The following is a 72,089-nucleotide window of genomic DNA, read 5'->3' on the forward strand; positions in this document are numbered from 1 at the left end:
ACAATTTACAAAGTTCTATTTTTGTCCACAGAACCTGACAGTATTCTTATAGGGTGGCTATGATTCAAGAGAGTATGCATCTCACCATCAGCAAGTGAAGGCAAAGTGGGTGGGAGAGAGGAGGGAAGGGAAGAGCTGTCATTCATTCCTTTATTCACTGAGTATAACACAGGGCAAGCAAGAAGCAAGAAGGAGCTGTGTGTGGTTCTGTGATATGAGTGCAAATCTAGTAATTTGGGCTGTTCGTGGTATGCTGCACAATGTACTAAGGTTTGCCAAATTTACCAGTCTGACCCTATCTGACAACTTATAATATCTATACCAGGGATATGTACACCACTGAGTGCCCTGGCTACAGTTTCTGGCTACTTATATGGTCCAGAAGTGCCAGGGAAGCTTGGTGTTACCTGAAGTTTCACATATAGTAGAAAAAAATATTCATGAAATGTGCAGCATCTGTTGTGATTCATGTTCAACTGGTTTGGTTTGCATTGTAAACCCTCATGAAAAGCACCCTGCAACCTTGACAGTCTGGATCAAGCCTAGATACCAGACAAGTCTAAATGCAGTTCATTTTTCTGTAGTTTTAATTCTTTTTTTTTTAACATTTATTGCTGTCTTAAAAGACTGATTGTTTTTAAATTCACACTTGATTTTTTTATCTCTTTGAATGATTTAAGTTGTTGTTTAATTCTAGATGATTTTTCTGTGTCATATTCTCCAGCTTTTTTATCTTCGCTTAGGTATCATTAACCTTCAAGTGATACCATCTCTGTGTTTTATACTGGTCAAATTTTATGTCTTCTGCTTTCTGTCTCTGCTCTGTATGTACATTGATGTTTGTCTCATATATCTCCTTATGTTTAAGTAGCTCTGGTAGTGTTTCTTTAACTTTCTATAACTCTGGTATTGTTAATTTCGACTTGCATTTCAAATCAGAAGCCTCATTCAAACCTGAGGGTTGCAACTTTATTTGTAACCAAAAGTAACTGTACTTAATGTTGGTATATAAGAGATGCCAAGGGCATGAATACACTCTCCATAGTTTATTAGCATGGGTTAATGAATGGAGTTCTTCGGGGAAAGATTAGATGCAACAGTTTACACAGTTAAAGGGAGCCTTATTTTCTCTCCTGCTAAAAACTCCACAAGATGCTTACCACTGTACTCTGAATCAGGTGATTTTCTTACCACTTAGGTCTCTTGTGCTCCTTCCAGCTTCCTTATCCCTCAGATGTGGTCACTCAGACGCCTTTAGTAGGCATGCCTATTTGTATCTTCCAGCTTCTTAACTCTTATCTGACCTCATGCTGCGTTTAGTATTTTTATCAGATAATGGACACCTAGTTCAATAGTGGAAGGCAATTTTACCATAATAGCTTTAACCAGATACTTTGTTTTTCCTCATATCCAGTCTATTCTCACCACTAAGTCTGTTATCTCAAAATTAATTTTACTTTCCTACTTAGAAGTAGCAAGTTAAATTGAAGTGCCTCAGAAAACATTGGACGATAGTAAATACCCTACATTCCTTTGACTGATTTATTTCAATTGCTAATGTTTAGTTCTCTAAGATCATTATTATAGAATTGGTCTCCAGGGAGCTCAGCAGCTGTCTGTCCCCTATCCCACAACATTGTGATGAAAATATTGTTTCCATCACAGCCCAGTAAAATGTCCAGTTTCACTGATATATGTAGTGATATATTCCCTCCCTTCTGCTCATCTACCTTTCTGGTTTTACCATTCTTATGGATTTTTTAAGTATCTACAGCACAACCAACTGCAATTAGATCTTTACCCTCCAAGTGACTCAAACCTTCTGTCATACAGCTTGCCTATTGATATAACATCTGCGGTACAGAACAGTTACATCCTATAATTAGTAGGTTTAAATGACTATGACATAGAAATCTCTTAATTTCAACTGCAGCAAGCTAGAAAGTCAAATTCCATTTCTATGCATGAGCAAGAGGCAACTTCCTTATACTCTTCCTGTCTAAGAATTTCTGGTCATGTGGGATAAACCTCAAGTTCCTGAAAACTTTGAGCAAAACCGAGACTAGGGTTTGGTTTAGGACCATTTAAATCGAGTCTCAGTTAATGCTAATGATAATTTCATGTTTGTGACAATATGATTCCAAGCTAACAAATGTTGATGAAAAAACTAAAACACTTAACTGCCATCTCATTGTCTATGCCAAGAGACTCTGCGTGAAAAGGAAAAATATCCCACTCGAACTGTAAATGACTGACTCCAAAATCTAGAACAATTTATTCTATTCAACTCTTCAAACCATGGTCTACCATCCTGTTTTTTCTCTCAGCTATGAGGAAAAGCTCCTGGTAAGTCTGGACTTACTGAATGTCTAGCTGAGACTCTTACTCAATTTGAACCTCATCTAGTATTCTTCAAGAAAGAATCAAACAGCAGGGCCCCAATGGCTCAGCCAAATACAAAAGTCAAGTAGCATTTTTAATATATTTATTAATATTTTTAAAATGTTTTACTCATTTTGAAAGTATACTTTACCTTTCTTCTTTATCAGAGATTGCTCCTTGTTTTTAACTTAATTTTATTTTAATTTATAAATAGCAAAGACTAAAACTAGTAGATGCCTTGTGTAAGAATTAGTTTTAAAATCAGATTGAAGACAAACCAAAAGTAAGAAGTGTAGTGACAGAGAACTTTCAGTTCAAAATCTTCCACGTTTTGTGTTTCACAAGCTTTCTTAATTTGTTTTATTGACTTGTGGGCACACAATACCTAAAATCACTTGTGCCCATGATTAGAATTCAGATTACAGAAAAGAGAACAAACATCCACCCTCATTAGTTCATCACTGCTATTACTCAGAGAGAGGGTCAGATGAGGGACCAAAGTTAAAAAAACCTTTGTTGCGATCTGAAGCAAACCCAGGGTAATGAAGCCACAATGACATTGTTGCTGGTTCTTAGATATCTCCTTTCCTCTCTTTAAATAAAAAAATAGCATCTTTTCATTACAGTTAAAAAATACAGCTGTCTAGTAGGTTGGTGTTACCGACTCCCATGCCACAGCTTTTAGGATCAGTTGAGTCCCAATCTTTTTGTTTAACTCTGTGATATTCCATTTTTCCTGTGATGATATTTCTCTTATCTGTATCAGTTTTATGCCAACATTATTTAAAGCCGTACTACTTACGATTTACAACACCATTATGAAGAGGAGAATTAGGTTTCAGAGAGATTTATCATCTCTTCTCAGAACAAAACTGTCATACACACAGTAGCACATAATGTTGATTAATTTAATAAAATAGGCAAGATCCTCATTAGCTGGTGAAGCTCCTTTGGAGTAAATAAAAGTAGATTGTAATTTGATACCAACTGGTCTAGCTCTATTTCCAGCAATAGACCTATTCTTGCTTATAGCAGTTGAGAATTTAGCCCACTGTTCTGGCACACGCAAATGCTATTATTTTGTACTTAGTATTTTTTTTAGGTTGTTGTTGAATCTCTTATAGGTTGCTCAGAAGTTTCTACCTATTTAATCTATCTGCTTTGCTTGCCGTGAGTCTGTTCCTCAAAAAAATGTCTAAGGCAGGGCAGCAGCCCACACATAAGCACAAGCGAGACAGAAGGAGAAGGAGTGAAAACAAGAAGTCAGTGGAGCACTGCCAAGTTTCACTAGTTGAGGATCTGCTCAGAAACATTTTCAGTGCTTCTTTCAGTCTTGCTAGTGCTGGTGTGTAGCTTGAGTCTTTGGTTTGAGTCCTTTGAGAAATATACTAGCAGTAAGAATAAAAAAGCAATTTAGGTGGCATCTTTGGTTATCATTGCTGTCAATCAAGCCAGGGTTTGTCATTAACATATGCTTTTCAGAGAAAAAACTAATCTACGTTTGGTAACAATTAGAAACATTAATATTGCAGAAATGAGACTGAAAACCTGATTTTTTTTTTTTGTTGGAAGCCTGTAGAAGAGAGGATGAAAAATGTACAAGACACTACTGATATGAAAATATTTTTAAAATATATTTTTTATTTTTCAACCACCAGGAATTACCCTAATATAAGTGAATTACTTTATTTTTTTTTTAATTAAAATCTCATTTCCAGTTTCAAGAACTGTTTTAAGTTTTAAGCTAATATAGTAAGACGAGAAAAGAAACTGTAGAACAAATAAAACAATCAGACATTACAAAAGACATATTGAGTTTGTTTTCGGTTCACTGAATTTTAGACATTTTCAGGCTTTGTCTCTCTTCATCCAGAGTCAGGCTGAGACAATTTCTCTAAATGTCAATTTTCTTCAAGATATGGCAGAAATATTTGTTATCTAGTTCTAATCAATCCCTTTATATTTTTTAAGGCTGAAAAGGAATCTCAGTAGTTAAATTGCCTGGATAACAGAGACAGACACCAGAACGAAAAGTCTTTTATTTTACAAAACTTTTTCTCTGATTTTATGTATATACACACATATATATATATCTTCAATTCTGACAGTGATCTATCTGCATTAAGCTCTAAGCATTTTTAAAAACATGACTTCTTTCAGATCACACGTGCACTGAACAACGCTGTATGTTATGACATATATGACTCAGTCCAACCATATACAACAAGTGTATTTCATTGCTTCACTAATAAAAAAACTGCAAGGAAGCCAGTTCTGGGTTTAACTGAGATTCTCTTCTAGTGCCTTGAAAAAAAGAAAAAAAAAAAGCTAATCAGAATCTTTATTAAAAAAAAAAAAAAAAAAAGCTAATCAGAATCTTTATTCAGTACATATTTTGAAATATAGGTGTTTATTTTCTTCACAGAATATAATATTTTCAAAATTAAGTGTAGAAGACAGTTATTGAAAAAGTGACTGTTTCATTATCACTTTCAATAATTTCACAGTTTGATGAAAATTATTGAAATAGATTATAACTTAAAAGTACTTTTTTCTCCAGAAAACTTAGAAGAAAAAGTTTCCTATGACTATAGAACCGGTTAGAATAATTTGAAATTCTGTAATTTGAAATTCTGTACTGAAAACCAAACATTTCGCACAAACCCAAAAGTTACCACCACTTTGCCCATCTCAAACGTTTAGGTAATTGTGAGCAGATCCTTAGAGGAACAAACAAAGTCATAAATAATCCAATCTCTAGAAGTTTAGCTGATTGTGGCCGGGAAAACTGATTTTAGTTGGAGTCAGTAATCATCAGAACAAATTAGTGAGAGAGTGCACCACAATGTGCAATCTTGCTAGGAAGACAATGTACTTCTTTGGAAGGAATGCTGTATGTAGAGAGAAATACGGGAAGCATGCTGAGCTCTGCTCTGCAGGAAATACAACAGGACAGGCAAAGCAGTCTTTTCTGAGTTTAATTCTGAGAAACTGCGAGTCACACTTTATTCCCCCCAATTGACAATTCTTGTATCTCACATTTAGAGACTTTTGTGTTATACTATTTCCATGGCAGAATAAAATCGAAAGTGTTGCATGACACATACTAAACAGAATGTGTTAAGATGTCTGTCTTAGTTACCCAGAAAAAAATCTGGAGTAACTCAAGAATTTGGCTCATTGATTTTAGACTTTACACTTAGCAAAATGTAAAGGCAAGTGTAACAGAAGAAGTATCAAAGTCACTTGGAGTTAATCTGTTTTAGGTAAACTGATACAATGTTGTTAAATCATGTTTATAAAAAATCCACAAAGGGCTCAGGAGAATTGGTAGGGAGAGCTTAAAAACATGTAGCTTTTTTTTTTTTTTTTTTTTAATGAGTCAGAAGAAGAGCTGTCCTTTCTAAATATTCTTTTACTTCCAACTGCCTAGCCTAGAGCCTACTGACGTGATGCAGAGATTTGGCAGAGCATAAGTATTTTTTGAAACTTACTCATTAACACCTTGGGCCCATCCATCAGCGTGATTGACATCAAAAGACAATGCAATTTTTTTTTTTTTTAATAGGACACAACAAGTACAAAAGCCTTTCTGTGGGCTAATGATGCACACCTGACAGATGTGTGAGTCATTTGACACAATGGGTGGTATTCAAGAACACTATCACCTTGCAATCGACTCAGTATAGTATTTCTCCTTATTTTCTGAAATCCCTTTTTCTTCAAAATAAAAGGAATTTAGGGATAACTGTGCAGGATTCAAAGTAAAGTCATTTATATGCTCCATCCTAGAGATGCTACTAATAATGATGTTCATGACATTATCTGAAATATTATTAGGAAAATAATAAGAACTTCCTGAACTGTGTCTAAGAGGTAAGCTTCATGTGTTCCATGCCATGCACTTTATATTATTGCACCAAATGAATCCAGCAAAGACTAATTGGCACAAGGGAGTAACATAGCAGTGCAATAAAGATAACTTGTCACCTTTTGCTTGTCTGCTCAATGTTGTCTCTAAAGGGTAACAGGTTTTATTATATCTTGCTGTATTTCAGAGATTCAGCAGGCAGATTATGCAAAAGTGAGAGAATCACAGTGGGCTTTAAAGTAATATTACCTTCACAAAGGAGGAAAAATGACAAAATGCCTGGAAGAAGATATCACCTGGTTGAAAAACAAGTCTGGGAAAATAGGCACTATGAATGCGAAAACTTTCAAAAATTTAATTTGTCTTTTAAGTGGTCTGTGAGTCTTTTGCCTAATCTTTCAGATGGTTCCTCTGCCTATCTATAGTAACAAGAGTGGCTGTATTATGTGGCTTGCCGTGTGAACTCAGGCCATTCAAGCCAGCCTGATCCACACTCATATTCTTCACGTGTCAAGCCCTGCTTCTCACCCTCCATCATGTTTTTTCTGGACTTTTCCCATGGTGCTTGCATCTCATCTTCATGAATCTTACATTGATCCAAACAATGGCATGTTTTCTCTCATGCTGTAGCTCTGAGACGAAGCAGTTACCATCTGCATATGTTACAAATCCACTTCCTTCTAATAACCTAAGTATTAGGCATGGGTAGCCACAGTTTATTTTGAAGGACTGAGCTCTATTCTGCTGTGGCTGATGAAGTCCTGTCTGGACAGGATATATGGCTACCCAGAACACTTATTTATATTTGAGGCAATTGAGGAATGAGAATTGAGAGCTTATATGAAAGACTGAAGATCAGTTGATACTGCAAATTATTTAGCTACCAGTCTTGCAAAACACTGTCCTGGGGCCTGATGCCTGCCCAGAAGGTTCCTGAAGTAGAACTGAGATATTGATGAGCTATTCTAGTAGTAGAAAACATCCCTGTAGGTGATACGACTTTTAAAGTCCTAGGAAGCAATGGAAATTAGGAATGACATTTGTTGTGTCATAAAAATAGTTAGAAAAAAAGAGTGTAAGTAGAATTCCATAAAAATGGTGTTTTATTTGGCACAGTTTTCCAGCAGTCAAAGGTGCAGAGGAACATTAACATAGACAGAAATATAAAATTACTAAAGCAGCAGAGAAAATGACAGACCACATCAATGCTTACAATATCTAAGTCCTCATCTGCCCTTGCTCTCTTTTCCCTTCCTCTTGTTCTCTTTTCCCTTTTTAAGTCTCCATGTAAGTGCAAAGCAATCCAGGCACAGAATGAAGGGTGACTGCCTTACAGATCTGCCTAGATCTGTAAGATTTCTGAGCTGTTGAATTTCCAGTTCCAATCTATAATGTCTGTAGGCTCTAATAGAATTCTAGGAAAATTTGAAGAAAAATTGATATGCAGAAGTCTTAATACTTCATTTGGTATCCAGGGAAACTTCAACAAGATAAGAGGAACCTGAACTTTGTCCCCAGAGGAACGGCACAGTGATTCCTGCTAGGTTCTCCATTGAAATCAGCACATGCCATTGTTTCTGCAGAAATAAGGTCTGTGGACTTCAGATCTCTTGTTGATATTACAAAAAAAATTCAGTACCCAGTTCCATGGCATCTCTTCCCACTGAAGCACTCTAGGTTTGTTGTCCCCCTCTCTCTTCCATTCCAGAAGGTTTCTCTGCAGCAGTTCCTCCCACAGTCACGGTGGCACTGGGTGTTCCATGCTTCTTTTCAGCATTTCAGGCTGAAGTTATAGTACTCTTTTTTCAGCCCTTATTTGCTGGACAGCTGGTCTCATTTAGGTGACTGTGATGGGAAGCAAACACAGTATTTCTATTTCTTGGTGTTTCATAAATGCTTGTGCGGGAGGTTTTTAGAAGCCTGGGAATTATACAAAAAAATTAGAGGACCTTCTAAGTTATAGAAATGGTATGCCAAAATCTCACCTAGAGCTAATCTGAACAATTAGGTTCCATACTACATGGAAAGACTATCTGAAGGAGGTAAATGGGATCTGTCACAACTCATACTGGTGTTCTAGATCTTGGTAGTGTATGAGAGCAGATTCTGTCACATATGCCATGTCCTTCTTGTGTTTGTTTCCAGGGTCAAGTTCTTGTCTGATTGCATAAACAGTGCATATCCCTTTCAAAAAATAAACAAAAGCAGAATTTTCAGAGCATTTCAAGACAGAACAATGCCTAAAAGCTGAACATTTAAATTATTCATGGTAACATTTTTGGTTCATCCATAGTTCCTTCTAGCAAGTCACTACTAACCATGGGGTTAGTCCTGTGTGCTGGAAATGACAGTGGCAGTGCTATTGGGAAGATGGTGTTTCTCAGCTTACTTCAAATCACATTCATTACTCTTTTGTTAAAAGCTTCAGAAAGATATGAGATAACCCCTTTTAGAGATTGATGTGTGAAAAAGAACAGAGTGAGAGAGACCAGCTGTGACCAAATTTGGTACAGTTAGAGGTGGAGAAGCTAGGGCTTGGACTTTTTAGCAGTGAAAGCAGACCTTTAAAGCCTCATGTTGTTTTTGGCAGATATTCTACTCCTCCCCATCTTATTTACACTCTCTGTTCACGTCGGTTTCTTTTTCAGCCTGTTATTTGCAGAGCAGAGCTTCTTTGCACTTCCTTCTGCCAGCCTCCAGCTGATCATGAGCCACAGAACAGTCACCCAGAAACCTGTCACCACTGGAATGGTGCACCAGAATGGGAAATATGGAGTTGGACTGCATACCCTTGACAACAGGCTGTGGAAGAGGCTGAGTCAGCCCCTTGCTCAAAAGGCCATTATAGCATTCAGTTGCTGCTCTGCTTGCCATGTGTGATAGCACATTGCTGCTAAAATGGCATATTGGCCCTAATCCTGAAAAGCTTTCAGACATGTATGCATTCAGTGAGATGAGAACTATAGAGAGATGCCTATGCTTCCTATAAGGACATCATATTGGTAAAAAAGGATAGGTGCAGTGATCTCAAAGTATTTTCTGATACAGAAGTGTGAGTAGGAACATAAATGCACATATGTATGATTTGCGCACGCATACACACACACGTGTATATATATATATATGTATAACATTTCTGTGACTGAATGGCATTACCATGGGGATAATAAGACCCACAAATAGCATAGTTAACAAATTTAGCTTGCTATTTTTGTGTCTTTCATTCCTGAACTGCCAGGGAGTAGATTGCTATATCCTCAAATTTATCTTTGAAAATCATCTACAAATAGCTTGTCTGTGAAACTCATTTGACAGGGTTACTTACACGATCACCTCTCTATCGATCCACTGAGAATGCGAGTTTGTTCTAGTTTTTAAACTAACAAGGCTAGTTCTTTAGCTCAGCCTGTAGCAGTTTGTGCTCTCAACTCTCAAATTATTTAGCATTGGGAGCACTCTGAAAAACTCTTAGAAACAAAAGAATTTTTATTCTGCATCTGACTGAGAGTGTGACATCAAATTTCATACAATACCATCTATATATTTTACCCTGTTTAGTATAAAGCAACACATATGGAGAAAGGTTGGGAAGCTGAGACTCCTTGCAGCTGAGTGAGCGCACTAACCATACTCTGCTGCTCTTACAGTCTTTGTTGTCAATGTGAATCAAGCATGCCAGTGATTAGACTTACACTACTACAATGTCTGAGTCACATAAATATAAATAAATTACATATATGCATGTCTGCTTAATGAGCATGTATGTATACAGTTTTATATATACATATGTAGATTTAGTGGTGAAAATGTTTTTATTTTACCAGTTTAATAGTTTTTTCCTTCAGCTAATCCAGCGCATAAATACTAATGGTATTTCGCATGGTCTCTCTCTGTGTTCAGAATTTTTCAGTGAAAGAGAGGGAATTTTCAAAGTAGAAATTTGCTTGAGAAATACTCTTTTTTTAGCTGATGAATCTGATAACTCTTAATTTGGGTTGGGGCGAGCAGTGGTTCCTGGTGAAGAGGGACCAAATGGAGTTTACCTCATTAATGCCTTAATACCAGCTGATATGTTTTCTTTTTTGCAGTCCTGTGATTATACACTTGGTACACTCCAGACTGTCTGCCTTCCCATGCTGAGTCCAGTTTTTCCATCTTATTGGCAGTTATGTACACCACAATGCTTGTTGTCTGGGGAATTTTACAAATCTGTCTCTAAGACAGTAGGTGCTGCTGGTGCTCAGGGGTTAGTAATTTCAAATATGCCAGGGTTTTTTGCTTATAAAATATGAAGGAAAATTCCAAGTTAGTTTTGTTTCCAGGTGGACCCTTCAATGCTTTATCAAAATCTTCAGATCCTTGTATTTTATAACTTCCTCAAAGACAGACTTTTTTCCCTACTGATTGATCTTGAATGCACATAGCTATTGGTAGCAAAAGAACTGCTCTGGCAGTCACTGAGTGGGTTTTTGTGAAGGTCAGTAGTAGGCTGGTACCTCCTGAGGAGCTGGAAAACCTATCAGCTTGCCAATGGCACTGTCAGTTCAGAGAAACAAGTACATGACTTTTCCCAGTTTTCTATCAGGTGGAGACTTAATGTTTCTTGAAGAAAATACTGCTTTGAGAACACTAAAAGCAAAATCACATGACGTTTTGGTGAATTTAATTATTTTCCACCTGCCAGCACTGTGTCTTATGATGCTGAGGATGAACTCAGAATCACGTGCCCTCCCCTGACTCACCTTGTCTGCATCTTTGGTGCTTTAACAAAATTGAACTTGTGCCCACTGTTCTATCAAGAACTATATTCCATACACTAGGCAGGGCTTGGGGCACTCTCTGTAGCAGAAGGGTTATAATGGGAAGAAGTGCTTTCTTGTGACTTTGTTATGTCCACTCTTTGCATAAGACCATTTAGTACTCAAAACCAGGTCCACTGGCAGGAACTAACATCTTCTGAACTCACAAACTACAAAGAAACCTAAGGTTACTGCATCAGCAATGACCACAGCTCGAAGTTATATCATGTAATGCAACAAAATATGCTTCAATCCAGAATGAAAGTGGCCATACTGTGTTACCTCTATCCTAAAGCAACTGTGTAACATTCAAACTGTGACCGTTCTCCTTATTCCGGGCCAGTATGTCCTTGCTGATCCATTAACAAAATCATAGCCACAAAGCAATTAGTTGTTGATGGTATTTAATCCTAATCTTACATACTTAATTTTGTGCTTTAAAAGAAAAGAAAATCCTGTGTTTTTTTCCTAAATATAGAAAAGATATACACAAAGCTGTGTTCCTGAGGAAAATATTGGCTGCACACAGGCAATGTTGAATAGGAACGCTTTACCATCAGAAACAAAGGAAACTTTTTGACGACATAAACTGATGTTTTTCATCTATCTGTGTTTTACAGCTTGGCATATATTGGCTTCATATACATAAAACTAAAAATCTTGCATTTTGTTAGACCAGAACAGCAAAATATATTCATAAAATTACAACATAGCTAAAAATAAGTAAATACCCAAAGGGAATAGGTTTCATCAGCAACAGAGGAATGGAGAGTTTTGCAAGTATAGTTTTAGCATTTAAAGTTTCACAAAGAGATTTCGAGGGAAAAATTGCGTTAGACCTCCCCGAACTCCCCAGTCCAGCCCCGAAGCAGGGTTTGCGGGGGGAGCGGTACCTGCACCGCTCTCGCTGCACAGGCTGCAGTCTCACAAGCGGCCACGAGATGGCACTGTGACCCCTCGTACGGGCCTCGGCCGCAGTCCAGCCGCCCCGGGATGCCCCGGGATACCTTGGAAAGGGCTCTCTGCACCCCTCCCTCCGGCACTCCAAAATCAGGCACCGAGGAGCAGAAACAAGATTTTTTAAAAAAATGTATAGTTTCCTTCTGCAGGATGAGTAACATTTCGCCGCCGCCGAACCGAGGCGCCGTAAGGGCCGTGCCCGCCGGTGCCCGGTGCCGGCGGCGGGAGGGAAGTGCGGGGGCACAGACCCGCAGTTTGGCTCCGTGACCGCTCGGCGCGGCGAGGTAGGAGCAGCAGTGCAGCTCTCCTCCCGGAGCTCCAGCGGGAAAGCGCTCCTCCAGGGTGCAGCCAGCCTCGTTTCCCACGCCTCGTGGCGCCTGTCGGGAAAAGGACGAACCCTGAAACCTTAATGTCTCACAAGTACCACTGTAACGTGCCGACATTTCAGTGCCGGAGCTGGCATCAGGGGGTGACTGCAGGAGTGCGTGAGCCCGGCTACGCGGGGGCCGAGTCCTCGCCAGCCTTCTCCCCGTGCCTGGGGGTTCACCCTGTACAAAGCAGACTTGTCATTTGCCTTTGAGTGAGCGCTCCGCTATACCGCGGTCTGCGAACCCATGGAGATAACCCCCCAGTGAAAACGATTTGGTAATCATTAATAGAGATGAGGATACCGAGTTCAGTTCCTAACGCAGCATTGCTGTATCTGGAAATTTAACCTTCAAGCACCACTTCCTCACCTCGTGCTCTTGCATTGATTCTGCGTTTTGTCTGCCGTGTCTGTTGCTGCGCACAGATACCGTTCGAGTAGAGCCTGGATGCTAATTGGGATGTCTGCACAATATTTACACAACACCTGGCACACTTGCTGCTTTTACATTATAAGATATTCAGTAATAGCGCTAAGACCAGTGGGCAAAACTAAATTAAAATAATTAGTTTTATGCATTTGCCTTAGTGGTGGCTGTTCACTAATTGTGTTCCTTGAATGTGAATCTTATGGAACACGAATTTAGTAATTTTACCTGGCAATTCTAGGTCTATTTTAAATGGACTGTGTCTACAAGCAAGATGTTTACCTGTGCTCTGGAAACAGGGTGAGTGCTTATATAATGTTTCAGAATCTGCAGAGAGAAATGTCTCAACGAGAGTCAATGTACTGGTGTAAATGAAAGTCATGTCAAGCATGAATGCAGGGAAGAGTAATCGTTATTATGAAACCCCCTTCTGCTCCCTTATATTTCCTGATCCTGGATTTTTTAGAAGATGTGACTTTCCAAAAAGAAATCTGTGGAGCTGCTTGGAAAAGAAAAACATTGCTTTTTATTATATAAGCCTTTTCAATGGATTAAGTGAAATACGGATGAGACATTTTGTTCTTTTCTAATTAAGCAGTCTGTATGAGTTTTGAGAAATAATGTTTGAAAAAGACATTTCACTCACATGTATTATCTCTGATGTTGTTTTTCTCAGGGGTTCTAGAGGTATTTGAATTATGAATTATCCATCCTAATTCATTTCTGTTAGGGCCAAATAATTTATTCTGAATAAACATTCTTGTTCTGAACGTATATGTGTATGTCTACTCCTACATATCCACACATATAGTTCTTACAATCTACCTAGTAGAAGAGGCTAAAGAACTTATGCAAACATGTGTGAGTAGGAGGCATCAATTATTAGATGAAGTGGTTGAGTCCAGAGTACAAGTAATTGTGTAGGAACATCCATTTTTATGAGTTTGCTGACACACTGAGCCTGACTGGTGAAAAATATCTAAAAGTAATTTATTTGCTCTCTTTACGTGATTATTTATTTCAAGACTCTGCTTATAGTGGGAGGTCTGTACCTCCCTGGGTCCACCAGTGATGAGGAGATGGACAGTTAGCTGTTGTTGAGTTGGCAACAGAGTAGAGGAGACTTGGTAGAGCTGAATTTGTTTAAAACATTTATAAAATTCTGATTTTTGAATGTCCTTTTTTTTTTAATGAGTGCATGGGCATCATAGAAAGTGTATGGAAGGTGGGAAAGATTTTGGAAGGAAAACCAGAACCAAGCCACTGAAGGAAAAAGTATTTTTGTTATAGATATTATAATAATATCTGTACTTGCTGGAACAACATTTCCTGAATTCATCAGTCACAAGTTCCAAATACTTGATCTGTGCCCTGACTTTGTTGGGTGGAGACAAAATGATTCCCCCAGGAGTACAGTCAACAGGAGGTAATTTGCAAGGGTGTCAAGAAGCCTGCTCTGATGTCCCAGAGACGGGATTATCAACAATAATCAGATTCCCATCAGGTTTGTGAAGAAGTGGTACGTGCCTGTTGAGTTGATGTTAAGATGTTTAAATGAAAAGCTTTTTGTTCAGATCCCATATCTGTTCAGTCTCAGTCATTGCTGTTCAGATTCTCATTCTCTCTTCATTCTCCTTAAGATTCTTTTGGGTGCCCTGGAGCAATGCAGTGAACAGGTCTTCTGATCTGGGGTGTGTGCACCAGTGTAGTCACCCCTCTTGTCTCTGGCCCTGCAGCAAGAGCAGTAGCTGCAGCTGCATGGCCTCTCCCTGCATCTCTTTTGATGTTGAGGTAAGATCAGAGTCAGTTCCCAGCTGCCTTCACCACAAGCAGCCTTCTACCTTTGTAACAGCAGATAATGAACTACCCTGCACCCTGCACCACATCACTGTCCTGTGTGCCACCTGACTCACTCTTAACACCCTTGCCATGAGGAGCCAGGCTATATCTGCAAGGGGAGGAGTGGAGTGGGTCCAGGCCACCCACCCCCTGGTGCCCTCAACTGAAATGCGTGGTGGGGCTGCTGCCCCATAAGAAAACAATTGCACTTACTGCTGGGAAAGGGTCTTCCCTCTCTGGAGCAAAGGAGCAGATGAAATGGAAATGTTTCATTTCATGCATCTCTACCGCTGTTAGACCATGCTTGTTACATGCCAGCAGTGGAAGTCTTAACCAAAATGAAAAGAAGTTTAACCATAAGTGTAGTCACCTAAGGAGAGACTTAATCTGCTGTTAATATTGCTTCAGTCTTCAATAGTGAAGATCAAGCCTTTGTGTTACAAATGAAATTTTATTTACTCATAAACATTAGTTTTCTCAGATTTAATGTAAAAATCACTGTCATGGTAAAGAAGGCTTTTCTGGGTTTCTGACTACTAATTTTAAGCAGCACTTCAATATCTGACAAGGAGAGTGCTTGATGTTAATTATTTTTTGATGTAAGCATAATCATGTACAAAATTTGCTTTCATGCATAAACAGTCTAGTATATGAATGTATGTTTTTGCAATGTGAACCTGAATAGGGAAGAAAATAAAACTTTACAATCTTCAGAGTTATTATAATCCAATTGTCATACAACAAAGTACCTTGTCATTTCCCACTACGTGGCTCTTCCATATAAATGTTGCTTTGCATAATTTACTCTGTTATACTTAATTGAGTACATTGCTTCAAAATTGTTATTTATCACGCCTAACATTTTTTCTGAGAAGAAAAGATAAGTATTTTGGGCTAAACTCTATTTTAGATTCTTATAAACATAGCCCTCAGAACTATAAGCCTGAATTCAAATATTTGTGACATTGGTGACCTCTGAAGGAAAGCAGAACTGGATTCTGGATCAAGCAAGAGGAATAAAGTTGGACTTAGTAAGTTGTCCTTACTAAGCTGTCACTTAAAATATCCAGATCTGGAGGAAATTTAATGAACTGAATTTGCTCCCTCAGCTGGAAGAGTTTTGGCACATATATCTGAAGAGCTATTTAGCTATGAGAAGCTAACCAGTGGTTTGGGATTATGCGCATCTGTCAGCTAAATCAAAGATCCCAAGGCTAAACCCAGCATTCGGAGGCAACATGTAGATCCATGAATTTTATGGAAGACAGTGTCTAGACACTGATAAGCAGTTTTCTTGCATACACATGCTATAAAACGGTGTATAATTGTTCTCATTTTAGTAACAGCTTTCAGAAAATTACTGTTAGGAAAATGGAAGAAATGTTTTATACCAGTGACCTTAAAATTGTAGTGCAGGGATCTAATTGTGTTTTCCAGTCATTTCTGCCATGTTAGTAATAAGTATCTATTTTGAGATAAAAGGATGCATTACAGAGGAAAAAGATGCTTTTCCTTAAAAGAAAAATATTTGATTTGCAAAAACTGTGGACATGTTATTCTTTTGTAAATACGATGCAGGTCAAATGCTTAGTTTTATAGTGTTGTTACTCTTTATGTATTTTCTGACTTCAAATGTATTAACAGAATAAATAAGACAGGAGAAACAAGAACTATCTACATGTGTGTGTGTGTCTGCCATTTAGCCAGTATATGCATATTTTTTTAAATAAATGGTTTTAATTTCAAAATTATGAAATATTATGAAATTATGAAATATGAAAATTAAAATTACAAGCCTGCAAGTAATTTAAAACCATTGTGTTTCTGGTTTATACATTCCTTAACAATTTTTTCTGTCACAGATGGTAACATCATAACTTCAGATCTCATTGCCATCCATTGCTGGCTGTTCCTGGGTGTGGGAAGAGGTGATGATTAGCTAAGACAAAACTAGCTGTTCACAACATCTTGAAATTTTGTTGTTATTGATGATAAAAATGACTTTGGAATAAACTGAAAATTTTCATGGAAAATTGCCTGTTTCTGTCAAGGTTTCATTTTTTTCCTTTAAGTCAGCTGCATATGCAATTATATAATTGATGTTTCCAGTGCTATATATTTCTTTTGTTTTCACGCTTCTACACATTAAGGATATGAGAAAGTCACAAATGCAAGAAAGCAGACATTACTGGAAGAATTTGTTAACAGCAACATTCTTTGAGACCACAGAACATCTATATTCTTAGATACTACTGTTTCCATTTCAGCCTTTCAATGCAATTATTTATTTTTCTGTGGCAGTTTCAACGAATTTTGAGTCCACAGGAAGCACATTGGCATAATTCTTCATTGTGCTACTAAAAGGATCATTGTGTTTCAGCCCATTTACAATGTATTCTTTGCCTTAATGAAAATTGGATATTTCTCATGCTCCAAAAATTAATTGGAGTTAAGCAGAGTTTTGCTACTTCTGCTTTTTAGTTTTATTTTTTAATTGGACAAGGATCATTTATGTTGTAGAAGCAGCAAACACATAGGAAGACCAAAAGGGCTTACAGTGGAATAAATCACATATCCAAACTTTGGAACTGGTGTCAGATCTCACATGTTGTGATTATTTCTAATTCAACTGACCTCTCTTGCTCAAGATATTTGCTTTTCATTTTTCAGATTGTATTGGCCCTTTGGTGACTTTGCAGCATCTTTCCCTGCCACCTTGACTAATAAATTAATTTTGTGTCCGTTAACATTAGTGTGTGTTGTAAAGTAAATCTGTCCTCTATGTTCCCATTTATCTCATGTTGAAAGTAGAAGAATTCTGAAGGAACTTGGATCTAGGAACATCAGGAATATCAACTAATACTTTTCCAAGTGCTTTTTTAATAGTGTAAAAATGTTCAGATTATAGGATTGGAAAGTTAGAAGCAACATTCATATGTTCACTTTCAATTCTTGTGTAAATTAAGCAGTCTAAAGCTCTGGCCATTCAACTCAGCATTTGACTATGGCCTTAAGTGTCTGACAGAGCTAAAGGAATTTGCATTCAGCACATCTAATTCAGCATGCTTAAGCCACCATTTTCCAAGGTTTTTGTCAACTCTTTCTGCATAAAAATATCAAACTCCAAAAGTCTTGCTGTGATCCATATTTTCATAAAGTCTGATGAATCATAGGAGTATATCAGTGATTTTGCACATTGGCTAATCATTTAAATGTTTTTCCATAGATATTTTCCCCTTTGTCACTTTACATGTGTTCTGGTTAGTGACCTAAGTTTACTGTGCTTGCCAGCCTCCTCATCTGATATGTCTTTGAGTTCTTAATAGAATCATAAAATGGTTTGCATTGAAAGGGACCTTAAAGATCATCTAGTTCCCACTCCCTTGTCATGTTTAGGTGAGTTTCTGTGCAATTCCTTTCCCAGTCTGTTCTGGTAGTGAGACCATGACTAGCTGCCAATTACTCTTATGGGGTAGTTGCTTCTTTAATTGTCAGATATTCTGTGCACTCAAGTGAGAGCCATCGTAGATGGGATTTGGTGGGACAACAAGCAAGTGGTGTGGAATCCTGGAGGTGAAGATCATGTTATCCAGGTAGCAGTTTCTGCTTTCAGAGTACGTATCAATAGGATTTCTCCCATCTTAGCAATGGGAATTCTGATGACTCATTTCAGGCTTTAGAACTATATTAAATCTAGACATAAGACATAGCAGTCTTGTGTAACTCAAAGTTACACTAGTATGCAATTCACTTTTGTTGGTTCTGTGCCAGATTTGTCAGCAACCTGGCTTTGACTTAGGCAAGTTTCAGTGTGTTGCCATGCATGTGTCTTAAAGTGCATCAGAGCTCTTTTACAGGCAAGAGACTCAAACTCTGTCTATCAAAGTAGCTCTTGGGCTTTTCTGGAACACAGCTATGAGATCTGTAAGATACCTCTCACTGCAGATATGAAACAAATGTGGCTGCCCCTGCAGCATGCTGAGGGTGGGAGTATTGCTGTGCATGTGTGGGTCCTGAAGCTCTGCAAGATAGAATGCTACCGACAAACTATGTGGTTATATTCTGAAAAAAATTGTGATATCAATGTAATGGAGTCATTAATCTTTAGAATGCCAAGTTCTGAAAACTAAACTTAGGGATCACGTAGGATGTGGGACTCTTAAATCTGCATCACTGGGAACAAAACCTATGAAGCTTCTCCATTCTGTTATTTATTAAATACAGTAATTTGCAGTAGCTTGCAATCATACTTCAAGTGTAATTTGGAAGAGTAACAAAATTTGCTTGTGTGGCTAATATCTGTATTGAGTTGGTAGTATTCTGACAAACAGTTGATTTTTTTCCCCTTAAATTACTATTTGCTGAAATCAGGTCTTGATGTCAGATTCAGTTTTGATAAACTTCCCAATATAAGGAACTGTTAGAAAAGAAATTTTTAATAGTCAAAATGCCTACCATATTATAATTAAGGAAATTAGAGGAGGTTTAATTCAAAACATTTTTTCTTTTTTAGTTAATTTAGACTAAACAAAAATTTAGAAAAGGAAAATATATCAAAGTGCAACAATTTTATCTAAAGAGTACTTTTTATACATATAGATAATCCACTCATGCAGACACTGAGATTTTTATTGTCATGCTATTTGTGACAGTGACATTGTTTTAGAATACCCCAAACGTTCACAGAGTATCTCTGCTACTTATCTCTACAAACACCTTTTCACTGTAATGTACACAGACAGTTATGTCAGCCCTCCTGCTCACAACAGACAAGGCTCACTGACACATATGTTTGAAAGGGTCCTCTGCTACAGTAGAGTGGTAGTGGGAAAGTTTTGATGAAAAATTTCATATGGACAGTATATGGGAGTAAGTTATTCAAATAACATGTATCTTCAGCTCTTAGTCTCTTCAGTGAAACTGCTAGTGGAGTGTTACTTAATGAAGTTTGCTCTGGCAACTTGCGAGAAATGCTTCTGTATTGATAGACTGTGAGCAAATCTGGAACACCTTGGATTTGGCAGAAGTAGCTCTACTCAGTCACTACAAACAACATTAACAAATTTTCAACTGATTATCTTGAATGAAAATAATTCTGAGCTCCTTACTAAACTCATGGGCCATTTCACTTGCTTTCTGAAGATTTCAGACTGAAGTACAGTCTGATTTATCATCTGTCTTTGAAACTATCAACCGAAGTGATGGTCTGGAACACCTTGAAGGACTCTTGGGCTTTCTCAGGGCTTGAGTCCTTCCTGTTTGTCTTTTCTGAGTGTTACTGGCTGTTCTCAACAGTTATCTGACCTTGTTTAGCATGAATTTTCTCTTAGTTCCCTATAAAGTCTCTAAATTTTCAAATGTGGTTGTTGCTGCATTTTCAGTGAACAATTTCAGTGAATAAAGTATATACAATATTACATCTCTCTGCTTGCTTGAGANCTTGTCCTCTTCATTTCATAATTTTCCTAAACAGGTTCTATTTTAATTTGCTCTCCCAGTTTTTGTTGTGAAGAGCTTTTGAGGAAAACCTCAGTGTTTTTAGTTTACGTGATTAAAATTCTCAAGTGGCTTTTCAGTCAGCTGTTAGTTCTGCAACAAGCTTTAATAAGAAAATAAAAAGCCATTTTCTAGAAACTGAGAATGTCATGTAGGAAAAGTAGATATGAACCTGTGATCGGCATCCGGCTCAAGCTTCCAGTGTGCAGTGTGGGAGCTACTGCTCTTACACATATTGTGCTGCTGCTGCAGAAGTGGGAGGAGATGAAACTCCTGCCATTTCTATGGCATCACTCAGTAAGGCGTAAATGAAGTATGAAATAAAAACTCTCAGCCCACTCAGTACACAGACAGACAAAAAGATAGTGCTTTATACATGCTGCTGTGATATGCTGTTTGCTGTAATATTAACCTTACACAGTGCCAGAATGCTCCCTAAATTTTACAATCTCAGGTCAAAAGGGAAATGATTTATTGTTAGGTCTCCTTTTTCTCTCTTTCCACCAATATGCTGTGGCATGACAAAGCTGGTTTTGCAGAGCAGAGCAGAGCAGGAGTGAGGTACAAAGACTGTTCTGAGAGAAAGAAATTGTGTGAGTCAGTAGGCACAGTTTGCAATGTACTTCAGGGTAAAAACGATAAAAATCTGAACATTGAATGCAGCTCCAGATTCAGAAACATTTGCTGTCTTCATTCTATTGAGTTGCAGCTCACCTGGATGATTTGGAGGGAAGTAGCAATAGGTGGTAATGTATCATGCTACGTTTAAATTCATTAGCACTAAGGAGTCTGTTTGTGTTGCTAGGTAGCTCATTTGGTGTGACAGCAGTCTTTGGATGGAAATACTTTTCAGCCAGATTTGCCTCTAGGCCTTGCCCTCATAGTTTAACAAATCATTACCTAGATCCTTGTGGTATCCTGTGCACTATTTTTAAGCCATAAACCAGTCTTCTGGCAGCCTTTTTATTTGGCTGGAAATGTTCTGTTGCTGAAGTTTCTGAGCTAGATCCAATGCTGATGTAAATAATGTAGCTTCACTGATGTCGATAACAAGCTGGCTTATACTACCTGAAACTCTGTCCTTCAGATGCAAGTCAGTAGCCTAAACTCCATGGCATTCACATAGAGGCATATATTTCCCTCTGTTTTTCGCACATATTTCCCTCTGTTTTTCTAATCCTTGTGTGTCCTTTGTAGAACTCTGTGATTTGTGCTGAAAACGGTGCTGAGAAATAGGATGAAGTGACATGAATATTGGTTTAAAATGCTGGACACATGAAACTCTGCCTTGTTCTGACTGAGACCTCTGTGTGACTGCACAATTATTTCTCTCTTTGCGCCTACACTCTTCCCCTTTCGTTTTCCAGTCTTACAGAAGTGCGGGGGTAAAGTCAGTAAATGCTGAGATACTGCAGTAACAGAGGCTGCAGTACAGATCAGAGGGTAACATCTCAAAAAAGCCTGATGGTAGTCAGAGAGAGGCATCCAGTAATGCCACTGTGAACTAACACAAACTCAAAAATACAGGTGCAGCCTGTAAACTGCTCAGCTACTGGACTTCTGTATGAAGGAAAGGTCATGTGTGGTTGGACGTCTGTGCACAGTGAGGTCCCCTCTGGTTACAGTGAGCACAGAGATGGTATGGATTCACACCAAGATCTTTCTACAAAGCTTTGCATGAGGAAAGGGAATGTGCAGTACACGCATATTCAGGCTGATTCAGCCTATAGATCTGAGAGCTCTGGAAAGGCAGGATAAAGTCTAGCAGTAGGGTTTTATATAAATGCCATTCTGACTAAAGCAGGGAGCATGAATATAAGAAATTACAGCTTGCTCCATTCTGCAACACTTGCCAGTGTTAACATGTCCATAGGGAAGGCCTTGTGACAAGAAATCAAACCAGTAAGATTGAAAGAGAACCAGACCCCTTTGTAAAGGCACGAAGGCAATTGGGTCATTAAAACATGCTACAGGCTTTTTAGGGGGAAGGCCACTGTAGTGCACATGTAATATTTGTATTAAGTCTTAAGAAAGCAAATAACCCACTTGGGGCAAGAAGTGAATGTCACCCACATTGGAAAAGGCTGCAACACAATTGAGTGAATACAAATTTGGAGGACCATTTGAAAGTAGGGCTGTAGAGTTCTTGGTCTGGTTAATAGAGCTATACATTTTCCATAAAGCAATTTACTATTTAATTTGTTGTGTGACTGTCATAGACAGAATTTTCTGTTTCTGCCCTTTAATGAATCCTAAGTAAAAGAAAGCTTCCTTATTATTACAAATTGAGAGGGTAGTGGAAACAAGACTTGCACTGCTGCAACTGAAAGTCAGATAGAGGAGCAGTGCATTACATGGGTTAATAAAATCCCAGCCTAATCAGATAATAGGCACCACAATATAAAGTGCTTTCCTCTAAAATAATGTATTTGAAAGCATGTTTTAAAATCATTCGGGATCAACAGAGGGCAGGACTTGGATTTATTGTGTCTGTATCTATTTGATCATAAAGGTATCGCACTATAATATGTAAGTACTGGTCAGATGTACATTTTGAAAACAATACCACATTGCTCTTCTAAAAATATTCTAAAAGTATAAATCATTTTCATAAAGATGGATCCTTGTTGATCCTAATTTTTTTTTTTAGATTGTAAATGTATGCTTACAAACCCAAGAGATATACATCGGTTCTCCTAATTTATGTCTGATTACATTATTTCAGAATTGTCTTTGATATTATTACAGACACATTTAATTCAGACTATTCATTTCAGTTTCTAATGAAAACCAGCATTCTGACCTTACCCTAGTGAAAAGAATGGATAACAAACAGAAGTTGTTGGAAACCTTTAAAAAAGCTGAATTTTGTAATGTATATTGTTGCTGTTATTACATTTTTTTGTTTTGTTTTGTTTACTAAAAGAAATAAAACAGGTGGTAAAAACGAAAACAAAATTCAGAAGATTTTGGATCGTTTGAGTGAACTATCAGGTAGAAAATGCAACTTAATGTAGAAAAATGTTAAACAATTCATCTGGGAGGAAGGAATCAGTGTAAGAACCTGTACTAAATATGCAGTCATCCAGCATACTGATTAGGAAAGAGATGAAATAGTTATAGAGAAATGACTGCAAACATGAATTCCAATGCATTGTAGCATGGAATATATTAGGGAAGAGAAGGCAGCATAGCTATCATAGGAGCTGGATTGAAATTTCATTTTAAACAGGATTTTAGTTTCTTAGATTTTTTTCTTCAGTGGTTGAAAAATAAGAAAAATAATTGCTTAAAGCAATTTTTCGTATCAGTGAAATATTTCCTGTAATGACTGCATGGAAATCCCTGTTTCTTGAGAGTACACTCTCTCAAAAGGTACTGCTCTAGACAAAAAAAAAACCCCACCAAGCCAGAAATTCCAAGCTATACAGATGCACACATCATGTACAAATCAAAAGGTATTGATGTTATCTTAGGCTTATGCTCCTATTAAACTGAAATGTAATGCCAAGAGTATTACATTTAGTGTTTAACTGCCTTACATCTTAAAGAATTACCAGGGTGGTTAAGAAATCATTTCTGATTTTCAGTTCTTTCAGCCTGCTTTTCTGCCCAGCAGCTTCTTCACCAAGATCACAGGTAACCAGGAAAAGCTGGATTGCAGGGGGTCCTGAATTAAACTCTTGGGCACCTTGGAGTAATGTGTTAGTCCTGAGTATTAGGCATTTCAAGACTCAAGCATTTATTGGTAATGCTGCAGAATATGGCCAAGTGCTGCTGTCGAGGTGCCCTAGTTCCTTAGATTCTTATAATGAAAATATTTTTTCATGTTTCTGTATTATCTATACTCATATTTCTCCCAAATTCCGGTTTTAAAGGCTTTTGTGCTGTCTCAAGCCTTTTTTCTATTGGACTAGAAAAGTGATGGAAAAACGTGATGCATTAGCACCAGGCAGCGTGTATGTTTGCCTGGGATCGTGCAATCCACATGCAGCTCTGCCAGGAGCAAAGCAGGACCACAATACTGCTGGGCACTTGTCTCCCAGGACTCTGAAAACTATCCAGTGGCCAACTGTCATGCCACAGTTTAAGTGCACCTGTACTGTCTGTCTGTGCCGTGAGAGGTCAGTGGCTGGTGAGATGGAGTATGTGCTTCTGTCAGCTACTTCTGTTCGCAGTGCGGTATTTTAGCATTAGCCTAATTTACATGGGCAATTTAACTAGACAGTGAATGGGCATCCATGCCTTCCTGTCAGTACTGCAAGAAAGTCACGATGCCCAAAAGAGAGATGAGTGTGAGCAGAAATGTCTTGCGCAGAAGCATGGTGTCATGAGTGTTTTTATGCATCACTGCACGAGAATGGGAGTTTACCTGGCAGCCACAGTGGAAAGGCTGAATGTATTCTGCCAAAACAACTGGCACAGCAGCTCCCTCTTGCCATTGAGAACCACATTTCAGCAAAGACGTCTGATGTGGTCCATACATGTTTCAGAATCTCTGTATCTGTAATGTCTATACCATTATAGCGCTGCCATTTAGCTTTATCTTTGAAATGGCAGAAATTTACATGATATGGATGCTACGTGCCATCTATTGCACAGGCTCCCAGCACAGCTAGATTGGAGCAAGTGACCACATAGCCTGGCTTTATTTTCAAATAAGTGCTTATTTATGCAAATATATGCTTATAAATAACGGGAAGGAGAAAAATATTATCTGTTTTAAAGAAAGCCACTGCAGCGATCCTCACTCAATACCCTTTGCCTGACTTCGTGTAGGGGCCAGAGACCAGTAGATGGCAATCTCCTCCTATCACAGGAAAAGCAGTGTTTTAATGCGGGACCCTTGTGAGCATCTTCCCGTTGCTTATTGCAGTTTACTTGAAGGGCAAAAAGACCTGGAAAACGTAGGCAGCCTTTGTTAGGCACAGAATGCAAAGCAAAAGTGAATTTCTACCTTATGAAAAACCTAGCTGCTGGTATCTGTGAAAAGAAAAGCAAGCTAATCTAATGGAATGAATTTGTATTAATCTTTCTCATTTTTAAATACAGGACACTGTGCTATTTTACAGCATCGTGCTATTCCTCCTGTGTTCTGCTAATCTTTCAATGTACTCTTTAGAAAAAAATGGAAATGGTTGATTACCTGTACCCTAGATTTTCCTTTTTTCCCCAGTGTTTAAAATGAGGAGAAATAACATGATCTTCAGCTGACTTAAAAAGGAGTCAAGGAACAAAAGAAAAGCATTTTTCTTTCTATAGTGACGAATTTGCCATGCTAGAGTAATGTGCCCAAGAAGCAGTGTGAGAGTCTTGTTTAGCATTTGAATTGGAAAATAGATGGTATTACAGGTATTGCTGCATAATTTTTATACATGTTTTTCATTGCAGAGGAGAAGATTAATGTTGCTAATTTGAATTATATGAAACTCTGAGCTGATAAAGGATCAGGATTTTTTTTTAAAGCAAATATTAATAGTACAGAAAGGAATATTCTTATTCTGTGTTGGAAATAATTGTCAGTTATCTCCTCATATTGCTTTAAATGAGTCTATATCATTTCATGCAGTATCATACTGCAGGCATTTGATCATAACATAATGATGAAAGAGAAAACTAAATAATTATCCTGGATATTCTGACACTGGTAACAATATAAGAAAGTTTCTCTGGGAATGTAGGATTTTCTGTACTAGCCCTAAATACAGTTCTTGATATGCTGTCCGTCTTTACCCGCTACAGTAGATTGCAGTCCTGATGTACCCTTTATGCTACATATTAGGACTTAGCTGAGTAGCATGTGCATACCTTTTTGAATAGCATTCACTGAGGATCAAAATTAAATGTAACCTGGATCAGTGCCTTTTTCTGTAGAACAAGATGAAGGGGGAACTACTAAAACTGGAAGAAAACCAGTGCTCCCAGTGTGGAGCAGGAGAACTGGATGTTCATATGATCATGCATGTCAAAGTAGCTGAGGTTAAAGTGAGTATTAGGGCCAAGGCTGATTCTTGCACTTGGTTTTACTCTATTGAAAGGATTTTCATCTGATTATATAGATACCATGTGATCTGTAAGAGGTAGCACAGAAAGGCTTTATGAGAAACAATGACTATAACCAGATACTACACCATGTATAGTTTACTCCAGCTTACAGGTACTCTTGCATTTTACAGGCAGTCAACTTTTCTTTATATGAGAAAAACAAAGGGGGAGGAATCCAAGCAATGTTCGTAGCAATACTGTGTTTTGAGTAAATGATAGAGTGATAGACATATCATTACAGAAGAAAAAACTTTCTTATATTAAGATGGGTGAAAAGAAAAGAAACAGGCTTGTTCAGTGGGTAGAAGGAACAGATTTATGAAGAAAAATTATAATAACTTAAATTTTCTAAATCATAAGTGCTACAAGTGGTTGAGTATATGCAAACATAGTTCTGAAAAAGTAGGCTCAGTAGCACAACAAAAATTGCTGGAATTACTTTTCATGATAGAAAGGAACATCTTTTACAATGATATTAAATAGGAAACAGAAATTAAAATCTCCTTTCCTGCAAAAACCTTTGTATGGCAAAACATATTCCAAAGGAAATAATATATTTTCACTGCTTGAAACAGCTAAATTTTCTTTAAATTATATAAGATTAGAATATATAAACATTTTCCATCTCTGGCTTGCGTACTTAAAGGACAAAAAAAGTGCAAGTGCTACTTATGATTTCTTCTCATCCAGAGAAGGCTGAATGTTTGTTTACATTGTGGTGGCAGAATGAGAGAACAATTTTTGGTGCCTACAGTCAAAGCCAGTCAGGGTACCTACATTTGGAACCTCAGTAACACATGTTCTCAGTGGAGGACAGGGATACATCTTTTTAAAGGTGATTAAAGGTATACAAATAAAGCAGCAGCTAGGCTTAATTTCAATGTTCTCAATAACTGTTTAGAAGCATTAGAGTTGTTTTTTTTTTCTCACCCACTGATTATATGGGGAACCTGCACTCTTTTGAAGCTTACTCTAGAGTCTTAAAGTTATAAGTAGTACCTCATTAAACGTATGTGCGTACTTTTGACCACTTCTCCAGAAACAGTCATGTACTATCATTTTATTCAAAATCAATAAATAAGACTACAATTCAATATTCTCTTTTCCTTCTGCCTTTGGGATGATTTTACGCCATTTATGTTCATGTAAATGACTACAGAAGATACAAAGATGAAAAAAAAAGAATTTTTTTAGAGCTGTGGTTTGTGTTCTTTTTTCTCCTCTGATAAGCAGGGACTGAGAAATCTGGGGCTACCATACTGGCTTCAGGGCTGACATTGGACTTAACTGCTATAAGGGTTTTCGTCAGTCTTATTCCAAGATTTCTGAAATGCTGCTAAAAATGAAGCTTCTCTTTTCTGACAAAGAACTGGGGATAACATCACATGTCTTTCTGGTATGCTAATCACTTTTGGATTTCAGCACCCAGCAACAAAAATTAACCCAGCAGGAAAAAACTAGTCTAAGGGTTGTTTCATTCCATCAGTCCTGCCATACATGTTGTGACATAAATGTTGCCAGAGTACTTTTGGGGGGATTTCCTTTCTAGAACACTAGGCCCAGAATCAAGTACTTCCAACTATATCATTGTTAACACTTGCAGAAGAATTCTCATAACTTCAGTTCCTCTTGGTTTTGTATCAAACCAACAATTTTATGGGACTGACGTTCATTTAGGGATTGTCTGGTGCAGCAAAATAAACTAAGCTGGTTAGGTGGCATTGTTTTACTGCAGAACTTTTTAAAGCTGAAAAGGGAATGAAAGGATTTTAATAAAGAGTAGGAAATAAAATATTTATTGTGCAAATGCAGCAGTGTTGGACTGTTGTGCCTGAATTTTAATACTTATTCATACTTCCTGTTTCTGCAGTAGGAAATAATTTTGATTTTTTTGTTGCTGTTTTGTTTTGTTTTCTCGGTTTTACTTGAATTCCTTTCCAGACCCTTAACAGCAGAGATCTAGTGTAACCCATGGAAGTGAATCCAGTGAGAACCAAACTCTCAGAAACCATCATGTTATGTTCAAAGTCTTGTTTCATGGGCAAAGAGGAAGAGCACCTGAAGTATGCATAAGCATACATATATAAAAAGAAAAAAGGGCATTGTTAGAGAACTGAAATTTAAGAATATAATTGTTAGTCCAGATGTAGCTATTACAGCAAAGGAGGAATAATAAGACAGTTAAAATTGTTATACCTGCACTTAGTTTCTACCCTGTTCCTGATATCATACTCACCTTTCCTCTACTCCTCTGGTCCTAATGTCAGTGTTTTTATTCTGATGAGGGGGAGTGTTACGATGAGTTGTCAGCACCCAGAGTTCATCACTGAGAGGGATGTGATGCTCATGTTGATGGTTTCTTCTTCTTCTTCACTGTAGGATCCACTTGTACCTCTTTATATTTTAGCTAGCATGCTTGTACATCTTGGTTCTTGGTTGGTCTGCAATACATGTTAATCACAATTTACTATATTTTGTACTTTTTATGTACTTTAAATAGTATTTCTTTGTACCACTAAACTGGGTTTTTGCCATCTCTAGGTTTGTATCTCTTTAATGGACTACTGAGGAGTTGTTTACAGCTGTGGGGCCTCCAGCTGTAGAACCAGTCTACGCCCCTTCTTCTTCCCATGCCTGTACTACTCCTTAGCACATTCTCTATCTTCACCTCTTTAGACCCCTACATGTCGGGCTTGTATTTTCTATATTACATTATTATGCTAGGTTCCTGAAAATGTTATGATATCATGCAAAGATAAAAAAAAGTGAAAGAAATTAGCCTAGAGACTGGACAATTAAAAATATTGCTGTTACAGCTAAAGCCAGTGTCTTGGTGTAACCCCAAATGACCACTAAATACCTTGCAGCTGCTCACTCACTCCTCCATCTCCCTCACCTAACATAAAACCCATGGGTTGAGATAAAATAGTTTAACAATTGAAATAAATTGAAATAATTGAATTCAATAATTGAAATATGGTAAAACATGATAATAATAATAATAATGAAAAGGAGAGGGAGAGAGAAGAGTGAAACTCAATAAGAACAAGTGATGTACAATACAATTGCTCACCATCCGCTGACCAGCGTCAAGCCTGTCCTCGAGCAGCAATCAGCACTTCCTGGCCAGCTCTTCCAGTTTGTATACTGGGCATGATGTTCTAGGGTATCGAATATTCCTTTGACCAGTTTGGGTCAGCTGTCCTGGACATTCTCTCTCCCAGCTTCTTGTACAGCTCCTCACTGGCAGAGTATGGGAAACTGAAAAGTCCTTGACTTAGGGTAAGCGCTACTTTGCAACAACTAAAGCATCAGTGTGTTCCCGACACTATACTCATACTAAATCCAAAATACAGCACTGTACAAGCTACTAAGAAGAAAATTAACTCTCTTCCAGCCGAAACCAGGACACCAGGACAAAAACAAAACCTGAAGGAAGGCTAGGAAAGCTCAGACAGAGCAGGCCTGGCAAACTTCAGTCCTGAGACAATGCAAATTCAGTACAAACCTTATGGCTTGCTACTAGCTGTGATAATAGTGTATTATAGATCTATGTGGCTGTAGGAGAACAGGTGGTACTGAGCAGATTCCCTGCACTGATATTCCCTAATGTTGAGGCTGTAATCTTTTGTATTTGATTAGTTTAAACCAATTTTCTGACAAATGACTGCACAGCTGATGACCTGATACACTCAGAACTGAAATAATACAAGAAATAATGTTGTGGCAGGAAGACAATGATAAAAGATGTCTCCACACAGCATGTTCTCACTTGGTGGGAAAACCGGGTAGTGTTTTCATGTTCAGTGATGGGGAAGAGACCTCTGCAGCAGGTGTAGAAGTCATCTATGGTCAGACAATCACAAAAGAAAATATTAAAATCAAAACTGAAATCTTCCACTTAGGGGAAATAAAGATCAGGTGCAGTGAGCAGTAATTCTTTGCAATTAAACTTACACTGGATAGTTACAGGTGTTGGGACAAAGGAGATATATTTTTTGATTCATGAATATGTTGATTTTTAATATGTATTTCATTGAGTCTGATCCTCATGATCAGCTTACTTGCTTTCAGCTCAAGACTGTGGAGAAGGATAACAAGGTGATATGTTACCTTTGCACTTTGGGAAAAAAAAGTCGAAGTGGAAAATAAAGAAGAGAGAGTCAGGGCTTTATAAGCTACGATCTTGTTTATGCTGGTGCAGGGATGCCTTTATGCTGATACTTGCTCCTAGCATAGATGTTTTATGTTATGCAGGAAATGTTCCTTGAGACCCTAGCTTTTATTCTTTCACCACTGACCACTAGGCTAAACATTACATTAAAGAAACACACATTTTGTCTTCCTCTTGTTTCTACTCATCACCATGATACAAGCAATTTTTATCTGTTTTTTGGCACAGTTTCAGCCACGAGGGGTAGGGGATGGTCAGTATTTTCACAAAAGTGAACTCTATAACCTAGGGACATCCTTCCCATGGAAATTGAGAAATATATTTTCCTCAGGGCTCAAGGAGGCAGTGGAGCCATTTTCCCCATTTCCAAATGAGCTTTCTACAACATTATCATTTTGTAAAATTTGATATAATTTCAAGCTGTGTTTTAAACAAAATCCCAAATAAGCTTATAATTTTATTGTGTATGGAGTTATTGTTTGCTAAGAAAGCTGTTAGAACATGTACAAGATGAGACCTTCTAGAGAATTTATCTGAAAGAAACCTAGTTACTGGTCTGTAAGTGGACTTATTTGTTCTGGTTAAATTATTGCAATTTTGTTCCCAGCTAGAAAATCACAATAACATGGTGTTTTGCAGTATTTGAACAGTTTTTAAAAGCCTGAAATCTCAAAGAGGACTGAGTTTACATGGTAAAGTATTATACCCCACTATGTAAACCAGCTCGTAACCTTAAAGAATGTTTTTTGTACCACATGTTGATAACTCATGAGATAGAGTTTTACAAGCAGCCAGGCAAAAGCAAAATATCAAACTAGATGTCTCCTAGCCACTTTTATACCCTGGTAGGGGTAGAGTTACATGAAGAAAGAGAAAATAATTAGAGTAAAACAATCTGTTCTAGCAGAAAAACTACAGGCTGCAGTGTGTCCCACTGCATTGCAGGTTACCCAAACAGAAGCATATACAATTTGCTCGGGCAAAAAAATCATCCAGTGAGCTCTTTCATTGAGAGAAAAGGATAGTGGCTGTTGTTGCAGGCAGCACAGGAAAGGGACTGAACATCAAGCTAAGAAGAAGCTGTTTTAATTGTTGAGAATGGTTTTTAGGAACCCAGGAAACAAGCCTGTAAAAAGCATCTTGATAAACATGAGATCATCCTACTGAAAATGAGAGAATATGGAGGCATCTCTGTTTCTTCTGCTTTGCATATGAAGTGCTCAATCAAAGCCAAAAAGAGGACTGTCTTGTACTTCAGATGAGACTGTAAGACAGACAACACACAAAGGTGTGCAATGATTGAAGCCCGGGCAGTTGTATTTTACACATCAGTACTTCTCAGTACGAAGGAAGTATATTTGTGAGTTACATTGCACAACTACATTGAAGGTTGGAGTTCTTTTCTATACCTCTTAAATTCACTGCTCTCTTTCAGCTAGCTGCTAGGTGTTAAGAGCAGTTAGACTGTGTTTCTGTGGTTATTATGAAGAATGATATGTACATAAGAGTAACATTTTATTTTCTTGCTTAACTGTCACTGTTACATCCGTGAACTGAAAATAATACTTCAAGCACAGCTATTATTTACTCAAGTCGAAAATATTGCATATACATACATGCACTTATCCGTTTGAATTTCACCCTGTTTTACCTGAAAACCATCCAGAGAGGCTCAGTTCTTTACACAGGGAAAAAACCAAATTCTGAGTGGGGGATTTAAAGAAGTATTTATAGACAGTAAGATGTAGATTTTCAATAGTAACCAGTTATCTATTTTTGTAAATCTCAGCAAGCACATATTGCATTTTTGGCAGGTAACTAATTTGGTAAATCTGTCCCTTGATTTATAACTTAAATATGTATTATCACTTTCTACATGTACAATATTTCTGAATTTTTTTTCTTTCTATTCTTTGGACTCTCACATCACTGTCTTCCCTTTGGGTTGCATGTACAGAAGTAAAGAACTAAGAATTGTTGAAGTGTCTTTGGAAGAATGCCAGGTCAGTGAATCAGATATTAGAAGAAGAGAAAAAAGTCCTTTGGGTCACCTAGTCTAACCTTTGCCTTCTGCAGCATTACTCATACAACATACTCACTAACCTCTTAATCTAACCTTCTTTTGATGATTTCTAATTCTAACTTGCTAAAGGTCGGACATGCAATTACTTTCGACTTGAATATTAGTAAAGAAAGGGAATAGTTAAAAACGTGGATATCCAGACTTTTACTATTAGGATCATATATATTTTTTTAACCTCAGCGTTTTCTCTTTAGGTCTAACTCTCTCTTTGAATTGTCATCCTTAGGTAGCCTGATTTACAGGCTTAAGGCCAAAAGGCATTCTGATAAACTTTTAGTCTGACCTCATAAGTGAAACAGGGTATAGAGTTTCATCCAGTGATTCCTTCAGTGGGGAGAATTATTCTTTACATCTTTATCAGTTAACTCCTTTCCTTCATAATTTTGAAGAAAATATTTACAGATTGTCATCTTACCCTTCCCTGCTTAAAGGCCTTTGCATTTCAACACTACATAAAATTATGCTCTCTTGTTGAGTCTTTCATACTGGATTATTTTCCTATCTTTATGTTGTCTGTAGGAGGTCTTCAGAAAGTGCTAGATTCGTTAAACTAGTGAGACTTGTTTTCTTACTTCAGTAAATGTACTTATCTTCCTCCAGTTGAAATATAAAAATAGATAAATAATAATGCAGTATAAAAGCTGATTTTGTAGTTTAAAAAAACAGGAGAGATTTCAAAATGAGTGAAGAACTGATATCATTCTTCAGAAACAATGTGCCAATGATGTGAAATTTTAAATAATAATTTATTCTTACTCAGAAAATCTCAAAGGGACAATGAAAAACCATGTGCAATAATTGCACTACCTCCTGTTCAGAAAAAAAACCCCAATAAACCAACAACAGCCAAGAAAAAGAGGATTATAATTTTAATAAGTCTCTCATCTAATCAAAACCTTACATAATATTTCAGTTTTAATCCAACATGCAGGCTAGCATATGAGGAATTATTTTTGTGTTGAGTTGTGTGTTTCCTTTCCAAACACATCTTCCAAATTTATAATAAATATTATTCTTTATTTGTATTGTTAACTGTATAGTTGCTATCCTATAAGATTCTGTTTTCTTTATTTTGTGTTCTATCTGCTCACTCAATTTATCAAGTTTTCAAGTGAGAGCAGAAATCTCTGGGACATGAACCAAGTCTTTATAGCCATAGATAGGTTATATATGAGACCGTTATGGTTATTATAGTTGTTGAAAAGCCTAGTTATTTCCAGAGAGTTAAAGCTGTTTAAAAGGCAGATATACAGACACAGATAAAGCCCCAGATCTCTAAGGTTTGCTCCTGACGACTGGTCTTAATTCACAAATTCAGGCAACAGATTCTTTGTCAGTTCAGAACTTTGAATTATCTTTATAATTGTTGTAATATTTATAATGAAGCATGATAGTTAAAATCTAAATTAGAAATTACAATTGTTACAGTAAATCATTATAGTAGTTTATAATTGTCTCTGCAGGAGATGGTGCAAGCCTGGTATTTCTGCAAGAAAATGTGTTTGTGTTTATTTCGAGTGCAGACAAGAGCCTATAGTGAGTCCTTGGAGATAGTACTAATATGTGACTTAATGAAGAAATGAATAAAATCAGCTGTTTGAGGGTTTTTTCAAAAAAAAGTTGAATGCATAATTTTGTGAAGAAAGAGTTTCTCAGATTTAAATTTCAACTATCCAGATGACTGCTGTACTTGTTATTTTATAGCTGATGCAAACACAAAGGTATTGTGTCAAAATGCCACTATGGAAGTGAACTGAAATTATCAACATGCCTTGATCCCCATGCTGGAAAGCCTCCTGAAATGTGATTGCAATCAAAGGCACACAATGCTGAAACACAGATTATTTTGTTGAAATATATGATTTGAATAGCTACTCATGCACACATCGTGTCTGGTACAAACCCATAAAAACAGGGTGGTTAAACTATCCTTACTTAATCTTACAACTTATCTATTCATATATCTCTTTTCAAGAATATTCATTTTATTTCTATCACAAGTGTTTCTCCTTGGTTGGAGGAAGAGACCATAGTGCAGCCAAGTAACATTCAACAGGGGATCAAACGTGCACTGGAAATCTGGAAAACTTGGGAGTGCACAGAGAAAACTGTAGTGTTTAGTATATGATTGTATTCATTTGTGCTGATTTTGGCTGGGGTAGAGTTAATTTTCCCCACAGTGGCTAGTACAGGGTTATGTTTTCAATTTGTGCTGAGCATATATTGAGATGTTTTTGTTATTGTTGAGCAGAGCTTACACAGAGCCAAGGCCTTTTCTGCTTTTTATACTGTCATGATGTTGAGAGGACTGGGGTTGCACAGAAAGCTGGGAGGAGACACAGCTGGGATGGGTGACCCAAACTGACCAAAGGGATATTCCATACCATATGACATCATGCTCAGTATATGAAGCTGGGGGAAAGAAGGAACAGGGGGGGATGTTTGGACTGATGGCGTTTGTCTTCCCAAGTCACTGTTAAGTGTGACAAGGCTCTGCTCTCCTGGAGATGGCTGAACTCTTGCCTGCCCAGGGAAAGTGGTGAATCAATTCTTTGTTTTTCTTTGCTTTTGTGTGTGGCTTTTACTTTCCCTATTAAACTTTCTTTATCTCAACTCATGAGCTTTTTAGCTTTTATCCTTCCAATTCTCTCCCTGACACTGCTGATGAGGAAGTGAGTGAGTGGCAGTGTAGTGTTTGGTTGCCAGCTGGAATGACACCATGACAATCATGCAATTCTGCTTTGTTTTGACAAGAAAAGAACTGGTCCTCACTGGAGTTCGACAGATTAGATATAATACAGAATTAGATGTTGATGGTTCTTCTGGAAGGTGATGTTACTTGTATCTGCAATACATGCCAGAAGCAGAAGAACCTCAAGCAAGTCAGGAATGATAAGCAGTTTGTGGTTACTCAACTGACTCACAGTCCTGGGAGCTCTGATGGATCCAGGAAGTCTCAGGGCAGTGTTTTGATGTTCTGCCACCAGATGGTGATAAAACATGAAGCAGAAAAGAGAAAAAGTTGACACAGTGGATCTGACTGAAAGAAGGCAGCCATTCTAACTTCCTCCAGGCCATTCTCTCGTGTGCAATGGGACTGGTAGTACATATTGAGGATGGCAGTATGAGAACTCCATAGAGTTTAACTTTGCAACAACTGCCTCTTTGAGCCTATGAAATGGCATTGCAGACTCTGTTGAAGACCTATAATAAGAATATTAGAAAAGATGAAAGCAGTACTGGAGCTGGAAGAGGAACAGGGCAATGGAAGGAACTTGGGGTTAAAAAAACCCCAGGGAATTCAAGCTGTAGGGATTAGTAAAGTGTGAAATAGTTTAGGATAAGGAAATTAAGGAAAGTGGGGAGAAGGGAAGTGATTAAAGACTTGGTTGCTTTGCACACATGAGGTTGGCAAAGCTTTTGAAGTTTGTCTCTTGCTATTTGCAACATGCGTCACTTGCTTGGCAAATTATTTAGAACAGTGTTATCAAATTACAGTCCCACATTCCTTTATTTTCTTTATTTTTGCATTCATATGCATTTTTAGTGAAAGTTTGTTAGAGCAAAAATATCCATTTGTGCCTTTCAGTGTCTGCAAATCATTGCTATTTCTTTTGCTCATTTTGTATATGTCCTCAGATTTGCTAATCTGATATTTTTATGCATTTATAAATCACTTTGGAAGTAATGCTTATTAGTACTGGTTTCTAAGACATTTGAATCATATTTGAGATGTTATTCATTACTGCAATAAGCATCCAGTTTGTGTAAGCAAATAGAATTTTTCTATCAACAGAGCTAACACAGACCTAGAGCTTCAGTTAAAAGTCTTCCGAAAAGCCCAAAGGATTAAAAAAAACCCCTGCCTTTGTGAATTTTACATTTTGGCTGACACCTAGGCTAGCAGCTTCAAAGAAACAGAGGTTAAATATATTTGAGACTTATATTGTGGTAGATACAATTTCATAATTTGCTAGACATTTCTGCATAATGGTGCTATAATTTCCGTTGTTAAAATTTACTGTTGAGTTTAGCCATCATTATAACTAAATTCTCCTGCAGACTATAACAGCAGGAAACACTGGAACAATATATTAGTCACAACAAATTAAATTAACAAATAGTTTCCAAGATTCTGAGACAGTAAAGATAGAAAAGATATAGTAGCACAATGAGACAGTTTCAGTTTCTGCTGATCTGTGGTTTTTCCTTGCTGTGTTTGAGATCTAAGGTCTAGAGATGTCTTTGAGTAAGCAGTGGCCAGGTAACTCTTTCAGTTCTGCTCATTGTCATCTAGTTCCCAGCTGGATAGATGACAAAGATCTAAGGATTCTATTCTGAATTGGAAAATAGTACTCTGGTACTGAAAACTCAAAGCCATCTTAATACTTACAAATCTTCAGCCTGAGTTTAAGAAGTGTCTGCAGATGAAAGAGCTCATCGTCACTTAAAACCTCATTCTTCATTCATTATCAAAAGCCATTCAAGATCAACTCTAGTGAAAGAAAGATAATCAGGCTTTTCTAATCCAGTCCAAGAAATGTGCTACTGAACATCTTTAAAATCTGATCTTCAAGAATGGACACACAAAGTCAGTAGCAGTTTTGGCCAGAGAGTCTCAAAAGACAAAGTTTAATTTCCTTCAGTAAAGTATGCTACTCATAATATTTTCCCTAAAATTAAACCTGAATTTAACTTTGTTTTCTTTTCAGTTCAATTCCAGCATTATAAGTCCACTCTAAATAATCTCTCTGCCTTCCTTGTTCTTTCAAGCATCTAGATAATGGTTGCCTGCTTCCTTTCTCTGCTACTCAGGGATTCCACTGATGTAAACACTCCCAGTATATTATTAGTGCAATTTTATTTCATCATCATTCCAATTAATTTAATGGAATTACAAAATTTTAAGCCTGGAAAGCAGAATTAGATCTGTAACTGTGTTTGTATCAGAAGATAAATTCGCTTTAATAATTTTTACTTTTATCTAAAATTCTTGTAGAAAACTCTTTGCAGAGGTAGGTTACCTAATTTTCTCCAATATAATTCAGACTGCAGCAGGTTCCATAAAAAAGTAAAGTGTTAAAGAAATCAGAGTGGGAAAAAGAGTGTTTTGCTTCCATAGCTGCTGAAACGCAGGCTTTGTGCACTGCTGTAGACATTTCTTAGGAATTTAAGACACAGTGGAATTTGACCTTGACAGGCAAGTCAAAAGGCAGTGGATAACTTGGAGGCTTCTGTTGGTTTCTGGAGAGCCTACAGGGAAGTCACGGACTTTCTTCTAACCTTCACAACCATTTGGTGACATGAAACGCGTCACATAGTCTATACCACAGTTGTTGTGGGAATTCGACGTTTTTGATATTAAGTTGGAGTTTTACAATACAATGGGAAACTTGAGTTAATGCAATTAAAGATTGATTGGTTCCAGCAGAGTTTCTTTCTCCATAAAAAATGGAGATATTTTTTTTAAGAGAATCACTTAACCTCTACTGAATGTATTTATTACCTATGATGACAGGTATGTCCATGAGAGAGTATATGTACAGAGAAAAGATTTTGTTTTCTCTATAAAGTGGATGTGAGCCTAATTTTAACTGCATTTCCTCTTTTATAATTTATGTATGGAAACATACCCTCTAATCTGTGGCATGATTTCAGCAGGAAGAGTGAACAATAGTTTATATTGGAAAATCCTTGTATAGAGATGGACAATGTGGGGAGAAAGATTCGTATCGTTCTGAAACTAGACAGATTTTTCTTTATTTCCTTTATAGATCAATGAATTATGCTGTCATAATAAAAGAATGGTTTGAGAGTTATTAGATTTTAAAAAATTAAATATATGAATTAGATAGGAGTGATATATCTCACTGTCAAATAATGGTCTATGATAGTAAATGTGCACTGGATTTTCACAGCTCTAATTTTAAGTGATGTCTCAAAACAGTAATTGGAGATACTTCTCATGGAAGATAAAATCCTTGTCTGAAACCTGGTTTCTTTCTTTGCCTTGCAATGTAATATTGAGACCTTGGGAATCTGGGACCTTTAAAAAGTATCATTGCACAGTAAATTACATTTCCACCTAGTCAAAGAAATCAGGGAATTATATTATATTTAGTATATTGTGTGTTAATGTATATAGTTATGTATACATATATAAAACCAACATATGATAAAGTTACATGCTAAATTTTCTTTTATGCCATGTTCCTCCAGTACTTTCTCAATTGATCTTTGTAGTGATTCATTCATATCGTATGACATACTGACAGACATCCAGGACAAATCTAGAGCATGTGAATGCTTCTGTAAGTCTCTCCAGTCATAATTATTAGTATGTATTTTTCTGTCTCTTTGAATGGAAAGGCTTGTGTGGAAAATGAGACTGGGATTTTGGGAGGCAATTCATCTGTTAGATTTGCTTTTCATTTTTTTGAAAAGCATGGTTCATATACAGACTTCAGACCTAGAATGAAAAGTGTTTGATTCACAGGTTTAATTTATTTAATTTTTTTTCTTAGAATGTTCCTTCTTCAGAATGTTGTTTTTATGCCACTTAACTTATAAATGCTTTCCTCTTTAAAGGTTGTATTTTCTCCATGTAACACATAATGAAATATATAGTAATAGTTCATTGTAATTTCCTTAAATTATATGTATATAAATGCATGTAATTATCTTTTTGAGGCTGAGGAAATGTTTCAAGAGGTCAAAACTACAAAATGGGAGGAAAGAACTGTCTCACTGCAAGATTATGATGCTTGCACTGGCACATGAAACCATCTGATTGTGAGGAGGTCAGGTACACCTTTGCATCCTCCTGGATCCAACTGGTTCAGCCATACAATTTTCTAGGGGCTCTTGTGCTGATACAGCAGCCTGTCCATGATTAATTCCGTGTATGCAGACATCTATTTGGCTCTATTTTTTCATTAGAAAATTATAATTTTGGAATATAGGTCTTTAGAATAGATATTGTAATGGATTCACTTGACTGAAGTAGCAGATGAAAGTCCAAGTGGCTTGAAGAAAGTGCTATTGATGATTTTAACTTAGTTGTCTAGCTACCTGTGTGAAACAATCAGCTTGAGATGTACAGGAAACTGTTGAAGCCCTTCTAAATATGCTTCAGATTTAGAGGTCTGAAGTACTCTGAATACCAAAAGTTCTTGAGGAAACATAATGATTTTGGACAAAGATTCTCAAATCTTTTCAAAGAATCCAAGATTCTTAAATCCAGTATAAAGAGGGAATGAGTTCCATAAGTATCCCTTTTTTTCTCCCCTCACCCTCTCAAGATTTCTGTGTACCTTTAAATAATGTAAAAAAATCACCTGGAATTCTACTTCATATCTCTTCTCAGAATTTAAGAGAACACTGAGCATTGCTTTACTACACTATAAATAAAATCCATCATGGATATTGACCTTTATAGGAGTTCATTAACTATGAAAAATAGTTGTTCCAAGACTGTGATTTTACTGTAAATCAAAACAAAAAAACTCTGAAACCTTGTTTGCTATTCCCTCCACCCCCCAGAATGCTGGTTTCCAGATAGTTTGGTTTCCAAGTTGGGTTAGGAGGACCTTGAGAATTTCCTGCAATGTGTAATTTATGTGGCACTGAGAAATGAAAAAGTTGTGCATTTGAATAAATCTGCTTTCATAGTGAAGCTATTGCGGACCCATGTGTATGGTTTGACTTGATTTCTATATACAAAAGTTCAGTAATTCAGAACTGGAAGTAGAATTGGACCTCAGCTACATCAGAAGGCTCTGATCCTAATAAAAATTATCTTTTTTTCCCTAACATGGAGATTTAGCAAGGAGATATTTCTTTTAAGCTAGAGATTTATGAGATTTAAATGTATAGATTCTGACATGCTTCAAAGATAAAAATATGGTTAATTATTTGATTAGACAACTTTGTCATTAAGAAAGTGGTTGGAAATCATTCCTGCCAGGACTGCAGGATCTCATTGTTATTCCTGAACTTGCCTAGTACCTTGCTACTAAGACAGTCTACCTGGATGAGGTATAGAATACATGGCTCAGTGAGTTGCCTAAGAGAAAGGCAAATCTGCTGAGTACTGCTGATAGAAAATGGGTGCAGTGTGGGCAGTCTTGCACATCTTACCTACCTCTAGGTGTAAAAAGATTTCAAGTTTTCTCCTTTGTTCTGAAATCCACCATTCTGTGGCATTTGAAGGTGGATATGGGAGTTCTCTATTTTCATAAAGAAGAATGATACCAGCCTCCTCAGTCTGTCAATAATTCTGCTGTCTGTCTCCTAGGCAATGGCTAGTATATGACACTTGAGAGATGAGAAGTGTAACATGACGTCAGTGTGATGAGACTCAAACTAAAAGTTTTGGTGCGCCCATCACAAGAATACCTCTGAAGACTGCTCCATTGGAGCAGTTTCTTCTTGTGTAGAATAATCGGAAAGAACAGGATAAAACATTAACATGAATTTGTAACATTGAGACTGCTCAACTTATGGAAAAAGCCACCTCTACATCTGTTTGACGTTATGCAGAGAATAAAGTTAATATATACATTGAAGAACAAGTTAGAATCTAGTAGTTGTATTCAGGCAAGAGCCCTTGCACCTGGCATAAAGAATCATACTGATTCCTGCTTGGTTTTTTTTCATTCAGTGCAACACATTTATTTAATCACATTAACTAATGTTGTAACTATATAACTATAGTATGCACATAGTTACATAGTAATATTATAGGTATGTTATTATCATTATGTCATGCATTATCTCAACAGGAGAAACTGTTTCTTTGTCCCTCAAAAGCTTGGGAAATATTTGTGGAAAAATATTCAGAATTTTGGATAAGAAGTAATGAGCTTCCTAAAATACATGTTATTTTATGCAAGACACCTACTGGACTTACTTTAGATGAAGCTCTCCTAATAAGGTCAATGGAGAAAAGCTTAATTTGCAAAGTTGGATAGAATTGAAAATAGCAGACACCCAACCTTGTCAAAATGAAGGCAATCTTGGACAAACATAGATTTTGTTGCTGAAGATCTAAGTGCACAGAGGGTATAAGTGTCTTCAGAGTAGAGCAACAGCAAACCTATTGCTCTTTAGGTTTACAGTTCTTTATTTGTGTGCTCAAAATGTGAGGTTGATATAAGACACAGCTAAATTGTTCTATAGATTTAATTCTATCTAAAGTATTAATTGATCTGTAAAAGCCGTCTTGGTGAATGAGTCTCCTGCCCTTAATAAACTTAAAACTGCAACTTAATAAAGGCCACAGGACACAGTTTTTACTCTTTTCACTCTTCTTGGAAACTGGTTTTGATATCTTTCAATAGGAAGAAGTACGGAATTGCCAAATGACTGATCTCGTATTAGGTCCTCTCCAGTTTTTATAAATAAAAAAAGTCCCAATAAATGCAGCTGTATCTCTCAGAGTATTTCTAGGAAAAAAGATCTGTTCTCACTGAGAAACATGATAGAAGAATTCAAAGTCACTCTTAATAGTCTCTACTGTTTCTATTCTACTCCTGACTATACCTTGTTTTTTTATCTAGCTGCGTTTTCTTATCTGTCATGTACTTTTGTGATTTCAGAAAATTTTAGAATATATGGGACAATTGCTTTTCATAGTATTAGGTATAACTTTAAAAAAAAATTGTTCTTTCTATCAGTCTTAATATTCAAGCATACTAACTATTCTGTTTATAGTATGACCCTTCTCATATGATGAGTGGTTTTTCCGTTTGTTAGCAGGTGAGTATTTCTCATTGATTATTTCTATCTGTACTTACTATTTTCTTAAAATAAAAAGATAATCTACTCAGGGGCTAAAACAAAACCAAAGGTCATGAAATTTAAAGTTCTTTTAAAATATTGGAGGATATTTTAAAACTTTAATGCTTGTACAACCATTGAAAAATTTACAAATATCTCTTCTTATTAAACTAAACTGTAAGAGATGTGTGTAGTATTTGGAACAAGCTATATAAATATTTCAAAGCACAGTCACCATAAGTCGAATTTGGCAGAGCAGAACAGATGTGTCCACCTGTTAAGAGACTAGGCTATCAGCACTGGGTATGCAAGATGTGATTGAAGCTCATGATGGGAGCTATTTAGGAATGCATCCAGGTTAGCAGGAGGTAACAGAGATTCTGATTACCGTAGCTTTCCACTTTCCCCCAAAGCGATAAATGACTTGAATTAAGCAAACAGAATAATACACCCAGGACCACTGAAGGGGGGATGAATATCCTAAACTAAGTGAAAACTGCAGAAATTACACTTGGTTTTCAATAGCAATGAAAACCACAGGGACTGAATACAGTGGACTCCAAGAACCTTTATTTATTCTGTTTAAATTTGACATCCTAAAAACCAAGTAAAATTATTGATTCAACTACTAGAACAATGTTACTAAGTAATTTTTTGAGTCACTTCAGTAAGCCGTGAGAATAATCACTCCAAAGCATATCCAGTGCACAGAATATCACATTCATGTCAATGTGAATTTTGTTCAGCCCAGATTGGAAAATAATTCTGCTTTTTTGTATTTCCTAATAAAGAACAGAAGCATGTGGAAAAGAGATACAGATCAAAACCAGATTTCAGGTAGCAAAATGCAAAGAGAATGAAACAGATATTGTGGTGAGTTTATATTTTCTTGAGAAAAGAATGTTCAGAGGTTTTTTTATTGTGTTGTCAAAAAAATAGCTTTGTACCACTTCTGTTTTGCCAGCTCATATCTTCTGAGTACTCCTGGCTACTTCATACCTTTGATACTGTCTTACAGTGTAGATCTATTAGTCTGCAGAAAAATAAACTATAAATTTGTTCAACTTCTGGGGTTTTAAGTAAAGCTTTAATTTGATGTCATGGTTGATGATGAGGTGTGAAGCAGAATTGATCTCAAATGCTGGCTTAGTGATATAAATGAAAATAATGAAAACTATGATTTTGATTTTATAAGCTAATATAAATTTTGTATAGATACAAGTGAGAAAGAACACAAGTGCCAATAAATTATTTTTAATTTCATTTTTCCTACTATTTAAATATTTTCTTATTAAAGGTTGCTGGCTATGGCTTGTGCTACTGACTATAACTGATGTGAAATTTGAATGCTTATAAGTACAAAAAAAATAATTTTATATATTATGAGAAAAGTACTTAGAAATGCTGTATGACTATGGCAGACCTGTCATTGAAGGATCAGAAATACAAGTAAATCTCTGGGTTCTCAAAGTTACGGCAATCGTTCAAGTCAAGTCTATCGTATTTGTTACTTAGGGACTAGAAGAGCACGTAAAGATATCAGACCAGGATGTGGAAGTACACAAAGAAAAAAAGAAGACATAGTAGGGAAATCCTGGGATATCATGTTTCTTTGATCAGAGCTAGAAAATACAAGGGGTTTTCTATATAGATGTTTTACATGGAATTATTTGAAATATGATATTGTACAGAAAGACATTTTCTAATTAGAAAACAGTTTCCAGATTAAACATTTTATTTCGTATCAGAATTAATCTCTAAATTATCAATGGTAAGCCTTTTATAATAGTTAATTTTAGCAGTGTTATTAAGGTTTCATATTATTTTTTGCTGAAACAAACTGGAAGAAACTCTCTTTTTATGAGTTCTTTGCTCCCTCTTCAGAAGAAGCTTTCAATTGTGATGACCTGGACCAAGTGGTTCTGTGTATTTTTCAGCTAGCATTTAGATGGGAGAAGCATGAGACTAAAAAATCCATTTTCATGTTAATCAAAATGAAACCAAACCCAAATCCATTATGAAAATCAATGAATCAGACTTGATAATTTTTAGTTTCAGGACACAATGTAAATTAGTGGATAATATAAAGAATTAGAAAACAAACTGAAAATCAGTTTTTTCTCTTTCCATAGATTTTTGGCTATGTTCATTTCAATCAGAACAGCTGAAAGGCTTTTGAGTCAGAACAATAAGCACACTTCAGGCCTGTGGCCCCCAAATGCTGACTTTCTGCTGTTGACAAGGATGTAAACAAGCTACTTTTAGTAGTGTTTTATCTATTGTTAGAATGAATAAAGCTGTTGTTGCAAACACAGCTGAAAGATGGGATGGATTTTAAATACTTTTGTTCCCGCTGAGCCATTACCAACACCTGCAGTTAAAATAATTATTTCAAATGTTTTTCTTTTTAAAAGAAGGAGCAGTTAGCAGTAGACCTGTCTTGTTATGGTACATTAACATCTGCACTTAATATGATTCCCCTTGATTGTAAACATCCTGAATTAAAGCTTGTTATCTCCTTTAGAAAGTATGTTTTATGATTTCACCTGTTTTGTACAGAGATAATTAAACATTTCACTGAAATACAGGTTGGATAACTATAATCTTATTTTAGCCATCACAGACATTGCTGAATATTTTTATAGTGTTATATTGTGAGTATTTAATTAAACCCTGTCCTGACGTAAAGCAAGTATAACCACTGAGGATTGTAAATGGATTAGAGATTCTGAGATTGAAGAGCAGATAAGAGTTGAATATAAGATTTGGCTTAATTTTTTTAAAGAAAATGTTTTCTTAATCATAAAAAACAAACATTAAATCACATTAAATCTAGCAGTAAATATGAAACCTAGAATAGGTGTGGAATAAACAGGTTAGCTCTGTGCCTTATTTTTACCCAGGGTTTGTACTATAAATAATAATGAAACTACTCTATCAACATCAAAATGTCTAAAAAGATGTGTACTTTTTCTACACGAAAATTCTCTAAAAATATTAGGAGTTGAAGAGTTTATTTTAGAATATTATAACTTCAAGGTATTTTCATATGTCCTATCTTTGACCATGCACTGTAACTTGACCAGAACAGAGCCAATCAAACAAGCTCTTAGTTCAGTGGTATTTTCCACCTACTGTAAGAATTCAGCTCAATCAGAGTAAGCTTTCAAAATAAATTGTTAATTTATGTATCACAATAAGCTTTATTAGCTTAACATCTGAGGCAAAAGTATTTGAAACCTTTGGTGGCTCTTGGGCTAGGGTGATTTACGTTAGATGAAGAAGCAGATCTATGTTGTAAATTGTCTCCTAGGTTTCATTACTGCTTCATAGATTTCATCATACAAAACCATTGGTGCTAATATTAGCTTAAGATAATCATAGAATCGTAGAATGGTTTGGGTTGGATGGGACCTTAGAGATTATCTAGTTTCCCCCCGCATGGGCAGGGACATCTTTCACTAGACCAGGTTGCTCAAAGCCCCATCTGACCTGGCCTTGAACACTGTATTACACTGTTTCCTGGTGCTCATTCACATTTCCATAGTGTGGAATATTACATCTTTGTGACCACATGGATATTTATTGGTCAGAGTGTGAACAACATAACTGATCTTATGTTAAAACATTTTTTTACTTATTTATTGCAGATAGTCCAGTGGCTAAGAGACCACCACAAAGTAAAAACAATCACCTAAAAAATGTGGGGACTACTGGCACAGAAAGATCTTTTCCTCTAAAGAAACACCTAAAACTTCTCTCTTTTGGAAGGAAGAAGATGCAAGAATTGCTGCAGTTAAATTAATAGCTGTGTGTTTTTCTTCTCCGTGAAAATGATTTAGAAAAATCCTCCAGCAGAGCATAGATAACTGTAAAAGAAATGAAATGGAGAAGATCCTTTAAAAGTATTGCTATCTGCCTATTTTTTTAATTTTTTTTTTTTTAATAGTGGTATTTCTGGTAATAGAGGGTTTTGAAGGGATATCTGGGCAAGTTTCTTTTCAAACCATGAAGCATTTCACTGATCTCCTTAGCATCATTCATTTTCTGACCTCTGTATTCTGGACTGCCATCTTCTCTTATTTAATCCTGCTTTCTAGACTTATATACGTTTGACTAGATTGTTCAAGGTAGTCTTACCTTTGCAGGAGTTTTCAGGTTTTTTTAAGATCAGAGTAGTACTGCACAGTTGCTCCCAGAGTGCTTGTGAGCGATGCCACACAAATCCCTTCCTCAGAGATTGAGGGCATCACCCCTATTATAAACCAGCTATTGTCATGGTCCAAGGTTAGTTTCTATCACCTGTGGCTGGGTCTCCCACATCACAGTGTGAATGCAACATTGTCAAGACTTGGGGCAGACCTCTGCTTTTCATGTTTAATTTTGCTCTCTATTTTTCTTCCCTCAGTGAATTCTAATTTGGTTCTTTGAATGCTGTGTGCCTCAGAGCTGCCACGACAGGCACCCAAGCTCTCCCAAGTGCCAAGGAGAGCTACAGGAAAGGTCAATATTTTCTTTTAATGAAAATAACATAGTGATGATAATAATTAGGTAGACTATATTTCAGGGTTAAAGAAAAAACAATTCTTGAACCACAGATCTAATTTAAGGTCTGAGACTGGCATTATTTTTCTCAATTCATTTAAAAACTGATTGGATAATGGTGAAGGAGGTTATTAAAAGGAAGTACTTAAAAGTTTAAACCAGTAGGATTTATGTCCCCTCTACTGTGATATAAAGCATTTCTTTCTGATTTTAGGAACTGCTTCAGCCAATTGTCAGCCTGAGAATGTACTGGTTTTTGAGGAGCATTTCTGATACCTTATATCAAAGGCAGCAGACATCGAACACTTTCTCCAGCTTGTGTAATAGAGCTGCGCTCTTTAACTCACCTATCATTTAACTGATGTGTGAAAGAACTTTAACACCTACTTTCTTCTATTAACACTTACTAAAAATAAACAAAAAAAAAGGAAGAAAAGAGAACATGTTATATTAAAAGGTATACTCTGTTACTCACTTGGGATTCTCTTCAAAAGACCTGTTTATTTGTTTTTAATTCTTAGAATAAAAGCACCTACCAAAATTACAGTACTTAAAATCCCAAAAATTTGTCATGAATAGCCAATATTTTTCAATATTTTTCATCAACTGAGTCTCTGTGAATTACTTTGAGGTATATCCTAAGATTATCCATATTGGTATAGGTTTTTTGACTTTATAATGGGTAAAACCATATTCTATATTTATACTAACACAGCTGAACACGATGTACTTGAACGAGGCTCCAAAATTTCAGAATAAGGGCAGAACAGAATAAGATGGAAACCAACTGAAAAATATATGGGGATGCATGTGCCTTGCTTTACTGATATTTTTTAAAAGGAAATAGTCTTGTTTAATTTGAATTTAAACTTGCTAGTGATCTTCCAGAAATCTCAGTTGAGGAGTTTGAGAGACTTGATTGCTTTTAAGAGAGCTGAGAGAAAACCAAGGATTCTGATAATACTGAGGGATTTGAAAATGTTACCAATTCTTCTTATCTATGATAAGATTTTTTTTATCCATGCTATCAAGGAAGTGATATTTTATGGATATTTTATCCATGTTATCACTGTGAAAGATTTATCTTGAAATTTTTGTGCTGTTACAATGACAGTACAGAAACTTGTTGTCCTGCTTCATGAATACTACAAAATCTTTTCTAAAGCCTTGGCAAACAGACAGAAAGATGTGATTATACATAATCCATACACCCTCGACTTTTATAGCATTGCTTTAATGAGATATTATTAGTAGCTTCAGTACCATTTAATTAGAATGTTGCCATGATCCCTAAATCAAATAAAGGTTTTTGAACACAGTAGTAATGTTTATCTTATTTTATTTTTCTAATAAACAACCTTAAAACATGACTTTGGATAAAGTGTTATAATGCCCCTAATATTATATATATAAAGTATCTTTTTTATGAGGAAGAGCTACATGTAATTTTTTTCCTGAAGATTGTTATGAATACATATGTGTGTGTTTATGTATGGCTAAGAGCAGATGAATCAGAGGCTAATTCCTAAAGTCCAACCTTCTTGATATGGATGTAAAGTGTATATAAAATTATACTTGTGTATAATCCTCAGTGTATTTTCAGAATGTGATTCAAGGTTCAGAATACATGTGATAGAATCTTACTCACATCTTAAAAACCAGACAACTCTGCTAAATGTGCTCAGACTGTCTCGAAAAAAAGGTGAGTGGTTGTGTATTATTCTGTCATTGATTACCGAAAGTACACTGATTGTTCCATTTATTAGTCTAAATTTTAAAGAGAAGCAAAAATACCTGTCCTGACTAAATAAACTTAATTCTTTATTTGACACTGTATTAAGAAGGCTACAGCTAAGTCTTTCTGCTATCTGGAAATAGATTATTTTTCATTGCTTAGTACATTCTCTGTCTAGCAGAATGTGTGCCATCCTGGCTGATAGCCCCAGCCGTCACTACTCCTTTATTATTATAGTTTCTTATAGACCTATATTAATTACCCTTAATGAACCTGCTCTGTGCAGAGACCTCTGCCAAAAGGCTCAATATGACAATGGTTGCCATACTTGAGTTAGCAACGCCCTTGAACTTTCTGACTTGCAGTTTTTGGCTCATCCTGTAAACTTTGTAGATGCCAAGAACAGTATGTAGGAGAAATTGTGTGCCCTGTTTTGCGATGCATTTTTTCTGGTTGCAAATACTGAAGTAAAGACAAGAAACACTACGAATTTTAATTTCTTTCTGGTTCTAGTTCTTTTCTGTTCAGACATATGGAGTAGATTATTGAATTTCTGATTCTGCAAGTTTCTCTTGTCATCACTTCAAAAAGCTTTTAGTAGTGGAAAAGCCCTGTTAGTTGTAGGACATCCTGCCAACATCTTTACCTAAGCAAGATTCAATTGATTGCATGCACTTCCCAAATGTTCTTGCAAACCGACTTCATAAATTTTTAGAGCAGTGAGATTCTTTAGTTCCCAGGAGACAGTAAAGCATTTGCAGATTTTTTTTTTTTACCTAGACTAATCTGGGGATTGTTCACCTTGTATAATGTGTCTCTACCAGAACACAGGTTTTAACCTGTCTAAATTTAAGCTGAAAGTCAAAATTCTGGATCCCCTCCTTATTGTCTGCAGAGCAGAAAATCTACTGTTTTCTCAGGGAAACAGAAGTGACTAAAACTCTTTTCTACCTTTTAGTCTCAAGACTGCAGTAAACATATAGGCATACTATGCAGGTGGGAACCCATACTGTGAGAAGCAGTGACCGGTGTTTCAAGATCCCAGAGGAAAATTGGATTTTCCATGGAGAAGAAAAAGTGGCCAAGGACTAGTCAGGGGGTTTGCCTTCTGTTTAGCATTAGCTAGTGAAAAGGAGACCTCTGAACAATCTACCTATCAGATAAGTTTTTTGCAATTCATGGGCAATATTAATTTCAATAGTGAATAGTGTTTCCCAGTGGTTTAAGAATGTCACGTATTAGCTCTCAGTTATGAAAGATGATGAAAGAAGACCTAGTTTACATTTGGAAAAATTTCCATTAACAGGGGTTTTATTGACATTCAGATATACAGGATGCACAAAATACTCTGACACCTTGTAACAAATTACAATTTTGTAATAAATCTACTTCCTACAGTAAAAATATTAAAAGGTTTACAAATATCCCTGTAGTTCAACAAAATAATTTATTTTATCATTTGGCTGAGGAGGTGTGATGACTGTGTACCAGGACCATACTATTAAGTTTATTTTTGCTTAACTTCCTAAACTTGTACTGACCAACTGCATATTCAAATTTAATTAATGCCAGTGCACTCTTTAATAGGTATATTTAAATTCTTTGGCATCATTTTAATGGCATATTATTATCAGCTTCAGAATTGTCTAATTAAAATGTCCTCAAATCAAATAAAGGTTTTTGAACACAAGAATGTTTACTTTCTGCATTACTTTTTGATAACATCAAATCACAGCTTTAGAGAAATTCCTAGAATGCCTTTAATATTATGTATATAAAGTATCTTTTAACAAAGAATAGGTACACGTATTTTTTTCCTTAAAATATAGCTTTGTATATATGTGTAACTGTTATGTGTGTATTTATGTATGACAGAACCAACATCCCTACTATTAGAATGTTAACTCTGTATTAAGTGAACTGGCTGTCAGACTTGTTTTGTCTGGTGTGTTTTGCCCTGGTTGGAGTTTAGGTTTTGCTATTTACCTTTCTATAACTGTGTGGCGTAATTCTTATCATTTGTAGTTTGGTGCTAGCAGACATAATAAGTAGCTATATTCTGTAAGAGTGAATTATTTCTGCAGTATAATGATGATGTAGCGTAAAGGACTTACAGGCTTGGGTTGACAGCAGAGACCTTGTAGGTGTGGACATAGGCTGATAAACAAGGGTTCCATGAATATCTGCCAGTGGTCAGTTACTAAAAGGAATACAAACTTATGAACTGGACAAAGCTAATTTTAGGGTAACAGAAAGGGTGAACAATAATTGTCTAACATGTACAATGCACCATATAAAGCAAAGTTGTTTGTAACACGAAGTTAAGGACCAATAAAAAAAGATCAAGGTCTAAAATGTTTTAAGACCCCTTAGAAGAGTGTGCCCAAGGGCACACAGGAGTGAGGAGAAGGGGAAAACTGTCAATAGCAACATCCTGTGCTTTTGTTATAATCATCGCACACTCTTGCTGAAGACCTCAGGATTCTGCCATATTTCCAAACATTTTTCCACTTGACTGAATCTGTTGACCTTAAGACCAAGGAGCAGTGGAAGGGTGGAGATTACACCAGAAAAAAAAAAAAAGGTATATAAGGGGAGATTTTGTGGGATGGGGGCCCCCTGGTGGTCTAGTGGTTAGGATGCGGCCCTCTCACCGCCGCGGCTCGGGTTTGAGTCCCAGTCAGGGAAACTCCCCCGGGCAGATGGAGCTCGTCAGCCCTGTAAGGCCATCCATCTAAGAGAAGGTCACTCTAAACAAACCTACGTCCTGAGGACCTCGCTGCCACCGTCCGAGCTCGCTCGGCCCCGGCAGATGAACCTTAGGATTTAAGGGTGGGCTCAGTTCAGTGCACACTGGGTCTCACCTAAAAAATCCACTGTGCAGGCTTGAAGGGTTAATGACCTTTCCCAAATCTTTGTTCGCGAAGACAGGCCATGATGATGATGATGATGATTGTGGGATGAAAGCTTTCAACTCCAATACCATTAAGCAACTCCTTTCTTATTTGGAGTGTGTTCCTATCTCTGTAACTGGACGAATAGTTGTTTGTTGCATTTTGGCTGTGCTGTAAATTTTTTTTAATTACACTAAATTTAATTAAATTCTTCGCTTGATGTTTTATCCATAACAGGTTCTTGAGCTTAATGAGACTTAAGAAAGTTGAGTTGTTTTGCACCTACATTAGAGAGATGCAAAATGCTAGTACAAACTACTTTTACCATAGCTTTGGACCCAACGAAATAAATTATTCAATCTTTTTGTTGAGGAAGCATGATGACTATGTACTGGCATCATCCCATTAAGTTCCCTTCTGCTTAATTTCCTGAACTTGTACTTGCAATCTTGATATTTAAAATTTAGTTTGGCTTTTGGAGTTAGTGCTATGCTAGCAAATGTAGAGAAGTCTGAACGTCTCGCTAAATTGATTTTTATTTAGGAGTTAGTTCTCTGTTATCCTGCCAACTTCTGTGAATAATAACAGATTATCTCTTCCTGTTACAACAGCAATCACTCTTTTATTTATTTTCCTGCCTCTTCAGAAGAGCAATTAATAAAGCTTAAATAAAACCTGCATAAGCCAATCCCGAAGTTACTAGCATAGATAAACAAACAAACAAACAAACAAACAAAAAGCAGTTTGCTTATATCTGAGTAAATATGTGCAGAAATACAAAGTGTATGTGTGGGTTTATCAAGCTGCCAAGGTCTTCAAATTCTTACATTTTATTAATTTGAAAGCAGGTAATATAAGTTAGTTATTATACGACATGAAATGCTGTCCCTAGGTTTCATGAATATTTGAGAGTATTATGAAAAGAAGACCTGTGTATTATGAGAGTATTATGGAAAGAAGATGTGATTGCTGGGTACAGACAATACCTAAATTTTATATTTGCAGAAATGTATGGCTTATTTATTCCACATCAAAATCTCTGTGCCATGGTTAAAGTTAACACACATATTCACATTAATTGTTCCAACACTAAACCTAGGTGCAAAACAACATTTCTATAAAATTATATAAGTAATAGATAGAGAACTGCATAGGAAATGGAAAAGTGTCTAGGAAAACATGTATATGTTTTAAAATTTTAATAAATCAAATAAATCAGTTTAGATAATGGCTTTATTTAGCAGTTGACACAAATTTTTAGAAAATATTGAACAGTGAAATAAGAAAAAATGTTTTATTTGAAAATTAACAAGAAAAATTTTTTTAAACAAAGAATAAAAATTTCCTCTTAAGAAATTCAGGAAAAAATCCTACTGTTTTCAGTGTCTTGACAAATGGAAAATTTTTTGCTGTTGGTTATGTTAGTGGATCATATTTACCATTGAAGTAAAATGGCTCACTTTTAGCTTGAATTTATTTGATGTTATCTTTCTGAGATGAGACATTTGTGTGTCTATATACTACACTAAAAAACTTTTTGTTTGATAAGAGAATAAACTGTCTTTTGCTGTAAAGTTTGCAAAGTCCTCTCATATACTTTTTAATCTCCTCTGAATTTTTCACAGCTTTCCAATATTTTTAAAATAATGACAGACGGGATACAATATTCCAATTACTATCTCATCAGCTTCCTGTATGGGAGTAAAGTCTCATCTATTTGGCTACTAACTAGTTTCTTATTCATTTAGTGGTGGTTTGTGTTAAAGTCGTGGTTGCAACGTCACGATTTGAGATCATGCTTACTCACTACAGACTCCAAATTCTGGAATTACTTCATCAGGATGGAGTCCCTCCATTCCTACCTGTAAAGGTACAACTTCCATACTTTTTAAGGAGGTTTTGACCTTGATGTGGCCTTTAGTGTATAATTACATCTACTATGAATCTGCATAGTTTTCTATTTCAGCTTTCACACGCACGTCATTATGAAGCCAATTTTTTTGTGTATTGAGGTATATTAATTAATGTCTTATTCCAGGATTGTATCAGTGCAATATCTGGCAATTAGGAAATATCAGGCAGAGGAAATATCCTTTGTGACCCTGAGTAGCTCATTAGTCTTTGCTCTTCAATACAAGATAGTTTTGTCTTTGGCATACTCAAAATTTCATTTTGCTGCACATCTTACTGGACCAACATAATTTTGTCATTTCACATTTTAGAACTCTCTTACATTGGTTCATTTTCTATGACTCTCTGTATCCTGATCTTCCAAAAATGTGCATCTTGGCTAAATGTTTTCACATTATGAGTAGTTCATTTAATATGCTTACACTCTGCTGACTTTACATGGTGGCAGATTTGGCTAAACAAGTGTATAACTGAGGATGCATGGAGGAGAATTTTCTTAAGTGTTCTAAAGTCTTCAATTGATTCATCTTTTTTAGCTCAGAGCGGATTTATAAAAGGTGATTAGTATGTCATGAACTTAAGAGCTTTCATTAATTTTACTTTTCTTGTACAGAAACAATGTAATAACTCAGCATAGCAGAGGGACTGAAAGAGATTATTGTTCTGAACCCATTGCCTTTGCAATTAAGCTTCTTGAAGCAGTTTTCAGTTCTGTTAAAATTCAAAAGATTATGACAGACTGTCTGAAGCATGATGATGGGCCTATTATTGCAATTTGCAAATGATCCCCCTTAAATGTACATTTGGAAAATAAAAATACAATTTACATACTACAGTATTATTGCATCAACACTTTCAAGTGACATATCCATTATTCATGGGTACCTTAAAAAGAAATAGAAAAATGTTTTATACAAACATCACAACGGAGGCTCTTTAAAATGTACAGAGGCAATACTTTGCAGCTATATTCTCAGTATATCAGTGTAGGTAATATTCATGAATGAACATAGTTGTTGTCTAGTAATCTGCGTATAAGTAATGAAAAACCATGACCAACATGTGCTTCACCTTGGGGTCCTACCTCCAAGGTGAGCTTCCTAATAATATCCATAGTACAGTGTCACAGAATTACACTCTTGTGTCTTGTCCAGTGAATGTTTTAAGCAGTTACATTGAACATTGAACATTGAGAACATTTAACTAGAATCCCCTTGGCAGAATCACTTTCTCTAAGTTAGACAGAGAAGTGATTTTAATTCAGGTCTCAAAGATAACATATATCATATGTGATTTAAAATACATCCTAAAGTAATAAAAGTGAGTTACTGCTTGTCATCTCAGGGTTTACAAACCTATTATTTACTTAAATTTAACATTGAAACAAAGTAAACATTTTATATTGGAAAATTATAAAGAAGTGTCTAGTCTACCTAAAACATAAATTAAGTGATTTTTACCTGGCTGTCACATAAAAAAAAAATCATTTATCTTCTCATATGATTTCAAACTATGGCCAGTGTGTTCAGTCCACATCGTCCATGGCTGCTTGTATAAGGAGAACAGTAGTGATTGGCCACTTCATGATTCAGAAGAAAGACTAATGAAATTGCCATAATACATTATGAGTGTTGAGAGTGTTGATATGAACACTGGTTGGTCAAAAAACCCTCAAAGAATAACATTGTTGACTAGCAACGTATCACTGATGATGTGGATCTATTGTAAATTACAGTTTTTGAGGTTCATTCACCGATTAGAAGATCTTCATGATGAATGGAAGGCCTTCTAAAATTTCATATATCAGTACTCTACTAAGTAAGAATTACTTAGTACATTTTCTTTCTTGTTTGAAACAGACAGGAAGACACCAGCTGTTGCAGGAAAACACTGCTCAGCTCATGCAGTTTAAATCAAATAATTATCAAGTGTTTTATTGATTCATCAGTGACATATAGTTAATCAGCAACTATATATTCAGATTCAGTATCAGCAATGTAGCAGATAAATGAAAATACTTGCAAACTATTAAAAAACATGACACCAAAATGTTCTAAACAATCCCTGCTTTCCTCCGTTGTCAACAGAGTTGGCTAACAGCACCCCCACCCTATAAAGTGGGTGCCTTCTTCCCTGGCTTGCTTGGAGGGGTGGGTGCTTCTTCTCTCTGTTCCCCACCAAAGCCCCCTTCAAAGGTACACCTGGGCTGTGTCCCTGCATGCTGCCTCTGGTCCATCACTTCCCTGGCTCGCAGCTGCTGCCGGTGTTCCACTGGGAGGCTGCTCAGCCTGGCTCTACAGGGTGATTGTGAGGGTGCTACATCACTCCTCCAGTTTCCGCTCCAAGGTCTCCTTCTACTGTTACAAATTTTCATACTTCATGCTTCTTTTGAAGCTGACTTCTTTTTGATTTCAAAAGTCTCTGTGAAGTTCTCCAGTTATGTTTTAATCCAACTGATGGTTCATCAAAACTGAAGAAATGAAGTCTTTCATTTGTGGGGTGCTCTATTTATGCACTCTGCTCACACTCAAGTTTCTGACCCAGCAGCTGGTCTTATCTGAGCTGTACAAAATAGGTTTGGGCTGTGCAGGAGCTTCCCTGGTCAGTTGATGTATAGAATTGAGACAAAATACTCAGTGTGTGTAGGACAAGGATAAATTGTCCCCATTGGAGCAACATGGCAGAATTGATTTATCTGTTTTAGTGAGCATTAACTGAGAGGCCATCAAGTATGAAAGCAGTGATGTGCAAATTAAAAAAGATTATCACCTGCAAAAAAAAAAAGATCAGGATCAAGAAAAACTCCTAAAATAACAACTGATCAAAACAAATGTGATTTGACAGAATCACTTACCATCTTCTTGAAATGATTATAGTTTCTACTGATTATAATGAAAGAAAAATGGAAGATTTACTTTATTATTTTTATGGAAATTATCTTGAGCTTATGAAGTGAAAACAAAGCTTTGTCATTGCATTAACAGTGATTAGCCACTCTAGCCTGTCATCTTTGTTTCTTTTCATTCCCAGTATTTAATATTTTCTAGCAATTGTTCTAATAAAAGATTGGGTTTTTTTCTTTTATAAAGCAATCAAGATTTTTGTGTAGAACTCCTTTTATTTTGACAGGGAAATACTTTGTGAAGTACAAGACAGTAAGGAAAAATCAACAGTGGAATTTATGTTTGTATTCAGAATTTAAAGAAAAAAGCAATTTTTTCATTATTATGCTGGAAGAACTAGATCTGGACTACAATTTTTGACAAAACATATTGACATCTGAAAAGTTTAATTTGTGGATTTTTTTCCACATGCTTATATTCTAATTTCAAAAATAAGTTTGATGGAACTAGAATCTCATGCCAAGGACAAAATTACTTGTAAAATGTTTGAGATATATCCATGACAGTGTTACCTGTTGGTCAAATAAGTACTAAACACAAGACCTTATTCTACTTTATCCAATGCAATGACCATCGTACAGTGTCCATAACTGTCCAGTCTTATTGGCTATGTACAAACATCCCATACACATTGTATTTACTTTGTAGTGGTCTAGTGTTGCAGAGACTGGAGGAAAACAGATCAAGACAACCTTTGGAAGAATTATTGTGCTTCTTATTCCAAGAAAATTAATAAAACCCAACAGTATCCTTTAAAATTCAGGAGTCAATAATTATCCTTTATATCAGTGACACTGACAAGTAAATCTCAGGCCAGACTTTAGTACCCACTCAAAAAGAGTCCTGATTATGTTCCTACATGTTTATTCTCTTCCCTCTTTCACACTTAAATCTGGATATATCTGACTATTCCTCTGCATTTGTGGTCATGAAATTTACAGGGTGACTTTGTACTTTATCCATTGTAGAAGGCTGATGTGAGAAGATGACAGAAAAAATATAGAGCATGTATATACTAAGTCATGTTTTCAGAGCAATGAAAATGGAACATACATGAGGCTATAAATGAACTGGCTGCCCCAACTCTTAACATTCGGAGAGAGATCCTTCAAAAGCAAAAAATGACTTTCATGCAGGATATGTTTCCAGTTTTCAATGTATCTCAGAAATGTTCTTTTTAAAATATTGCTTGAGTTAGCTAGAAGTCTGCAAAAAAGCTGTAGGAATGAAGCTATCAAAGTGTCTTTCTCTCTCACTCATAAAAGTGAAATAAAGCTGGACTGCGCTACCTTCAACCAATGGGAGGGACTGTATTTCAGGGAGTTAATGAAAGGCTTAGAAGAGGGTTAAGGAAAGCAAGGCCTGGGCATAGCTGTTTTCACATATTGGATAATTGCTCTGGTACTAAGCTACAGTCTGACTTCTGCCACTCTCACAAGCCCTAGACTCGGGTATGCCAGGGCACAGACTGTCTCGCTTAAAACCTGTCCTGTCTCAGACTGACCCATGCTGTGTCCTTTCTTCTGCAGGGGTGGAAATGTCAGAGATGTGACCAGGTAACTGGCCATTGTCACCTCATTCTGAAATCACAGTGAAGGTCACAGTCTGCAGTCTTCTCTGTGATGTAGCTGGTGTCAACACTTCTCACTGCTGGTTTCTCTCGTTTAAAACTGCAGTGCCTGGCCTCCCTGAGGACTTGCAGCAAAGTAGCTAAAGTATGTATTACAGGATAACCTCACTTTTTTTTTGACAGCAGAGACAAAGCTTGGAAAGTATCTATTTAAGGGAGTAGAAGGCATTTGAGCTTCTGTCCTTTCTGGGAGGTTTTACTAAAGTAGAGGATCATTCATTCTGTAGCCAGTATCGAGAATCCTATGGTAAAGGCTGTCAGGAAGTTACTTTTCAGTTAGTGGTCAAACTCTTTCTTGCAGTGAATCTGGCTCTGTAATAAGGAAATATTCTATCCATATAGCTTGCTGTTTCTTTTACAAAAATATGATGAGAGTCTTTTTTTCTTCAGAACAAATATGTTCTTTCCACTTTATGTTTAATTGAACTAATAAACCACAAAGATGCATCACAATTTTTAGCTGAGGAAAAAAATTATGATTATCATTCTTTCAAACTTGGGTAAGGGAAAAAAATGTTTAGCTGTGAATTTGAGCAGGATTTTTTCCAAGAATTTTCTTTTGAGTGCCTCGTGAAGCATGAACTACTCTTTTGTGTTCCTCAAGGATAGATATGCCAATAGGCTAATATGTATCAGGATAGAAAAAGATTCAAACCATGTGAATATTTATTCATTCCTGTTAACTTAACAAAACTGACAGTCATGTCACATCTTATCATGACATACATGAGACAAAGTACAATATCTTAAAACTCAGTTCAAAGCAGCATGTCATGTACAGCAGCAAATGTAAGGAGACACTGTTTGGTTTTGAATGGGGGGGGTAAAAGTCACCACTGTCTCTAGATTTTCTTCTGTAACAAATGCCTTACTCCCAACATTTAAAATGTATTGAAAGTTGAATGATGTGATTCTCGTGGTGGTCTGTGCAGGGCCAGGAGCTGGAATCAATGATTCTTGTAGGTCCTTTCTTACTCAGGATATTCTATGATTCTATGATTTTAACTTTATGATATAATACAGTGTAGTCCAAACTTATGAACCTGTACTGAGAGTAGAAAGTGACACCTTTCACATTAGTATAGTTCGATACAACAAAAATATGTTTTGTTAGAAGGATGTATTCAAAGGAATAGGTGGATATTAGGTGAGTAGTTTACTCTAATTCCAAGGGGAAATTAGAGGCCTTATTGCAGATTTGTAATTTGGAATGTTCTTTTTTTTTTAATATTAGTTATATTCCTAAATCATAAATTTAATTTTTTAAGTCCCCAGTTTCTACACAGGAAAGACCACAAACATACCCTTCAAGGATGTGCTTACATCTCATTTACTTTACTGTTGGTAGAGGCTCTGCTTAATCTATCTGCTGAACAGATGACCTCTTTATGAACTGTTTTTGTACTAATACTATAAATGTGCAGGTGCCTATCATGTTTGATAAATGACACAACATGCTTTCTTAAAGATGGATTCCTATAATTTCAGGTAAGTTGAAGCCCATAGATCCTTGGGACTAGTACAGTTCTGCAGAATCACTGACAGAGCTTATGAGGATTATTTTTTCTCAGTGATGTGCCTTTCCCCCTTCCAGATACTGCAGTATGCTCTGTGAAAGTAGGTACCTACTTTAAAGGGTACCATTGGACTGCATTCAATCTGATAATTCTAGAGTAAAGGAGTTTTTTTTCTTAAAAAGACAATAATGATCGAGAAAACAGATCTTGCAAATCTTCACTTTTCAATAATTTCCACATAGTTTTTCAGTATAAATGTTTCAGGTACTATTCCTTCAATTGACTTCAATAAAGAGTGAAATTTGGCAGATGATAGCTAGTTTTGATCTTTAAATATTTGTTTAAAATTAAGACTTTCTGTTCAATTCTGTGATGCTCTTATACTGGCTGTACATCCTGGGAGTCTTCCTCTCATTGTTTCTCCCTGTGATGTGAAACAACAATCCCCAGAACTTCAAAAACTGCATGAGAACTGTATCCCTGCACCATTACTGATACATCTTTTCTCCAAAACAGCTGCTGAGTCTTTGGTGAGTATTTGGAAATGTTTTTGGTTGAGCATAATTATTCCCTATTTCTAGGTCATAGTTTCCTATAAAGAAAAGGGAGTAGAGAAAGCCTTGAGACTTTTGCCAGAAAAAATTACATTCAAGCAACATCTACCAAATGTTAAACATTTGTTCTATACATAATTTGAAGAAGGGAGAGGGAAAAGGACAGTGACAATTTTCTCTGTGTGGATTACTTGCAGACATTCTGTTTCCTAATACCAGGGTCTTGTGGTAGCTCCTTTTTTTTTTTTTTTTATTACCCCACAGCTATTCATTAGCTGATGTGCCAATGTCTGTCACAATTTCTCCTGTGGGACAATGGTGTCTTAATATTTTAGCAACAGCACAGCGATGTAATTATCTGTAAATAATTTAGCATGTGTTTCATCCATGTGGAAGCTATCCAATCAGTCAAAGCAAAAAATTCCTAACATTTCCTATCAAAGTTTGAGCCTTCTACAATATGCTTTTTGTCATCTTTGGCTTCTCAAAATCATTCATTAGGTGTTTTCTTCCACAAATATTTGGAACATCAAAACCATCTTACATTGCTGGGGACAAATTCAAACATGATCTGAATGAGTATGTCCTCAGAAATTTAGGAGGTTGCACCCATATACTCCATAACTGAACATTTTGGGCCTTGTTAATATTTATTTCCTATATTCAGGAATAACATATAGAATTTTAATTAAAAATTTTAAAAGAAAAGACTATTAATTATGCTGGTTATATATTTTCTTCTCTCTGATCAAGCAATCATTCAAAAATTAATTTTTATCAGTTTCTTCAGTTTCTTGTTACTTTCCTTCTTTATCATTTTACCATGACTTCCCAGTTTCTTAAAATGAAAAGGAAGACAAATTAAAACATTTTTCACCACATGGGCATTCAGAAGGAGAGGGATTTAGTTCAACTGACACCAAGTTTCTGGGGATTCAAAAGAGCCAGATCAGATCTGTGCTGAACATTGGTGCTAGTTTATTCACATTTGTTATGTCTGCCATCTGCTTCTGATTTACCTAGCTTCTAAAATATTCTTCCTAAAAAATAAATGAGTGCATGTGAATAATCCCAAGGAATAAAAAGGCATTATTCCTGTTTGGGAAGACTGGCATGCATGTAGTTCTTTCTAGGACCAAGGTCAGAAAAACAGTTTGAATGGAGGCCTTGTCTTATATGCAAAGGGTTTGCCATTCTCTGGACTTTATATATGTATATAGGTATTTGACAAAGTTTGACATGAGAAGTTTCCAATATGTATCATTTCTGGCTAGAAGAGGAGTTGGCTTCAGATGTTTTGAATGTTTAATTTTCCCTTAAGCTTGTGAATGATTGTGTCTTTCCTCGAGTATGTGTGTGTTTGGGACAACTTATGGGTAATCTTACCTTGCACTGCAACCCCAAAAGTCTCCTTGTGATTTTGAAGTCAGAATAACATGAAGAACAGTCTCTGCAGTCCTCAGAGTGAAAATCTGTCTGTGTACATGGCTATAACAAGGACACTCATTACCTAGAATTGACATAAGCCATGTAAATCTATGCTTAGGATGGATATACTTGACACAGCATAAGTTCTAGATACTTTTGCCTGGAAATAAATGATTAAAGGTATATCAGCATGTTTAAATGTGTGAATTCCACTTGCATCCAGAGAGGTGTGAAAAATTAGCATAAAATATTTTTCTTCAATCTCTGTTTTACTACTTGACTCTGTCAGAAGTGTAAAGTATTTGAAATCAAGGAGTTTTTGAGTAATAAGTGACCACTGTTACTAGTTATTGAATGAGTTTCTTCTGCTTTGGTACTGTTGCTCTGGAAACAAAAAATTATGTCCTTTCAGCAACGGAAAGGAAAATATATTGAACTGTTGAAATGTATTAAGCATAACACTTTTCTGAGTGTAAAACATTGAAAGATAGAGGGCCAAACTCTGAGGTTTTTTTTATATTATGATGGAGCCTCACTAATCAGTACCCATCTGACTCTCAAGTGTTAGCTCCTAAAAAGCTAATGGAGCAGCAGCAGTAAGGATTCACAGAGCTATGAATTTGGTACTGCAGATCACATTGGAGATTTGAAGACATAGCTTTTGTGCAGGATATGTTTTAGACATATTTGAATAATATTTGCAAATAATATATAAGATCATTTTTTCCCCAGCATCAAATGCATTATTAATGACCCGTATTATTCAATCAATATTTTAGAAGCTCAAATAATTTTATGTAAATATATTATTCCTGATTTTTCCCCCTTTTCTCTGTGTTTTTTCCTTTAGCTAAGACAATTCCTACTAAATTTTGTTTTACCAAATGACAGATTCAGTTAAAAGTTTTTATTATACTGTTAATAAGCTTTTCTAATATGCTCATGGGAAATCACTGTAGTGTTGTTAGTGTGCTGTAAATCCACACCTGAGCTTAATTTACAGTAATGTGATGAAGGAAAAAGTCTAGTAAGTACATATGATTTTTCACTGAGATTTTAAATTTAAACCAAGGATATTCTTTCTGGTTCCTTTGGATTCATCAAAATAGTTGATTTGCATCATAAATATGCTTTAGTTTACCTGTCAGGTATTATTGGAATGGAAAGCTGACTGTGGAGTTAAATATTTTTTTCCTTATTATATAAACTCACAATACTTACTAGCAGGTAGTCTCCAATAAAAAAAAAAAAAGTTAATGTTACTGAAGTATGCAGCATTTACATATATGCACCTTGATCTGAGTGTTTTATAAATCTATAGAGATACGACTTATCATGTGATCAATGTAGATTTAATGAGGAACATTGACTATTTAATAGCTTTTTTAATTTGGGCAGCCTCTCCTCCTGTCTATTAAGATTATAAGCATGTGAGTCCAGAGTACATATTTTCTTCATGTGTGAGTACATTGACAAGCACAGTGAAGCCCTGATAACTGATAGGTCCTGATAATCTTGTCTAATTGACATCTTAGACATTTTTTAGTTTTCACATTGTCAGCTGCATCGACAAAGAGTTGCTAAATGATAATATGCAAAACTTGTTTCCAGAGCTCAGATGAAATAAAGAGTCGGTACTCTGGAGTACAGTCTGTGAGGAATAAAGTCTTTCTAAATCATGGATTGGCGAAACATTGGTGATGTTCTAAGCACTGGATAGGGAACAAACAACAGGTGGAGCCACGCTATCATACAGCTATTTCTGTAATTGTATTGTCTTTTTTAAAAAGTATCTCCAAAGAAAAGCAATCCTCACCAATCCATTCAGTAAACTGTAGAAATAATGAATCCTAGTTCCAATCAACAGATGTCCAATGTCCTGAATTGTCCATCATTGCAACATTTCTTGGCTCCTCTCTCTTCCCCTCTCTTGCTGTCACTGTGGGAGTGGGAACAGCCTAGAATAATGTGCCTATATATTTTTTTTTAATAGATAAGTAAAACTCTGGATCGAAATCAAGCTAAACAGTTATAAAAAAATGAATGAGACAAAAATTAGGTCAGGTATATCTGTCTACCTGGCTTCAAATAGGAAATATTGTGTTTGTGCTGTACATAGATTTCAGGAACACACTGTAATATTCAGATTATTCTGGTATCATGGAAGTGTTCTACAACATTTGGTGGAATCACTGTTCTACCTATTTAAAACTCAAAGAAAAAGTCGGGTATTAATAAGATTACTGCAGTGAGGATTGAGCAGAGGTTGTAATAGGCAAAATACTTAGAAACTTTACAGTCTCAGTCATCCTTATTTCATATTTATCTGTTCATAACTTTGTGTCTGATACCCAATCCAGGGAACACTGAGGTCAATATAAAATTGCCATGGACATTATTAAGAGGAGGATTTCCTTTCTATTGAAAAGATTATATCTAATACAACAAAAAAAATGTTCAATGATGAAGTGAGTTTCAATTGGAAAAGTAAACAGAGTAAATGTATCTTTGAAAATTCCATTCTGAGCAAATAGTAACTGCAAAAAAATCTCTAAAAAGGACATATAAATGGCATTTATTGTGAAAAAGATATATTATCAGAAACTGATTAAAATAGAGAGTAATATAACATGAAAACTGATCAGAACTAGGCATGTCTAGATAAATTGAAGTGAAAAGGTCACTTTTTCTCTCTTTGATTACTTACTTTATTTGGTAAAGGTAGGAGTTCAATTTCTGAATATGTTAAATAGAATGATATCGCTAAGGTTATAAAACAAAAAAATAAATAAAATAACTGAAAATGAAACGTTGTCAGTCAAAGTAAACAACATTATTAAAAGTCTAACAGCAAGATTTCCTGGTGAGAAGGATAGATAGAAAATACTGCAAAAGATCTATTTCACTATGTTGGATCACTTTTGGGACTTGGAAAAACAAAATAAATTACTCAAGAATGAAAAAGATCTCGATGTAAGGTAATAGAACAAGAATAGTAGACTAATCAGATGTGATAAATCACAAGAAATGGTTTCAAGCAATAAAATTAATAAGAAAGGTTGTATAAATAAATTGAAAGAACAAAATACCTTATTCATCAGAAAGGAAAACAAATAGTAGACAACACAATGAAGGCAGAAGTATAGAGTTCTTTTTCTTAAGTATTTGTAAAAAAATCCATGGTGATTGATTCTTAAAATAGTACTTTTGAAGGTTTTAGGACATAATAGAAAAAGAGTGGGTTAAATGAAATGTAGGTAAGTCAAATCATTAGACAGTTTATGAGGCACTACCTAGGGTGACTTTCACTAATGGGACTTTGGGTCAGGTTGATTTTGAATTGATCACAAGTGGGAAAATAGACTTGATCTTGTCATATCTGGTGCTATGTCATGAGGCAAGAAACAAGACTTAGCAAATGAGCTGCCAAAAATTTCCACCAGCAGTCATTTCCTTTCAGTATTTTGGTTTATTATTCCTTTTGATTGTAACACATAGAAACTCTCCTAGGAAAATAAGTTCCCCTAGATGGGGTCTTGCTGGGTCTTCCCTCTTATAGGATTCGGTTTGTAATATCATAAAGAGTGTAGTGATATGGAGACCTCTTGATAGTGAATATTTGTTAAAAGTAAGAGCTATACCTAAGAATTAAAACAAACCTCTGAATAGGACAACTCAATCTTAGTTTTAGGTTATGAACTGTGGAATAAAGGACTATCAGTCAGATAAATGCCAGAGTATGGAAAATCTGGTTTATGGTGAGTGAAGAAATAGATCAAATCTAGACAAATGAAGTAAGATGGCAAAATTCCCCCATATCCTCTTCAATTTAATTTGAATCTTATGTTCTCATACTGTAAAATTCTCTGTCGTATCTGAATGACAGCTATAAGCAGTCTACTACCACACCTGTGTTACTTCATCCATTCCCTAAAGAAAGAACAAATAAAAATATTTATGCTTTGGAATGTGCTTATTGTAATATTTCTATACGTATGTAGTACAAGAGAAAAATTCTAATTGATCACAGTCATAAACTGATACCTCAGAAGAACTGTGGAAAGAACTAATGATTGAAGAATATATTGGGAGCATGATTTCTTGTGTACCTCCACTATCCTAAGCTATGCTTATAAACCGAAGGCACAGTTCTATTATACTAATGCAACAAGTTATGTATTAATGCAGTTTCCTCTTTACTGCAGTTACATGTAGATCTTGTGATCAAATTTCAGAAAGAAACCTACCTTATAGTGGCTTCATACTGGACATTGTATAGATATTAATTTTTAATTGGTGATAATTGTACCTCTTCTTCAGAATAATCCTAATACACTGGGACCTTTCTAACTGTGACTGATAAAAAGTATTTTTCATATATGAAATATTTTTTGACTTAGTCATGTTAAGATAAAATAATACCCCCCCCAAATATCAATTAATTTCTTTGCTTTAGCTAGATTCATTGGTGTGGTATCTGTACGTATAAACAAATCGATGTCTCTTTTAATTATTTCATCCTGTTCCTGCTGACTCGTGTTCTATTTATCATTAATATATGTGTGTGTCAATATCTCCCCAATCCATTTCTATTCTTTTACTCTTTTGTTTGGTTTTATGTGTGCTAACTATTTCATATGTGAGTTCCTATCTTACCTTTTGCATTAAATGAGGTAGGAGTTTATAACTGTTTTTCAGAGTTTAAATTCGATCTTTAGGGAAAGTGACAACAAAAACCTAATCAATTGTGGAGTTGTTATTATTTCTCTATTCTTTTGTAATGTTTTAGCGTAGAACTGAGTCTGTACTTACACCTGCTTCTGGTTTATAATCAAAGTAAGTCTCAAGTAATGTATAGCAACTAATACAAAATTAGAACTTGAATACTACTTACATACTACAGGAAAAAAGACCTCTCAAATTCCTGTTCTTCTATAGTTTAGTTGCCTTAAACCGACAGGACTGTTCTAGTAACCACATATTATTTAAGAAATTCTTTTAGGACATTTAAATGACAAGCAGATGAAGTTTGTCAATGATTACAGTGAAAAACACTGGAAGTCTGTCAAATCAAGGATCCAATAAAAGCTATTTTACCTGCATACCTATACTGTATTGATTTTTAATATATATATATATATGATATATACATTCAATGGAAAGCTTAAGGTAGCTTAGCCTCTGTGGAAATAATTTTTCTGTTCTTACAAGCTGTCTAAGTTGATTAGACCTCAAAGGAAGAGTAAAGAATTTTATGTTAATGTCTTTCCTCTGGTTGTAGAAACTACTGTAGAGCAGTTTACCCACACAATACAAAGAATCTGAAAATAACCTATTTTGAGCCAAATTAAACTGAGTGCATAGAGGAGTTAATGAATTAGGGTGTTAAACTTGAGCTGTTTTCTGTCTTGTAGTTTTAGTTTTTTCTTCTTTTTTTTTTTTTTTTTTTTTTAGTTTCAACATATTAAATTCTCAGGGGGTCACCCTGTCAGCCTCAGTTCTGTGACCTGGATTTAGTTGAATCAATCCTAATTGAAATTCTGCACAGGTCTGGTATTCTGTGGAGATTGCAGATGAATGACAGTGCAGTGGCAGGAAAGATAAATATGCTGGCAAATGAGATCCAGGCTCTCCACAGAGGATGGAATAAATTACTTTACCAATACAGTGGATGTAATATGCTGGAGAAAGAAAGTGAAATTGAAGCTAGTTTAATGCAAGGTTTGTTAAAAAATATGCATAAAAAAGAAACCAACAATACATTTAAGATTTACTTAAAATATAGATTTGTGATATGCACGGCATTTAGGCACTTCTATTGTGAATAATGATCAATGCATACACTTTAATTTCATTTATGCAGAAAGCAACTTGCACAATTTAAATTCGTGCAGCGTTCTGTGTGTAACTCAAGGCCCAGTAGTAACTGTGGTATGGCATATTGATTAGTAATTTGATAAATATATAAAATGGCACACTGAGTTTAAGGTGCTCCATGCAAAATGTATTTAAATGACCTTGGTTAATTAGCGTGAATAGCTTTGAGGCACTGCTGCCTGAATGAAAGACAATTTTAGAGTCCAGAGATTTAAGAGATTTCATGACTGGATGAGCAAAACTTAAACCAGGGGAAAAGAGCAAACATTAATTTTCATAGTAATTAAGGTGAATTAGATGACCTGATAGAACTTTTTTCAATGTTCTTGTTCTGTACTGTTCCTCTCAGCATACTGCCTCTTACTTCTTTCAGTCTAATTGCTATGTTTCTTAAGTAAGCAGGATTTCAGTACTTTCATCAGAAAATTATATGAGAGTCTAATGAATCAGAAAATATTTTCTAATACACATCCAAAATTATTCTTTTCTTAATGTAAGCTATCACTTCTTTAGGTATAGTCTGTTGTGCTACTTGAAATAATTCCTTTTCTTCCTCTGTGCTTATATCAACCTACAATATATAAGTAATCACTTAACAAAATTATATGACTATGCATCTTTTATTTTCATCTCAGAAATCAGTTTCTTCCATTATCTAACAGCACTATTTGATTTGTCTTATTCTGAGCTAATTTGTTCATAGTAGTGATGTGTCACAGTGCTCCATTAGAGCTGGAGTTCTAATCCAGGCTGAGATAAACCTCACCACCTGTAAATTCTGATATACATAGGGAATTTTCACTGTCTATTTTCAATCTGTTGTTTCATTCTGCAGCTGAATTTGTTTTCCCTGGTCACACTTGAAATCTCCTTTTATTGGTACTGTTTTCCTCCCAATGAAATTGGTTTTAATCCTTAATTTCACTGGAAGTGCTAGCTCGTGCTCCTCTGAGTTCAATCTTACTTTATTTTCAGTCTATATTATAAAAAGCATGTTCAGAGGTAATTTGGCATAGATCCAAGTGAGCATGACTCAGTGAAATCACTGTAGGCTGCCTTGCAAATAAAAGAAGTATATGTTATACAACAAGTGGAAGAAAGTTGTCTGGAATGGAAGCAAGAATGGTAACTCTGATTTGAATAGCCCTTTGTGAAGGAAATAAAATGTGCCTGATGGTGGCTAGTGAATGTCTACAGCCAGCCAGACATTGCCATACATTGGAGTGGCGCTTGCGTTATCTAGAGTGGTCAGGTAAGAAGAACTTTCTTATTACAAAATTAGGAAAAGTTTCATTAGTTTTTAATTCTGACCTTGACTAAATCACCCTACTTTTGGTCATATTGATCAGTACTAGCTATCCCATTTAGGAAGACCTCATGAATTGAGCTAGAAATTATGAATTTTTAAGATTAATTAACAGAATATTTCACTGGATGAGATGACTGTCGGTACACCTCATAGTATAAGATTTTTCAATTGTAACAAGGCTTTTTGATTAATTACTTTTTAATGGAAATATTCTATACAAAGCAAACTGAAGAAAGTTTTTTGAAGCGAAATCCAGCAATATTGTAACAACTGCTTCTTATTGTTGTTCTTTCTGTATTGTTTGGGGTTTTTTTTGACCAATTCTAATACATATTATCAAAGCGTTGCTATAGAATAAAGGGACAATAGGTACAATGATAAATAATTATTTTTCTTCTGCTCATCATAGTTTGTTGGCTGGAAGAGACACCCTTTCTTTGTCACTATTTTGCTCTGTTTTTTGTTTCTTACAGAAACATGTCCATTCATTGACTTTCAGAAACTGAGTGCTCCAATTTACTACGATAATGTACTAAAATTGCTGTGTTACTCTTCTGTTTCTTATTGATTCCATTTCCATAGCTAAACATATATATTTTCCCCCCTTCAAAACTACCATGTGAGATTTTGATTCTTTGAGGAGACTATTTGTTTACTGGCTAAGAAATAGATAGCATCGAGATACAAAACATCCTTAGTTTATTGTTTTTCACTACAGGTAAAACAGTTGAGTAAAACAACCACTTGGAAAGTCATAGTACTTATCTATGATAATTTATAGGCCAGCATTTTGTTATGTTATAGTGATCATATACTTTATGTGTGAATACTGACAGCTTTCCTCTAAAATGTATGTGGAGATACAATCAAAGTTATATGGACTTAGACTACCTTATAATGATATATTTGCTTCTGTGCCTTATGGCTTTTGGTAAAAAAAACCCCAAACACCAAAACTAAAAAAAAACCTAAAATATCTATCCTTGCACAAAATCTTCGCTTTGTGGTTCATGAATTTTAGGAACAAAAATTCTCTCAGTTTTTAGTAGAATTAAAATTATACAGGTGAATTTGAAAACTTGCATAACCACGTTGCTTTCACTGTAAAAAATGATCAAGAATGAAAGTCTTAGTAAAGTTCCCTCTGTTGGTGCATTTAGATTTCTACAACTGGCTATGGTTTGATCTTGTCTTGATTTCCAAGCAAACTTTTTTCGGTATTACTTTTCGGTATCTACTTTTGATATCCAAGTGTATTCACTAACTTTGCACATGTAACTCACAATCTGTTACTACTATCTCTTTCATAACACAGATGCCTGAAGAAATATCTTTCCTATTAAACTAATGGAATAACTCAGAAGTGAGCTTTTCAATTAATTTATTTTCATTACATTTCTATCACTTCAGTATTATCAAAACATATTTTGTCGAGTTTTCATATGCACTGGCATCAGTGATGTCATTGCTGACTTTATTTTTAATTACTGGAAGGCTTTATGTTTTATCTTTCATAATTTGCTCTGAAAAAACTTCAAAGTGTTTTCATAGGACCCCCTATAAACTTATTTGCTATTAACAAAACAGATAAATAAGTCCATAAAATCAAATCCTTGCAATTCTTCCTAGGATATAAAAATACACAATTCTGCTAAGTGTGTGTTTTAGATTAAATATCTATTTAATCATCATACTCATCTGAGAAGTGCATTTCTTGCCATAGTGAAATTTTCTGCAGTTAGGAAGAGTTCCTAATTGCTTCTTATCTGTCCAGTGGTAGAGGTAAATGTGTTTGCAAATAGGTCACGATGTTAATAAAAAAAAGAAGGCCACTATTTAAAAAAAATAAATTATGTGAATAGTAGAGAAATTACAATAATAAAGCTGTGCTTGTGAGAAAAGTGTCTGAAAATATCCCATCCTAATTTTCAATTATAGTTTCTAAATAAAAGTTTGACTTTTTGTCATATAGTTCTGATTGAAATTAAGAAAATCTTCCTGATAAAAATAATATTACACTTGAAAAGAGACTGTGATTTCTTGATATTTTTTTTGTCTGTTCCACTATACTATCACTTCTCTATTGGAGTAAGGCCTCTTTACCTAGGCTTGTGTTTTCTAGGGTATACTAGGTGCTATGACGTAACTTCTACATTGTTGGGAATCTGAATGTACAGATCTGGACACAAGAGCCAGCTAAGTTTGATTAGATATCTAAAATACAGTATAATAACATTGTTAATATAACACTGTGGGTTGTGGCTCAACTTTCAATGTCTGTTATGAGAAAGGAGTTTACATGTTTTGATATCTATTGGTTTCTAAACAGAAAGAGAGTTGTTATTGTGAAAAACAAAACCAGACCCAAACAAATGTTCCCTCAAGAAGCAACTTCAGTCAAGAAATTCCAGTGAGAAGATTTGAGCATCCTGATGGGTTGTACGTTGCAAGTTAAATATTATTCTGTGTTTGCATTATGTTGTTTGTTCACATAGCATTGCACTTCACTTTTCACTGTATGTCTGAACATTTAATTATCAAGATAGGGACCTAAGGTATTACATTGTTTTCTGAAATTGTAACACAATATTCATAGTATCCTTGTTTTATATAAATACTTTTGCTAATTACTGTTCATATTCAGCAGAAATTGAATAACACTGCAGATATAGCCAGTGCAAATGTGTAGGTTTACAAAAGTAAACAGTTGAGTAAATTCTCTGGGCAACTTGTCCCAGTGTCTCAACCTTCATTGTAAAAAAATTCTTATATCCAGCATTAATCCATCCTCTTTCAGCTTAAAACCATTGCTCCTTGTCCTGTCACTACAGACCTTGGTAAAAGTCTCTCTCGATCTTCATTATAAGCTCCCTTTATATACTGCTCTGCCTGCAGCCTTCTCTTCACACTGAGAGAAGATGTGGTGGGTCTCTGAGCCTCAGCCTTTTTTCATAGGAGAGGTGTTCCAGCACTCCTTTGTGTTCCTCCTCTGGACACGTCCTAAGCTGGATGCAGTACACAGGGTTGGGTCTTACAAATGCAGAGTGAAGGGAGAGAATCACCTCCCTTGACCTATCAGACATGCGTCATGGACTAACCTTGTGAGACACTGGATTATTGTACTGGCTTGGAACAACTCAGGGCGGGGGGGGGTGTGGTGTGTGTGTGTAGGAACAGATGGAATTTCACGGAGGTGAGGTAATGCCTTGTCCCACACCCCAGCCACTGCAGCCTCAAGAGGTGACCCTTGGAGCAGCTGTCAGTCAAAGGCAGCCTGGAACCGTGCCCACCCCATGCCCCCAGAGCCCCTAATCCAGCCTCTGACTGGCACACAGTGGCAGCACCACTCCTCACCCCACCCGGAGCCCCAGAGTGGCCAGTGGGCTGGGAGTCCCAGCTGGGAGGGGATGCCACAGGGGGCCAAAGCATATAAAACCAGCAATAATGTGCTCTCTGTCTTCCCTTGAACCCTACCACCTGGCTACATGGAAGCTGGCCTCTCACAGGATGCTGGTGGTAGCTATGATCTTCTTTTTTTCTATCTCCTTCTTTACTCTTAATCT

The sequence above is a fragment of the Lepidothrix coronata genome, unplaced genomic scaffold, assembly GCF_001604755.1.
Source record: "Lepidothrix coronata isolate B3197 unplaced genomic scaffold, Lepidothrix_coronata-1.0 Scaffold83, whole genome shotgun sequence".
NCBI lineage: Eukaryota > Metazoa > Chordata > Aves > Passeriformes > Pipridae > Lepidothrix > Lepidothrix coronata.